This window comes from Hypanus sabinus, unplaced genomic scaffold (assembly GCF_030144855.1).
Source record: "Hypanus sabinus isolate sHypSab1 unplaced genomic scaffold, sHypSab1.hap1 scaffold_436, whole genome shotgun sequence".
Lineage (NCBI taxonomy): Eukaryota > Metazoa > Chordata > Chondrichthyes > Myliobatiformes > Dasyatidae > Hypanus > Hypanus sabinus.
In genome coordinates this window covers 325,126-397,214 of record NW_026781311.1, presented here as the reverse complement: position 1 = coordinate 397,214, position 72,089 = coordinate 325,126, and the positions used below count along the sequence as shown (strand labels likewise).

At 45.5% G+C, this 72,089-nt stretch overlaps 2 non-coding genes across 2 annotated transcripts; both read left to right on the top strand.

Annotated features, from left to right (window-relative positions):
• Positions 1 to 53,508: 53,508 nt before the first annotated feature.
• Positions 53,509 to 53,580, top strand: trnae-cuc (transfer RNA glutamic acid (anticodon CUC)). The gene has a single exon. It is a non-coding gene; the product is annotated as a tRNA-Glu (tRNA).
• Positions 53,581 to 59,067: 5,487 nt separating this feature from the next.
• trnav-cac (transfer RNA valine (anticodon CAC)) lies at positions 59,068 to 59,140 on the top strand. Its single transcript has one exon. It is a non-coding gene; the product is annotated as a tRNA-Val (tRNA).
• The last annotated feature ends 12,949 nt before the right edge of the window (positions 59,141 to 72,089 follow it).

Genomic DNA, 72,089 nt, shown 5'->3' with positions numbered 1-72,089 from the left:
GGTTAATTCCGTCCTTTCTGAGGCGGGCGACCAGAGATTCACTCGGTTCTCCAGCTGTGGTCTCACCAAACCGGAAAGGGACAGAACGGGAACAGGCCTTTCCGATCACTGCGTGTCTGAACCAGTTGAACTGGTAATTTCATGCCGAGCTGAACCAATCCCGCCTGCCCACATAAGGTCCACATCCATCTATTTCCCTCATATTGATGTGGATTCCAATACCCTCCATCGCCTCCCCCACTACCATCGCTCCTGCAATTCATTCCGGACACTCACCACTATGAGTGTGAAAAAAGAATTGCAACACACATCTCCTGAAAGCATTATGGGTCAGGTTTAACTTTACTGTGCTATGCAGGTTGTTTGTTCTTTTTTTCCGCATCAGTCTCGGGAAAAGATACAAAATAACACTAAAATAAACAAATAAATAAATAAAATGTGAGAAAACAAGAGCCTGCGTTTCACCCAACTCCCCGGGACAGGAATTGTCTCGAAAATACCTCCGTCGCTTTGTACATGCGCGGAAGGAGCTATTTCCCCGGCGTCGGTGTGTATGACCAAAACTTCACTATCCTGCAAGCAGACAAAACCATTAGGAGATACAAAACGTCTTTTAAGTTTGTATGAGTATGTGGTCGTTCAGGAGGAGGTCGTGTTGGGTCTCTGAAAGTGCATTGAGCGGGATATGTTTCCAGCGTCAGGCAGGATTTACTGAACATTATTGAGAGGGAGGAAATGGGTATACTGCGGATTTGACCAATACATTTGGGTTCTCCCCACCCACAAGCAAGATTCCGGAAAGCCAATGATAAATGCTAAATGCCGGATGGGTACTCTCCACCCTCTTGATATCAGGACTAGTTAAGTTACTGGACAGGATTCTGAGGTAGAGACTGCAGCGTTATCGAACAGCACGTTAAGTAAGTTACTTGGAAGCATACTGAGGGGGAGGATGTAGAATTATCGAACTGCACGCTCACAATCTGACGCCTTGGCCCTTCCAATCTGTGCCGACCTGCTTTCTCGCCTTGTCCTCTCGGCGTGCACCGGGACAATAGCCTTCCACACCCGTTACCATCCATGCACCTACCGAGATAGAAGACGAGGAGAGAATAGAAAAGACGTTCGGAGTGAAACATAATCCGCACGCCGTACAGAAAGGAACAGAATCCCGATCGCTAACCCTGCAAAACCCCTGCCCCGCGCAAATCAGAATAAAAATATCGACCCCTAACCCCACTTCCTTGGCAATTCAAAAGCTAAAGAAATGGGCAAAAAATATGGAACATGGGAACCATTAATGTGGAATCACCACTCATCATAAACGCCATTATGTCCAACACGTAATGCGGAAACACGGAAACATCTTCCTTCGTCAACAAAAAGTGAGACACCACAAAAGGGGAGAGAAAGAGGGAGGCTGGGAGAAATAGAGCAACAGAAAGGGAGCGAGGAAAGAGGGAGGAAGAGAGGCTGAGAGATTCGGAGGCGATCGGAACAGAGGAAAAAGAGGAAAAAATCCGCCGATCAGATCCCGGGACAGCAGAGAGGACTCTGCAGATTAACGAGACCAAACCGCTCAGCAGTAAACCACACCCTCCACACACACCCACCCCATGCAACCCCTCCCCGCAGGAAACACTGGCAACCCCAGTAAGGTAACCACCAGCATCTAACGAAAAATGAAATAGACACCATCGTATCAATGCAATTTTATTAGGCGAGGCTTTTGCAGTCAAATAGCCATTGCAAAGGTTTCTTCCATATTCCCCAACGGTGTCCTCCTCCACTCTGTCCTTCAGCCCCTCTTCCCTCTCGCTGTCTCGCCTCTCGCATAACACAATCTCTCCGTATCTTTTCCAGCCATTCTCCTACTCGTTCCCACGGTTCTTCTTCCCCTGACCCTCCCTCCCCGTGTTTCTTACACCTCACTATCTCCCCTGCCGGCCCCTCACTCTCACCCCGCTCTGTTCCTTTCCTCCTTTTCTTTCTCTGAATCACACTCTCACTCCTCACTTACTCACGCAATCCCCTCTCTCTTTCGCTTGATCTCCCTCTGCTCCTTCATCCCCTTTCCCTCACCTTTCACCTTCCTTATTCTCTTGCTCTCGCCGCTCTCTGCCTCCTTCCTTTTTCCCACTCTCTCCCTCCGCTTCCCTCTGCCTCCTGCTGCCATCTTACCACTCCTTTGTTACCCTGCTACGTCTATCATCCATCTCTTGCACCCCTCTCTGCTCCCTCGCTAACCACTCTCTCGCCCATCTGTGCCTCCCCGTCTTTCATCCTCCCGTCTTCTTCGCCTCCACCCTGTCTATTAATCCAGACACCAATACCGGACTGCGGCCGAAGTTCAGAACAGTGGGAATAGAAACTAGAATTCTGGAATTCCCTCTCTTGGTATCAAGGACCACCACGATTCTCCCACACATATTGACACATTGAAATCACTCAGAACCATTAACCATTTCTCTTTGGACATGGTTCCGTATCTCCCTTTGTAAATTACATCCCATATCTTTCCCACCACTTGGTGCATCCATGGATACGCATCTGGAGCCGGGGAGTGGTGAGTTCGTTGCCACGGGAGGCCGGTGTGTTTATAGTTCAGTCAGTGGAAAATGGATTCCTGCGTGTCCAGGGCGTCAACGGACAGAGGAGCCGGCAGGACTCTGGGGCTGAGAGGGAAAGTGGATCAGTCATGATGAAAAGGCAAAGCAGACTCGTTGAGCCAAATGGATTAATTCTGTCCCGCTGTTTTATTGTCCTATGGATGCTGAGCCCCCACTCTGATGTGTTTTCTTCAGTCAAAATTCAGTCAGGACCACTGTGGTACATGACAATCTCTGAGTGTGTGTGTGTGTGTGTGTGTGTGTGTGTGTGTGTGTGTGTGTGTGTGTGTGTGTGTGTGTGTGAGAGAGAGAGAGTGTGCGTGTGTGTGTGTGTGTGTGTGTGTGTGTGTGTGTGTTTGTTTGTGAGAGAGAGAGAGAGTAGGTCGGAGAGAGAGTGAGTAGGTCAGAGCAAGTGTGAGACAGGCAGAGAGAGAAATGGGTCAGTGTATGTCAGACGGCGATGGGATTGTGTGTGTGCGAATGAGAGTATGCGGACAAATTGTATGTAAGAGAGGTATGGGACTTGGACAGGATGAAGGCGGGCTAAACTCAGAGTGTGAGCCGCACAAATGGGAGGTATGCTTACAAATATTTTGACTTTCTCCCTTTCCCAGTGTAGAGAGTCTTCCTGCTTCAAAACATCCACCATTGTTCTTGTCCCTAAAAAAGACCAAGGTAAAATGTTTGAACTACGGCGTCCTGTCGCACTCAGCTCAATAATAAGCAAATTCTTTGAGATGTTGTTCATCGACTACATCAGCAGCATGATCCCACCCACACTGGACACCCTACAATCAACCTACAGGCACAACCGATCAAAATCTGATACAGCTCTACCCACCGTCATTACACATCTAGAGAAAATGAATGCTTATGTAAGAATGTTGTTCTTGGGCTACAGTTCGGCAATCAACACCATAATTCCCTCCAGGCTTGACGAGATGCTCAGTGACCTCCGCCTTCACCCTGCCTTGTGTCAGATGGCCGGCAGGTGGTAAGAGTGGGCTCTTTCACGTCTGCCCCTCTGACCCTCAGCATGAGCCCCTCAGGGCTGTGTACTAAGCCCCTTCCTTCATTCTCTGTACACCCATGACATGTCGCCACTAACAGCTCCCATCTGCTAATTAAATTTGCTGACGATAGTACAATGTTTGTCCTTGTCACAGACAATAATGAGGCAGCCTACAGAGAAGTCTTCACCCTGACACAGTGGTGTCAAGAAAACAACTACTCCCTCAATGTCGCAAAAACAAAGGAGATGGTTGTGGACTACTGGAGCAACCAATGCCTCTGGGTTTGAGATGGTAAACAACTATCAGCTTCTAGGCATCCACATCACAGAAGATCTCACATGATCAGTATAGACAGGCTGTGGAGTGAGAAAGGTACGACAGCGCCTCTTTCACCTCAGACGGTTGATAAACGTTGTCACGGCTCTCCAAATCCTTCGGGCGTTTTACAAGGTCACAATTGAAAGAATCCTGACTGGCTGCAGCACTACCTGGTATGGGATCTGTACCTCCCTCAATCACAGGACTCTGTAGACAGTGGTGCGGACAGCCCAGCACATCTGTAGATGTGAACTTCCCACTATTCAGGACATTTACAGAGATAAATGTGTAAAAATAGCCCGAAGGATCATTGGGGACCCGATTCACCCCAACCACACACTGTTCCATTTGCCACCGTCCGGGAAACGGTACCGCAGCCAGGACCAACAGGCCAGGGACAGCTTCTTCTACCAGGCCATCAGACTGATCAATTCCGAATCAGAATCAGGTTCATTATCACTGGCATGTGTTGTGAAATTTGATAACTTTGCAGCAGCAGTTCAATGCAATACATAATATAAAAGATGAAACAAATAATAAAATAATAATAATATTAATACATAAGTAATTCAATTACAGTATACGTTGATTGGATAGAATAAAAATCTTGCAAAAAGCAGATATAATATATATTTAGAAAGTGAGGTAGTGTTCAAGTCTTCAATATCCATTTAAGAATCCAATGGCAGAGGGGAAGAAGCTGTTTCTGAATCGCTGAGTGTGGGCCTTCAGGCTTCTGTACCGCCTACCTGATGGTGACAGTGTGAAAAGGGCATGTCCTGGGTGCTGGAGGCTTCTGAGACACCGCTCCTTGAAGAATTCCTGGGTACTTGGTAGGCTAGTATCCAAGATCGAGCCGACTAAATTTACAGCTTCTGCAGCTTCTGTCGGTCCTGTGCAGTAAAGGACGTTAACTCTGAACTGATTTTGTTCTGGGACAATCTAAATAGAGCAATTCAATGTGGACACAAGGAACCTCAGGTAATACACTGGTAAATCTGAGAGCATTCACAGACAAGTAGATATTTGTTATGCAAAGGACGTTAACTCTGAACTGATTTTGCTCTGGGACAATCTAAACAGAGCAATTCAATCTGGACACAAGGAACTTCAGGTAATGAACTGGTAAATCTGAGAGCATTCACAGACAAGTAGATATTTGTTATGTAGTGGACATTAACTCTGAACTTATTTTGCTCTGGGACAATATAAACAGAGCAATTAAACGTGGAGACAAGGAACCTCAGGTTAAGACCATTCGCGGATGAGTAGCTGCTTGTTGTGCAAAATGCCAAACCTACGAAAGAAGCAATTTACAATGTCACAAAGCTCCGACTACCCCGCGTCATCAATGGTTTGGATGAGTCCGAGTTGAAAGACTGAAATACACAAGGCCAGGTTGGGCAGAGACATGAAACAATGTTGGTTGTATCCCTGTACAAAGACTAGTAAGAAAGTGACACTTTAAGCCAATGGGATGGAAATCCATCAGTTTGATTGAAAAGGAACATGGCAAGAGTAGGGCTGATGAGTCTCCAGAAACCGGAGACCAACCATCGCGATAAGGAAGACCCCACGGACGGGTGGAGATCAGGACCACGAGGAACGCTTGGCCAGCGCAGGCTCCTTTCAGGTGCAATAGTTTCTCTCTTTATAGACTGATCAGGGCGGGTCAGGGATTCTGGGTGTGTGCACACAGGGAGATAGCTTGTGAAGCCCGTGATTTTTAGTAGAGGCAATAAAAGTTACGAGTCGGCAAATACAGATTCTCTGTGCCTCTCTGATCATTATTACAAGGGAAGATTCTTGTAACAACACCGATCACGTGGAGAGCTGGAAAGATAAATCTGAAAGTACAGTTTTGTGTGTGAGTGTGTGTGTGTGTGTGTGTGTGTGTGTGTGTGTGTGTGTGTGTGTGTGTGTGTGTGTGTGTGTGTGTATCTGTGTGTTTCTGTTCAAGGCTGTGTGTATATTTCTGTGAGCGAGTGTGTCCATGTGTATCTTTCTTAATTTTAATGGATGTTGGAGGGAGATACAGCAGTTGTTTTCCACGTCATAAACACAAGGATCCACACACCTCACTGTCCGCTTTGGTTGATTGTCTCTGCCTGCTCTTGTCCGACTCAACTCGTGTCCGTAGACTGTGAACACGAGAAAATCTGCAGATGCTGGAATTTCAAGCAAGACACACAAAATACTGGTGGAACGCAGCAGGCCAGGCTGCATCTATAGGGAGAAGTACAGTCGACGTTTCGGGCCGAGACCCTTCGTCAGGACTAACTGTACGAAAAAATAGTAAGAGTTTTGAAATAGGAGGTGGAGAGGCAAATCGGAAATGAAAGGAGAAGACAGGAGGGGAGGGGTGAGGCTAAGGGTTGGAAAGGTGATTGACAAAAAGACCAGAGTTGGAGAAGGGAAAGTGTCATGGGACGGGAGGCCTAGGGTGAAAGAAGGTGGGGGGGGGGGTGTAGCACCAGATGGAGATGGGAACATGCAAAGAGTGATTGTGAGAGAGGCAGAGAGAGATAAAAAAAGGAGGGATGAAGTAATAAATAAATAAACAAGGGATGGGGTAAGAAGGCGAGGTGGTGCATCAATGCAATACAGTGAAATCAATGTTCATGCCATCAGGTTGGAGGATACCCAGCCAGTATATAAGGTGTTGTTCCTCCAACCTGAGTGTGGCTTCATCTTGACAGTAGAGGAGGCCATGGATAGACTTATCAGAATGGGAATGGGAAATGGAATTAAAATATGAGACCACTGTGAGATCCTGCTTTCTCTGGCGGACAGAGAGAAGGTGTTAAGCGAAACGGTCTCGCAGTCTGCGTCGGGTCTCACCAATATATAAAAGGCCGCACCGGACGCAGTATACCACACAGGCCGACTCAGAGGTAAAGTGTCGCCCACCTGGTATGTGAACTGCGACTTCATTTTATCCCCCTCGGTGCAGTGCAATCCCGTTCACATCTATGACTCTTCACATGGTGTCGATTTATTAAACAGATTAAAATCCCAGGACACGATCGCCTCGCTGGGCATGACACCCCAGTACCGAAACATTTCAACCACCACCCCGACAACCACGAAGGTTTTAAAGCGCTCCGCTTCCTTCTCGACAACAGACACATCCGGTTCCCCACCAGCTCCCCTTATTCAGACTCACAGGATTCGACTATAAAGAAAGAGTCGCTTTTGTTCCTTTCCACCGTATCGAGCCCCAGGACTGCAACTGGACCACAGCACAACCAGACCCCTCTTATCCAAACTTCTCCTCAATACAGTCAAACCCGCATCCACCACTTCCGCCGGAAACTCGTCTCGCTGTCGCGCACGCTGTGAGTGAAGAATTTGCCCTCATGTTCCCCTAAAATTTTACGTCTTTTACCCAATACATGCGACCTCCTGTTCCTGTCTCTCCCAGCCTCAGTGGGGAAAAAATCCTGCCAGCACTTATATTATCAAAAGCACCCAGAATAGGTGATACAGCACAATTTCAATCGCATAACCCTTTTCGATAATTTTGAGTCAGACGAATGGTTCCTTTATTCGTCAGACATATTTACAGCGGCAGAACACTGTAAATGATGTGACCCCTTTGATAGTTCAGACGCTTATGTTGGTTCCAACAATTCACAGAGATGGTCAAAAAGCTTCTGAGAAGAGAGAACCCGGAGGCCCGAGGTTACCATTGTGAGAGTTGAGACGTGGACGGGCAGGGGGTGTAGGGAGACGGATCAGGGACCGGGAGACGAGATCCGTTTAGTGCGGCGACATGGTTTACGCAGACACTGTGGGCCGAAGGGTCTGTTCCTCTATTTACCGTTCTCACTTCTATGCAGGAGGAATGATAAAAGGCAGAAACTTTTTTATTTCAGAGAAATGGTTGTGAACGTGGACATGTTGTTGAACCAGGACAGAGTGCGGTACACGTCACACAAACAAGCTGACAATGGTCACGGTGGGAGATAAGGTCACAGTGAGATGAGCTGTGATTACAACTGGTGCAGAATCAGAGTGGAGAGGCGCTTTTACTCTCAGTTAATCTGCTCAGCAGATGGACAAGAATCGGGCGACACAAGCAGAGGTTGAATGCTGGGACTGATGGCATTGTTAACAGTATCCACTCTGCTGGAAGAACCCCGTTTGCTATTTACAGCCCTTCAAATCACTACAGGATGGTTACTGAAAATCAGGAATGAGATCTGAGCCTGGTTATTGATAATCTGGAGTGAGATCTCAGGACGGTCACTGGTAATAGCAAGTGATCTGAAGACGGGCATTTGTAATCCGGAGTGATCCAAGGAAGATTACTCGTAATCCGGAGTGAGATCTGAGACCAAATACTAGTGATCGGGAGTGAGATCTGAGACCAAATACTAGTGATCGGGAGTGAGATCTGAGGACGGTTACCGGTAATCGAGAATGAGATCCGAGACTGGTTACTGGTAATCGGCAGTGAAAACTGAGAATGATTACTGGTAATCGGGAGTGAGATCTAAGTAAGATTATTGGTAATCGGGAGTGAGATGTGAGGATGTTCGCTGTAAAGCTCAGTCCTTCTCCTGAACCGATTGCCAACAGTCGCACCGACACGACATGAGTTGGAGAGATGAGACAGATGGTCTTTGGAAAATTATCCCCTTTGCTGGAAGAGTGCCAGTAGCTAGTTGCCACAATGAATACCATCATAATTTCCATAGTTGGCAGTTTCACAATTAATTACCTAAATTAACCACAGTGGTGCACCGTGGGATTGCACTTGTGTGACGTAATATGGTTGAAGAATGTTTAGATATCTTTATTTTTAAATGTGTTGAACTCGTCCCTGTGGAGTCGCAAAATGGTATTAAAACCCGGGAATGCCCTGCCGCAGCACCTCATTCCGAGAGGTTGACTGTGATACACGGGGACAAATCACCGGCCAGACAGGATGCCTGTATTGTTGGACAGATTCTTGAGTGCCTATAAAGTATTGAACGTATTCATTGTCGTCATCGGAGTTCCCGGTGAGTGAGCGGAACAATTCGTGTTTTTTTTTTGTCTGTTAACCGGTGTGAACCAGTTTATGGGAATTTTCCGGGATTCTCACTTGGGGATCGTTGCAGATATGGAGATATGGAGTCTCGAAAATCAACTTTCTGAATTTGTTCTTATTTAATGACAAACGAGACTAAACCTCTCTTGTCCAAATCTCGGGACCGACTCCAATGTTGTTATCGCATTTGTTGGAATTTTTATCCAGAGTGGTGCCAGAGCAGGGGACAGAAATGTGGGACTGGGAGCGTTATACTTGGCGGTGCTGAGTGTTTCTGAGTGACGAATCCGAGTGAATCTTTGTTCCTTGACTGACACCCTGTCCAGAGTTGTCCCAGGGCTGGGAGCAGGCAAATCTCCGGGAAGGTTGACTGGGATGTTTTAATGGCACCTTGTCTATGTTGTCCCAGTGTTGCGGACAGGCAGGTCTCCGGGACGGTGTGACTGGGAGGGGTTTGCATTTTGAATTTCAGTCTCTGTGTCACTGATCAGATTGAACCCCTTTTCCTGTGTTTCACTTCTCCCTTTGGAACCTGTCACAGTCGCATTCTATAATTGGTCAATGATTAGGCCTCATCTCACAATTATCGACACATCGCCCTATCTCCACTTTAAAGAAAGCAGGTCAGAGACAGTATGACCCATGTTTGGTGTTCGATGAGCAGCCGTGCACCGCATTTATCTCTCCTCACCTCAGGCTGAAACACGAACCTGTGTCCTTTCCGGGAGAATGAGTTTAATAATGACCGGTGTCTGTTCTCTTCTCTCCCCCTGCAGTGAACTTAGCGGCGATTGTGATCCTGTCCCAGGGAAAGTGCGGACTCTCTACCTGCACCACTCGCTACCTGGTGGCCATGGCAGCGGGGGATCTGCTGACCGTAGTCATAGAGGTCCTTGTGCGTCAAGTCTTAAATTACTACTTTCCGTGGAATTTGATGAAAATTACCCCTGCCTGCAGGGTTATAGAAGTTTTGAGGAAAACAGCCACATACTGGTCTGTTTGGTTCACCGTCACCTTCACTTTTGATCGATTTGTCGCCATCTGCTGTCCGAAGCTGAAAACAAAATATTGCACCGGGAAAACTGCTGTTGTGGTTCTCACAACAACCGGCGTGCTGTCCTTTCTGAGAAGTGTTGCCCGCTACTTCCTCTGGGAACCCGGACAGATAATCAACAATGAGCCGTGGTTCTGTATACTAAAGGACAATACTTTCACTGACCTCGGGTGGGTAGTATACGATTGGCTCGACATCGTTTTAAATCCGTTTATCCCTTTCGTTGTGATTCTGCTGCTCAACGCTCTGACGGTCAGGCACATTGTTGTGGCCAGTCGTGTCCGTAAGGGGCTGAGGGGTCAGAGCAAGGGGGAGAAGAGCAGAGACCCGGAGATGGAGAGCCGGAGGAGGTCTGTGGTTTTACTTTTCACTCTCTCCGGGAGCTTCATCCTCCTGTGGATGACAATCGTTGTTAATTCCATGTATTCTGAGATCTCAGGAATAGGATACAATTTCAATGATTCTGAATGGATCTTTCACTTCGTCGGAGCCTTGCTGAAGAATTTCAGCTGCTGCACGAACACATTTATTTACGCGGTCACTCAGTCGAAATTCAGGGAGCAGGTGATCAGTGCGGTGAAATATCTGGTCACCTCGGTGCTTCAGTTCATTACGCACTGAGAGCGTCACGTGTTTAAAGTGGAAAGAGTTTCGACAAGATTAACGAGGTGTTGCCAGCAGGAGGGGAACTCTATATTGCGGAGATTGCCCAGGCTGGGGCTTCATTACCCAACTGGACTGGCCTGTTTTGTTTCACTGCGGGCTGGAGCTGGGACAGGGGAGACAATTGACATGCCTTTTCATAGCTTTGCAACCGCTCGATCGTGCACGGTGCGGCTGCAATGGCCGAGTCCGAATTCTGTGATGATTTCACAGTCAAAGTATGCTCGTAAGATTTTGTGAATAATGCGAGTCCGTGTTGTTTTAATTGTCGTATAACAGCAGACCGATCGCCAACCCCCAGCCCCACTGCCCACGGAAAACAGAACAAAAATATCGACTCAAACCCCACTCTCCATTGAAATCAAAAGGCAAGAAACGGCGAAAATCACGGATCATAGAAACATTCGTGCGAGATCGCCACAATCCGTAAACACCAAGAACATTCGCATAACCTACTCTCTCCGTCCGCTTTCCATCCATTCTCCCAGTTTTCCCCACGCTTCTTCTTTCCTTGACCCTTCCTCCCCTGCCGGTCTCTTACTCTAGCCCCCGCTGTTCCTTTCCTCCCCTTCTTTCTCTCTATCGCACTCTCACCCTCACTCCTCACTTACTCACGCAATCCCCTCTCTCGTTCCATTGATCTCCTTCCGCCCAAAACTCTCTCCCTACACCATTCTACATATGCTCCTTCATTCCCTTTCCCTCTCCTTTCCCCACCTCCTTCCCTCTCTCTTGCTCCCGCCGCTCTCTGCCTCCTTCCTTATATCCCACTCTCTCCCTCCGCTTCCCTGTGCCTCCCGCTGCCATCTCACCACTCTGTTAACCTGCTACCGCTATCACCCCTCTCGTACTCCTCTCTGCTCCCTCGCTAACCACTCTCCCTACATCTGTGCCTCCCTCCGTTTCCTACTCCCGTCTTCCTTCGCCTCCACTCTCTCTATTAGGCCAGACACCAATACCGGACTGTGGACGGAGTTTGGTACAGTGGGATAAGAAATCCGAATTCCCGATTTCCTTCTCTGGCTATCCAGGACCACTCTGATTCTCCCACAGTAATTTACACGCTGAAATCCCTCATAACTATTGACCATTTGCTTTTGGAGATGGTTGGGTATATGGGTAATTTAATCCCATATAGAACCATAGAACCATAGAACATTGCAGCACAGAAGCAGGCCTTTTGCCCCTCCTTGGTTGTGCCGAACCATTTTTCTGCCTAGTCTCACTGACCGCATCTGGGCCATATCCTCCAAACCCCTCTCATCCATCTGCCTGTCCAAGATTTTCTTAAATGACAAAAGTGAGCCCGCATTCAATACTTCATCTGGCAGCTCAATCCACACTCGCACCACTCTCTGCGTGAAGAAGCCCACGCAATGTTCCCATTAAACTTTTCCCCCTTCACCCTTAACCCATGACCTCTGTTTTTTTGGTTCTCCCCTGGCGTCTGTGGAAAAAGCCTGCTTGCATTCACTCTATCTTTACCCATCATAATTTTATACACCTCTATCAAATCACCCCTCATTCTCCTATGGTCCAGGGAATAAAGTCCTAACCTATTCAACCTTTCTCTGTAACTCAGTTTCTCAACTCCCGGCAACATCCTTGTAAACCGTCTCTGCTCTCTTTCAACCTTAATAATATCCTTTCTGTAATTAGGTGACCAAAACTGCACACAATACTCCAAATTCGGTCTCATATACAATCTCACCATTACATTCCAACTCTTATACTCAATACTTTGATTTATAAAGGCCAATATACCAGAAACTCTCTTTACAACCCTATCTACTTCTGACGCCACTTTTAGGGAATTATGCATCTGTACTCCCAGATCCCTGTGTTCTACCGCAATCCTCGGTGCCCTACCATTTACCTTGTATGTTCTACCTTGGTTTGACCTTCCGAAGAGCAACACCTCAAACTTGTCCGCATTAAACTCTATCCGCCATTTTTCAGCCCATTCTTTCAACTGGTCCAAATCCCTCTGCAAGCTTTGAAAACCTTCCTCACTGTCCACAACATCTCCAATCTTTGTATCATCAGCAAATGTACTGATCCAATTTGACACATTATCATCCAGATCATTGATACAGATGACAAATAACAATGGACCCAGCACTGATCCCTTTGGCACACCACTAGTCACAGGTCTCCATTCAGTGCAGCAATCCTCCACTACCACTCTTTGGTTTCTTCCATTGAACCAATGTCTAACCCAATTTACAACCTCTCCATGTATACCTAGGGACTGAACCTTCCTAACTAATGCGGGCCCTTGTCAAAGGCCTTACTGAAGTCCATGTAGACAATATGCACTGCCTTCCCTTCCTCCACTTTCCTGGTAACATCCTGGAAAAACTCTAATAGTTTGGTTAAACATGGCCTAACATGCACAAAGCCATGCCGACTTTTATTAGTAAGTCCCTGTCTATTGAAATACTTGTAGATCCTATCTGTTCGTATTCCTTCCAATAACTTACCTACTCCCGATGTCAAAATTTCGGGCCTATAATTTCCCTGCTTATTTTTGAGTCTTTTTTAATCAAGGGAACTACATGATTTAACGTCCAATCCTCCGGCACCTCACCCATGGATATCGACATTTTAAATATTTCTGCCAGGGCTCATGCAACTTCAACACCAGTCTCCTTCAAGGTCCGAGGAATACCCTTTCAGGTCCTGGGGATTTATCTACTCTGATTTGCCTGAAAACAGCAAGAACCACCTCATCTTCAATCAGCATAAATTTCATGACCTCCCCACTTGTTTGCCTTGTTTCCATAGACTCCAGTGCAGTTTCATTAGTAAATACAGATGCAAAAAAAAAACATATAATACCTCTCCCATTTATTTTGGTTCCATAAATATCGACCACACTGATCTTCTAAAGAACCAATTTTATCCCTTACTATAGAAACATAGAAAACAGGGGCAGGGGTAGGCCATTCGGCATATTCGAGACTGCACCGCCAATCAGTATGATCATGGCTGATCATCCAACTCAGAAGCCTGTACATGCTTTCTCTCCATGCCCCCTGATCCCTTTAGCCAGAAGGCCCATATGTAACTTCCCCTTAAATATAGCCAATGAACTGGCTTCAACTGTTTCCAGTGGCAGAGAATTCACCACTCTCTGTGTGAAGACGTTTTTCCTCATCTCGTTCCTAAAAGGTTCCGTTTTATCCTTAAGCTGTGACCCCTCATTCTGTACTTCCCCAAAATCGGAAACAATCTTCCTGCACCTAGCCTGTCCAAACCCTTTAGAATTTTATACGTTTCAATAAGACACCACCTCAATCTTCTAAATTCCAGAGCGTATAAGCCTAGTCGATCCAGTCTTTTTCATATGAAAGTCCTGCCATCCCAGGAATCAATCTGGTGAACCTTCTTTGTACTCCATTTATGGCAAGAATGTCTTTCCTCAGATTAAGGGACCAAAACTGCACACAATACTCTAGATGCGGTCTCACCAAGGTCTTGTACAACTGCAGTAGATCCTCCCTGCTCCTGTACTCAAATCCTTTTGCTATGGATGCCAACATACCATTTGCCATTTTCACCGCCTGCCGTATCTGCATGCCCACCTTCAATGACTGGTGTACAATGATACCCAGGTCTCGTTGCACCTCCCCTTTTCCTAATCGGCCACCATTCAGATAATAATCTGTTTTCCTGTTCTTGCAACCAAAGTGGATAACCTCATATTTATCCACATTAAATTGCATCTGCCATGAATTTGTTCACTCACCTAACCTATCCAAGTCACCATGCATCCTGTTAGCATCCTCCTCACAGCTAACACCGCCGCCCTGCTTCGTGTCTTTCGCAAATTTGGATATGCTGCATTCAATTCCCTCGTCTAAATCATTAGTATATATTTTAAACAACTGGGGTCCCAGCACTAAGCCTTGCGGTACCCCACTAGTCACTGCCTGCCATTCTGAAAAGGTCCCGTTTACTCCCACACTTTCCTTCCTATCTGCTAACCAATTCTCTATCCACTTCAATACCATACGCCCAATACCGTATGCTTTAGGTTTGCACACTAATCTGCTGTGTTGGACCTTGTCAAAAGCATGTTGAAAATCTAAATATACCACATCCACTGGCTCTCACCTATCCACTCTACTGGTTACATCTTCAAAAAATTCTATAAGATTCGTCAGACATGGTTTTCCTTTCACAAATCCATGTTAACTTTGCCCGATGATTTCACTCCAAATGTGCTGTTATCACATCTTTGATAACCGACTCTAGCATTTTCCCCACCACCGATGTCAGTCTAATCGGTCTATAATTCCCCGTTGTTTCACTCCCTACTTTTTTAAAAACCGGGGTTACATTAGCCACCCTCCAATCCTCAGGAACTAATCCAGAATCTAAAGAGTTTTGAAAAATTATCACTAATGCATCCACTATTTCTTGCGCTACTTCTTTAAGTACTCTGGGATGTAGACCATCTGGCCCTGTGGATTTATCTGCCTTTAATCACTTCAATTTACCTAACACCACTTCCCTACTAACATTTATTTCCCTCCGTTCCTCCATCTCACTAGACCCTCGGACCCTTACTATTTCCAGAAGATTATTTATGTCCTCCTTAGTTAAGACAGAACAAAAATAGTTATTCAATTGGTCTGCCATGTCTTTGTTCCCTATGATCAATTCACCTGTTTCTGACTGTAAAGGACCTAAATTTGTCTTGACCAAACTTTTTCTTTTCACATATCTATAAAAGCTTTTACAGTCAGTTTTTATGTTCCCAGCCAGCTTTCCCTCATAATCTTTCTTCCCTTTCCTAATTAAGTCCTTTTTCCTCCTCTGCTGGTCTCTGAATTTCTCTCAGCCCTCAGGTGCGCCGCTTTTTTTTTTCTGCTAATTTATATGTTTCTTCTTTGGACCTGATACTATCCCTAATTTCCCTTGTCAGCCACGGGTGCACTACCTTCTCTGGTTTATTCTTTTGCCAAACTGGAATGAACAAATGTTGTAGTTCATCCATGTGATCTTTAAATGCTTGCCATTGCATATCCACCGTCAATCCTTTAAGTATCATTTGCCAGTCTATCTTAGCTAATTCACGTCTCATACCTTCAAAGTTACCCTTCTTTAAGTTCAGAACTTTTGATTCTGAATTAACTATGTCACTCTCTATCTTAATGAAGAATTCTACCGTATTATGGGCACTCTTACACAAGGGGCCTCGCAGGACAAGATTACTAACTAGCCCTTCCTCATTGCTCAATACCCAATCTAGAATGGCCTGCTCTTTTGTTGGTTCCACAACATGTTGGCTCAGAAAACCATCCCGCATACATTCCAAGAAATCCTCTTCGTCAGTACCCTTACCAATTTGGTTCACCCAATCTATGTGTAGATTGAAGTCACCCATTATAACTACTGTCCCTCTATTGCACACTTTTCTAATTCCCTGTTTAATGCCATCCCCAACCTCACTACTATTGTTAGGTGGCCTGTACACAACTCCCACCAGCGTTTTCTGCCCCTTAGTGTTATGCAGCTCTAACCATATCGATTCCACATCGGCCAGGTTAATGTCCTTCTTTTCTATTACGTTAATCTCCTCTCTAACCAGCAATGCTACCTCACCTCCTTTTCTTTCCTGTCTATCCCTCCTGAATATTGAATATCCCTGGATGTTGAGCTCCCCTCCTTGGTCACTCTGGAGCCATGTTTCTGTGATCCCAACTATATCATAATCATTAATAAATATCTGCACATTCAATTCATCAAAATTGTCACACAAATTGACACACAAAGCCTTCAGGCATGATTTTACAACACTCATAGCCCTGGCACAATTATGTTGAAAAGTGGCCCTTTTTGCTTTTTGCCCTGGATTTGCCTGCCTGCCACTTTCACTTTTCACCTTACTACTTTTTGCTTCTACCCTCATTTTACACCCCTCTGTCTCTCTACACTTGTTCCCATCCCCCTGCCACATTAGTTTAAATCCTCCTGAACAGCAGTAGCAAACGCTCCCCCTTAGACGTTGGTTCCAGTCCAGCCCAGGTGCAGACCGTCCTGTTTATCCCGGTCCCACCACCCCCAGAACTGGTTCCAATGCCCCAGAAATTTGAATCCCTCCCCCTTGCACCATTTTTCAAGCCACGTATTCATCTGAAATGTCCTCCTACTTCTACTCTGACTACCACGTTTTTGATGTTAAAACCATTATCTTCATTAGTATCTAACAGTATAGTAACTTATGCAAGATATGTGTGCATATGTATGTGTAATTATAACTCCCAAACTATTGAGCTCGGTGGTGGGTTGGGGTGGGGGGGGGGAAAGGCTTAGAGTCTTGAGATGGTAAAGTATGAAAGTGTAGTTCATTCACTGAATAAGGGATGGGAGAGAGATATTTGTAATCCAGGGCAAATACAGAGAGAAGGCAATTACGTTGAATTCCATAGGTTCCACGGTGGTAAAATGAGATAACAGTCGCCGTAGATTTTATCCGTCGCCATTCCAAATCCACATATGAATTATCACCGAAAGTGACTTGTCACAGGGACCAACAACACACACAAAATGCTGGTTGAACCCAGCAGGCCAAGCAGCATCTATAGGGAGAAGTGCTGTCGACGTTTCGGGCCTAGACCCTTCGTCACGGCTAACCGAACGGAAAGATAGTAAGAGATTTGAAAGTAGTGGGGGGAGGGGGAAATGCGAAATGATAGAAGACCGGAGGGGTTGGGATGAAGGAAAGAGCTGGAAAGGTGATTGGCGAAAGTGATACAGAGCTACAGAAGGGAAAGGATCATGCGGCAGGAGGCCACGAGCGTAAGAAAGGAGGGAGAAGGGATCACCAGAGGGAGATGGAGAACAGGCAAACAACTAAATATGCCTGTGATAGTGTATGAAGGGGAGGAGGGGCATTAACGGAAGTTAGGGAAGGCAAAGTTCATGCGAACAGGTTGGAGGCTACCCAGCCGGTATGTAAGGTGTTGTTCCTCCAACCTGAGTTTGGATTCATCTTGACAATAGAGGAAGCCGTGGACAGACATATCAGAATGGGAATGGGACGTGTAATTAAAATGTCTCACGCGTTAATGCCCCTCCTCACCTTCTTACCCCATCCCTGACATATTTACTTGTTATCTGTTCTCCATCTACACCCCCTCCTTTCCTTCTCCCGAGGCCTCCCGTCCCATGATGCTTTCCCTTCTCCAGCTCTCTATCACTTTCGCCAATCACCTGTCCAGCTCTTAGCTTCATTCCACCCCCTCAGGTCTTCTCCAATCATTTCGAACTTCCCCTCCCCCCACTACTTTCAAATCTCTTACTATCTTTCCTTTCGGTTAGTCCTGACGAAGGGTCTCAGCCCGAAATGCCGACAGTGCTTCTCCCTATAGATGCTGCCTGGCCTGCTGTGTTCCACCAGCATTTTGTGTGCGTTGTTGTTTGAATTTCAAATTTCCTCGTGTCTGCTTTTAGGGATATCGTCTTCAAGTGAATTGCCACACCACATACCCAAGCAAGGTTTAACACGTAAGTGGTCTCCACAGGATTCTCCAAACAAAACCCACTCCTGTGGATTATTCGCGGTGACAGGTACACAGTCGATGTGCACTGGATCGATAATCAAACCACCCTTATGGGCACAGGAGAGTTCCAAACAGTGACCCTTGGCCATTAGTTTCCTTGTCTAAATCCTTTTGTTCTCTTTCTTTGCGTCCTTCTGACTGTGAGTGTCTGTGTCCTCGCTTAGAACGAAACAAACTGTAAGTCAGACAGTTCCGCCTCCTTGATCACTCTCTCTGCAAAAATCAAAAGTGAGCTGAGAAAGTCAGCGGCTGACATCATTGTTAGTCCCCACCTCACTCAGGCACTCTCTTCAAGTGACAGTCCACAGCAACCGAGACTTCGGGATTCATAACACTTCCCCTTCCAAAAAAAAATCTTTTTGCTCTAAAAGAGAACAATTTTTAACTGCAAGCTACAGTATGTAAAATAATGCATGTATGGTTACCATGTAACACATTACAAAATCGTATACAAATATCAGATTCTGCTTCACTATTAAAACTGTAAGCTCAGCATCTGGAAAGACAATCGGCAATGATATTGTCCGTGCTTTTCATATGCATTATCACAATACAATATTCTTGCAAAATCAGACTCTAGTTTAACAATAACCTCGTTTTGTCCTTTACCTTAATCAAAAACACCAACAGATTGCTATCAGTATAAACTATAAGAGGTTTCTTCTCAGGACAAACATCGGCATCAAAATGCCGCAAAGACAAGATGAGTGACAGCAACTCTTTCTCTAAGAACCACAGAACATTACAGCATATAAACAGGAGTTTTGGCCCTTGTTGGCTGAGCCGAACCATTTTTCTGCCTAGTCCCACTGACCTGCACCTGGGCCATACCCTCCAAGCCCCTCTCATCCATATATCTGTCCAGGTTTTTCTGAAATGTCAAACGTGAGCTCGCTAAGGTGGAATAATTTATTTGCTGCTCATTGAATTTTCTCGAAAAGTAAGCTACAGGATGATCAACATCATCATCATCTTTCTGTAATAACACTGCCCCGGCAGCTTCATCACTGGCATCCGCAGCTACAGAAAATGGCTTTGTAAAGTCAGGTGCCCTGAGCACAGGCTAATGACACAAAAATAGCTTTCAATCGATCAAATGCCTCCTGACAAGGCTCGTTCCAAACAAACTTTTTACCCTTCTTCAGGAGATTAGTCAGAGCAAGAGCGATATCAGTAAAGTTCTTGCTGAACTTTATCCAAGCATTCCCAGAAACCTTCTAAGAGGCTTCTTAGCAGTCAGAATAGGAACTTGAGAAATTGCCTGGACTTTTGCCTGAACAGGAGCCCACTTGCTTTGACCTACAACATAGCCAAGATAAGTCACAGTGGCATGGCAAAACTCACTCTTAGCTAAATGTAAGGCTGGCCTGGGAAAGCCTGTCAAACAGCTTCTCTGCTGCAGAGATATGCTCTTCCCAAGAGTCACTCCCTGTGACTAAGTCAACAATATAGGCATCTGTGTGTCCTAACCCTCGAATTACAGAATCATTCATTCTCTGGAATGTTCCTGGACCATTTTTCATTCCAAGCAGCAAAACATTGTATTCATACAACACAGATGGTGTCACAAACGCAGAGGTGTCCCTCTGTCCGTCAATGGAACACACCAACACCCTGTCAACAGATCAATCTTTGTAAGGAATTAGCTCTACCAACTTCATCCCGCACTCTCCCACTGTAGCAGAGACTGACAGATACAGAATGAAACCCACACTCTCACACTGTAACAGAGACTGACAGATACAGAATGAAACCCACACTCTCCCACTGTAGCAGAGACTGACAGATACCGAATGAAACCCACACTCTCACACTGCAGCAGAGACTGACAGATACAGAATGAAACCCACACTCTCACACTGTAATAGAGACTGACAGATACAGAATGAAACCCACACTCTCACACTGCAGCAGAGACTGACAGATACAGAATGAAACCCACACTCTCACAATGTATCATAGACTAACTGATACAGAATGAACCCACAACCTCACACTGTGGCAGAGACTGACAGATACAGAATGAGCCCCATACTTTCGCACTACAGGGGAAACTTGTATATACAGTATGAAATGCACAGACGCACACTCCATGGGAGAGAGCGGGAGCCTGTGTGTGAGTATATCTGTGTTTGGCTGTGAGAGAGTGTATTTGCGTGCGCGCGTGTGTACGTGCGTGTGTATGTCAGAGACAGTATATATGTGTGTATGGAAGTCTGTTTGCGTGTGTGTGTGCGTGTGTGTGTGTGCGTGTGTGTGTGTGTGTGTGTGTGTGTGTGCGTGTGTGTGTGTGTGTGTGTGTGTGTGTGTGTGTGTGTGTGTTGATGATACTTTTCAATGTACCTTTATATGATGACGTGGCTTGATGTGACGGTCCTGCGAAGGACACTGTAAAAGAAATGCCAAAGACATGGGAATCTTTATGTTAAACCAAGAGATCAAATCGGAACGGAATCTATACAGGTCAGAAAGTATTATGTTAAATCATGCCGGTATTTACATCACGGAGAAACGTGTTGTGGTTGTGCTCGTAACCCACAGTGCAGTGAATGGCAGCCTTATCATCTCAGTATATTCCGACAGCTAAATGAACACCACAGTGTTTCAGCATCTAACTGTTCGTCAGGTGGATTCAACAGCGGCTTTGTCCGTCAGCTTCAAAATCCACGGCACAAATAACAAATCTTATGCATGTACATTTTGTGATATATATATATATATATATATATATATATATACACACACACACACACACACACACACACACACACACACACACACACAGATACTAAAGATTTGGAGAAGATAGTTTAAGAGATGGAGAGAACATTATACCGGGAAGGTGATCAAAATAACGTAAATATCGATGTCGTCCAGGACTGAAGGAGAACTGGACCGAGTGTCTGTGTACGCAATGAGTATGTTTTATATCTGGTGTCACAGTCGGACGGGATGGGATTGGTATGGTGTCTGAGCGGCCAAACTGGACAGCTGAATTAAAAAGTGAAAGATATTAAACTGAAGTCCGCAGGAGGAGACTGGGAGGGTTTTCATGTGTCCCTGGATCCAGAGAACACTGAGGGGAAACCGGATCTATTTGTAGATGAAACAGCAGGTGTGACAGTGAAAGGTGCCGAAAATGATGGAAACATCGATTCCGGAATGCTTGTGGAAAGAGAACCACAGTTAAAGTTTCAGGTTGGAAAATGGGAACAGTCGTGACCGCTGTCAATACAAATGTGGAATGTTGTAAATGAAGCCGCTGATTGCTCACTTACTGGTCTCATTGCACATTTTGGTCGAATTACACAGAGGGATCTGAATGTGGTAATGCCAATGGTATTGACGTGTTTGTGTCACATCCCCACAGAATTTACATCTGAGACACTGCCGGTGATGTAATTTGTTTGTTCAGTAACAATGGTGAGAGGTGGGACCTTGTCACTGGAGATCGATCCCCTGTATAAATCAGAGCCTGTTGCTGTACGTCAGCCCAGAGTGTCTTGCCGAGCTGTGGAATTCAGAGCAATCTCGTTCACTGCGTCACTCAAATGGGATATCCAGTAAACTGGCGGATTGAAAACATTTACTACCCTGTTATTTCAGCCGTTGGAATTCTCGGTAAGCCGCTGTCACTCCTGCAAACGGCAGAAACTGAGAGTTAATTCCGATGTTCTGAAGTGTTTCTGTTGCTACTTGTTTCCACAGCCACCTGTCCAGTCCCCGCATTTCAGTCATGGGCGGAAGGTGCTGACAATGTTAATCCCTTTGCTTTCTTAGCAGACAGCGCTCCATATTGGAGCCGAGATGCTGCCTTTGACTGAAATCCTCTCCGCTGCCTCGATATCATGGAATAATTGTGAATCGAAATGTCTGCACAGGAGGACACCGGGCGACACTGCATCTGTGGAGAGCCAGCCGACCTTCTGTTCTGTCCGTAGGAATCGACTGTGAATTGCCTGAGTGGGTGATGGAACAACGAGAAAGTCTCATTTATGTTAGAAATATGAGCAGAGGGAACCGCCGATGTTGATTTCATTTCATTCCTGTGCGGCTCAGGCCAGTGACGTTGGTATATCATACCCATTCCTCACTGCGGCCAGGAAGCGTTTGACCAGCTGTCATCTGGTCGGTTTGGGAATTCACCCAGATTGAACCCATTTACAAAACTCGCGGAGAGTTCTCTGTCACGCTGTCACTGCATTGCACACTGTCAGCGGGTTCATATGTTCTGGGTCCAGTTTCCACCATTTGGAAGCAAAAAAAAAAACACAAGATGAAGTCTAATAATAATAATTTTGTTCTATTGCCTTGACAGGTCAGTAATTTCTCTACTTCTTTCCCTCTCTCTTGCAGTGAACCTGGTGGCGATTGTTATCCTGTCCCGAGGAAAGTGCGGTCTCTCCAAATGCATCACTCGCTACTTGCTGGGAATGGCAGCGGCCGATCTCCTGGTCGTTATCTCTGACCCTCTGTTCAACTGGACTGTACTGATATACTTTAAGTCTTCCTTCCTCTATTGGACTCCCGTTTGTAGGGTTGTTCTCTGCCAGCTGTTAGCAAGCACCGGGGTCTCTGTCTGGCTGACAGTAGCGTTCACCTGTGACAGATTTGTGGCCATTTGTTGTGAAAAGCTGAAAACAAAATATTGCACCGAAAGAACGGCGGCTGTGGTTATCGGGACAGTGAGTGTTCTGGGCTGTTCAGAAAGTGTCCCTTTCTACTTTACATTGGAGCCTTTGATGATAATTGATGGAGTTTTCTTTGGCTGTGACAGCAAAGAGAGTTCCTATACGTCCCCCTCGTGGGCCGCACTTCGTATGATTCATCGCATTTTCATGCCTTGTCTCCCGTTTGTTCTGATTTTATTGTTCAATGCTCTGACAGTCAGACGGATTTTTTCCGCCAATAAAGTCCGGATGGGCCTCCGGGGCCGCAGCAACGGGAAGAATGACAAGGACCCGGAGATGGAGAACCGAAGGAAATAGGTCGTTTTACTATTCAGTATAACCGGTAGTTTTATATTTCTGTGGTTAACTCTGCTGGTTTTTGATCTCTACGTACTGATTGCAAACATCCCTCGTTACTCGGACGCGGATCCGATATATATCGCAGAATCCACGGCGACGATGCTGCAGGTCCTCAGCTCCTGCACCAACACATGTATTTACGCCGTGACTCAGAGCAAGTTCAGAGAGGAGCTGAAGAACCCGGTGAAATACCCGCTGAAACTCTTAACCAAATTCCTTAAATCATAGAGCAGCGGTTTCTGCCGGAGATTTCAGTCAAACACCATGTTTCCTCCATAATCTATCCACTTGCCGATATGTAGAACCACGGGCAACAACTGAGCGCTCTGAAATACGCAGGCGTTTTGTGATGATATATTCCACTCGCTGTTTACCCCGTACAGGTGAAATGTGTCCTTCATCAAATATGTAATATGTAGCGGTCACCTCAGCTGTAATTCACCCCGATGAAGGGTCCATAGTCAGATCCCGTCCATTTTACTTTAATAATCTCCATCACATCTGACAGCGTTTTACTCTGGGCTGGTGCAGTTAGGAAGAATCCTCTCCCTTTTCTCCATTCTCTCCGTTGTTTCTGATTCATCCTTCTCAGTAATGCTCACGGCGTTTTACTCCCGATATCTCTCACGTTGTCCTCGCTCACTCCTTCCCCCACGCCGGTTAGGGCAACGTGATCAGACTGAAGCACAGCGGAGGTGTGTGTGTGTGTGTGTGTGTGTGTGTGTGTGTGTGTGTGTGTGTGTGTGTGTGTGTGTGTGTGTGTGTGTGTGTGTGTGTGTGTGTGTGTGTGTGTGTATGTGTGTGTGTGTGTGTGTGTGTGTTTTCTTTACTATTCCAACTCCTATTCCATCTCCGGACTGCTCCGCTTTGTCTTTTCATATCTGCCCCTTTATCTCCGTTCATATCCTGAGGTCCCGTAAATCTCTGTACCCTGTTTCTCTCTGTCCGCACGTCCGGTCCCGTTCTGAAAAGAATTTAATCTCCTTGCAGACTAGTGTGTTTCACCGTGAGGAAGACATGATCGGGCTGGAACATGGCGTGTGGTGCGTTCTTTTCCTTCTTTTTCAACAGCATCTCCATATCCGTCCTGCTCCTTTGTTGTCCCGGCATCTCTCCGGCTTTATCTTTGTTCACATCCCGAGGCCCCGTCACAGTCTGTTTCTTTCCCTCTGTTTCCCTCTGTTCACTGTTTCTCTCTGACCACACCTTCCGTCCGGTCGCGTACTGAGCAAAGGAAATCTAATTGCAGTAACATATATTTATATTGATCATCAATATACGCTGAAATTGAATCAACTTCCAGAGCCACGGGAAAAAAAGTTATTTGTTTATTTTTTTCTCTCTCCAACTAACTGAGCTCTACCTGGAAGTTTTATCGATATATGAAAAATAAAAGAATGATACTGAAAATCTGAATTAAAATTACTTTAAAAGACGTTGTACCACTCTGAGGCGGAGCATTACTCACTCTGTTGCATTTCCAGTTCCGTCTCACTGATCTCTGTCCTGCCGCCGATCAGCGTTACACAACAAAGGTGATTCTCCTCGCCCGGGGATGACAGAAGTAAGAGTCGACACCGCAGATGTCTTTTCGAGAGCGGCATAGATTTATGCACCAGGTATTAACAACTCAACGCTTTATCATAAATAGTGTTTCCGGTGATACGTAAGGATTATGTCCAATCTCCGGCCACCGTGAACACAAAAGCAGCGTGAATCCCAAGCGACGTCATTCTAGTCTTGGCCAATTTAACTCCCAATCAGACAGAGTGGTTTAAAGACTACGACATAATTGCCTGGCAAGATTAAATGACAAGAGCGTCGCATTCCGGAGTTGGTGATGACCCAGGGTTAATTTTGTTTCGTGTCTGCAGTGCAGTTTCTTATGTTGTTTACTGTTGTCCAAGTCTAATCGCAAACTGGAGAACATCTGCAGAATCTGGAAATCAAAGTAATACCCACACATTCCTAAGGAGCTCAACAGGCCGGGCAGAATCTGTGTAAAAGTGTAAGCAGTAAATGTTCCGGGCCGACACACTTCATCAGGGAGATCCAATTTAATAGGATCGGACGTTTCTACCATAATTATATGTACAAGATGATGAGCGGTATTGATCGTGTCGATAACACGTGTCTTTTTCCCCGGGACAAAATGGCTAAAACGCGGGGTATACTTTTAAGGTGCTTGGAAACAGGGAGTTCAGAGTTCAGTTTTCACACGGAGAGTGTTGGGTGTGTGGAATAAACTGCCGGCAGCGGTGATGGAAGCGAATACAATAGGGTGTTTAAGAGCCTCTCAGACAGGTACATGGGACTTTGAGAAGTAGAGGTCTATGCACCAGGGAAATCCAAGGCAGTTTCTAGAGTGGGTTTCATGGTGGGCACAACATTGTGGGCCGAAGAGTTTCTATGTTCTATGTTTTTTAATTGCAGTGTCGGCGACAGGTGTTAGACACCCAGGCATGCCTCTTACAACTGCTGGTCATTGTGCAGAGCACTATGCACTGGGTTGACTGCGGCCTCGTGTCGTTTGGTTAGATTGCCATCAGTAAACCCTTGACATGCTATCTTGCTAATCGCCCTTAAGTATTGCAAAAAATTTACTCATTATCACGACCTGGTTTCGGAACTGGTAAAATAAGGGACCGCAGGTTGGTATAAGCCCTTGCTAATCGAAACGTGTTCTTATGACAGGATTCATGCTTTACATTGCCTCCAGTGACAAATCATATTGTCGTATAGAGGGTAGAATAGCAAAGGTCTTCGTGTGGTGGGGCAGAACGTACGTCACTCGTGATTTTTGTTTATCGCCCACCGAGAGGGAGGTGTCTAAGAAAGCAGCAAGACTACGACATACTCAGGCAAAGCAGGGGGAGCAAACAGGTCAATCTTTGCTTTAACGATGAAGAAGGAAATATTACACAACCAGCCTGAGCGGAATGAAGTTGTCGAGTAGTATTAGTATTAGGCAGAGTTATACACCGTGTGCGGTTTAACTCCTCTAAAGTCTGAAGCGCGGGTCCGAGTATTTCAGGAGTTGCAGGGGGTTTGATGGCTGTGGTGACATGAGGGGTTAGGTTCTGGCAGTTTAAATCGGTCATTCTGATATTCTCTCGAAAACCCTTCTTCCACTTTGTCCTTTGGACCATAATAGATGTGTTCTGTTTCAGAAAGAGTCTCTGCTCTGTTAGTCACGGAAAGGAGCTTCTGGTGATCGCTCGGCTGAGATGTTTCAGTGTATCGGACGGTGCGATGGAAATGCATCAGAGGTCGGCCTGTCAGGATAAGCTGTCGTTGGTTAACATCTCAGTCCAAGTGTATTTCCAATTCTGTGTATGGCAGCGCAGAGTTGTTCTGCAAGTCTATCATGTGTTAGGGAAACGGGAAATAAAGTCAATTATATTATAGAAAATAGACAATAGACAATAGGTGCAGAAGTAGACCATTCGGCCCCTCGACTCTGCACCGCCATTCTGAGATCATGGCTGATCATTCACTAGCAATACCCAGTCTCTGCCTTGTCCCCATATCCCTTGATTCCCCTATCCATCAGATATCTATCTAGCTCCTTCTGGAAAGCTTTTGTCTCCTGTTTTTTGCCTGCACCTTGTTCCCTCTCCAAAATTACTATGCTGACGGATTGCCCCACACGGGCAGCCGAGCACGGTCCCCTTTAACCTCGTCCCCATGGTAACGGAATATCCATCATCATCTTTTTCCCCTCTATTCCTCTGGGGAATTCCTCTATTCCTCTGTACTTGTACTGCAGGCCAAGTGGGTTCCACACACCACTTTTCAGAACATCTGAACATTTCCAGGCAAGGAGTTATAAATTTCACAAATTTGTCCCATATCCGAACTTCAGGAGGGGTCTATAGCACAGTTACCGCTGTGGTGCCAACCATAATTTTTTTTTGGATATTATGTAACAAGATCCAGTTCTGAATTCGCTTCTTTTCATTTCTCCTGTTCTGTTTCCTGTTCTAATACGCAAATTATAGTCGTGTCCTCCTTTTTCAGTCCCTGCGACGGTTCAGAAGGGACCCTAAAAGTGTGTTCATCTTTCCTTCGATAGATCTTTGTCTTGCCGTTTGTCCCGCTCCTGCCGCTTTGCTTCGGATGCCTGAACGTTATCAGACGGGGACGGGGTGATTGATCCAGCCGTACAGCTTCTGCTTACATGAAAACTTGAACCAGAACTGATTCCTGCCTGAGCACAGGCTGTCCAGGTGAGGATAGAGACTTTGAGATTCCTCACCTTTCTTTTGTTTGGACATGGTTTGGAGTGTCAGTCTATAGTTTTTTCGGAGGTTGGTGTGGTTTGGTTAACTCCAGACGAGTTTACTGTCTATTAATTGCACAAACTAGACAAGGTTTCTCCGAGCCGGGTTGTGAAGAACAGCAGCACAAACAGCACTCAGAACGCACAACACACAACGCTGGAAGAACTCAGTAGGTCAGGCAGCATCCGTGAGAAAAGAGTAGCGAACGTTTCGGACCGAGACCCTTCATCAGGAATGGGGTGGGGGAAGAGCGGACGGAAGCCCAGTAATAGAGATAGGGGAGGGGGTAGGATCTAAAAGCCACAAGTGGAAAACCAGTCAGAGGAAAGATAAAGGGGAGAGGGAGGGGATAAGCATGAACGAACTATAGAAATAAAGAAGCAGAGCACACAACTACTTATGAAAGAAAGGACGGAATCCTCCGATAAGCCAGGCACAAATAAACAAAGTTGCCTGAATCAAAACACGTTATTATATAATCATAATCCCACGTAGGGTCTCGTTTTCAAGCACAAGCGTGAAGGAAATTTCGTTCCGTTCGCCTCTTCAAGTCCTATTTATATCGCAGATGCTGGAAATTCAAGCAACACACACAAAATGCTGGTGGAACGCAACAAACCAGGCAGCATCTGGAGGAAGAAGCACCGTCGACGTTTCGGGCCGAGACCCTTCATTAGGACGAACTGAAAGGAAAGATAGTAAGAGATTTGAAAGTAGTGGGGTGAGGGGGGCGGAAATGCGAAATGATAGGAGAAGACCGGAGGGGGAGGGGTGAAGCTGAGAGCCGGAAGATGTTTGGCAAAAGGGATACTGGAGGCCTCCTGTCCAATGATCCTTTCCCTTCTTCAAAGCGAAACACGCACCAGATGGCGAACTCGAACTTGCCTTTGCTGCCCCTAGTTTCTCCATCGTCCGTTATGTCGGAATCATGCTTGACGACGACAATTTGCCAAAAATAGTTTGAAGATGAAATTATTTACCGGACTTCAATTGGCGATTATTTTAGGTCATGGAGAGTCAGCGTGTGTGGAACTTTAAGGTACAATTGAAAAGCTTGTCTTTATATCTAGTAGCAAAACGTTTGCCAGACCTTCCCAGAACAGTGGAATTAGTTCATAATGTAGTTCTCGCGATTTGTGGCTCATCGGCTTACACTCATCTCACTTGTGTAGCTCTAAGGAGTAGCAGTGCCAAGCATGATATTCATCTGGAAAACGCAGAATTCCACAATATCACTAAACTACAGCAACATACAGCCCTGTGAAATTTATAATCGGAAGTTTCATGCACGTGCAGGGAGGTTGGAGGTCAGACAGTGAGGGAGAATGATGGTGGCGAAGAAGGCTTGGAGGGAGGGAGATTGTGGATGCGGGTTGGAAGGAGAGGGGTCGAGGGAAAGAGTCACCGAGACGGGAAGGATTCTATGTTATTGCAGCACCTCACAGTGGGGAAACAGCAATCCCAAAATGCATTGCGTAATGGAAAGCCCTCCAGCTCCTCACAGTACATATTTTTCAGGATTTTGACGCGCCTCCCCACATACCCTCTTCCCAGACACCCCGGCCACTGTCTTTCTCTCCGCCGATCCTCTGCCCAACCCCGGTCTCTTTCTTCGACCAGTGCACCACGTCTCTCTCTTCCCAACGCTGTGTTTCCGATCCCACCGCACACTGAGTGCACTATCTTCACAGTGTCTGTTTCCCAACTCGTTCACTCACCGTCTCGATACCGTTCTGTCTATCTCCTCCTTCCACTGGCCTCTCCTCAATCCTATCTCCGGCTCCTCCGTCAATCAAATCTCTCTACCCATCCGAAATTTCTCTCATAACCCTGGCATCGCACTTCACCAAATATCCCTCATTTCTCCCCATTGTTCTCCCGTCTGTCTTCTCCACTCGGCCCTACAGTTTCTCTCTCTCAGGTTCTTCCTCTCCCCAGTTTTCCTAACCCCAAGCCCTCTCTCGTTCTACCCTGTCTCCGTCTCTCCCCACTTCCATCGCTTTCCCCGTCCCTACTTCACAACCATCACCTTCCCTCTCTCTCTGACCTCCAACTTCCTTCCTTATTTTGAAATAATTCTTTCCCACTGAAAACTATATCAGCAAGTTTGCTGACGATACTAAACTGGGTGGCAGTGTGACATGCGAAGAGGACGTTAGGAGAATGCAGGGAGACTTGGATAGGCTGTGTGAGTGGGCAGATACTTGGCAGATGTCATTCAATGTGAATAAATGTGAAGTTATCCACTTTGGAAGCAGGAACAAGAGGGCAGAGTATTGTCTGAACGTTGTAGAGTTAGGTAAGGGAGAAATGCAAAGAGACCTAGGAGTCCTAGTTCACCAGTCAATGAAGGTGAATGAGCAGGTGCAACAGGCAGTGAAGAGGGCAAATGGAATGTTGGCTTTTGTTACAAGGGGAATTGAATACAAGAGCAAGGATGTCCTTTTGCATTTATACAGGGCCCTGGTGAGATCACACCTGGATTATTGTGTACAGTTTTGGTCTCCAGGTTTAAGGAAGGACATTCTGGCAATTGAGGAAGTGCAGCGTAGATTCACTAGGTTGATTCCTGGGATGGCAGGGCTGTCTTACGCAGAGAGATTGGAGAGATTGGGCTTGTGCACGCTGGAATTGAGGAGATTGAGAGGGGATCTGATTGAAACGTTTAAGATAATAAAAGGATTTGTTAGGATTGAGGCAGGAAATATGTTCCAGATGTTGGGAGAGTCCAGTACCAGAGGGCATGGATTGAGAATAAGAGGTCAGTTATTTAAAACAAAGTTGAGGAAGAGCTTCTTCTCCCAGAGAGTTGTGCAGGTGTGGAATGCACTACCTCGGTAGACGGTGGAGGCCAATTCTCTGGATGCTTTCAAGAAGGGACTAGATAGATATCTGATAGATAGGGGAATCAAGGGATATGGGGACAAGGCAGGGACTGGGTATTGATAGTGAATGATCAGCCATGATCTCAGAATGGCGGTGCAGACTCGAGGGGCCAAATGGTCTACTTCTGCACCTATTGTCTATTGTCTATTATGCACGAAATTTCCGAATATTTATCTCACAGGGCTGAATGTCTCTGCAGCTTAGTGATATTGCGGACTTCCGTGTTTTCTACAGAAGATGTCTAAAGATATTTTAAATGGGGGTCTGAAATCTTTTTCTTTTGGAGCAATAACCTCCCCCTCCGCTTAGCACTACGTATTGATCTGTTGTCTGCCCATGCACTGTTGTCCACGCATGCACATTGTTCTCTCTCTCTCTTTTGAGCGTTCACTCCCTCGCCACAACGTGAAAACACCAAACAAAGCCAACTCCTGCGTGCGTGTATTCAGTTAATCGAAATATAGTTGTGCACAGACACAACAATTCCACCTGATCTCCCGTCAGCCGCCGCCGACCGTGACAAAACAGCCCAAGTTTCTGCAGTCTCTCCTGTTGGCCTAAGCCCTCTAAACCAGCCAGGATCCCGATAAATATCTTGTACTTCTTCTCAAAATTCTCGAAGGCTTTCCGGCAGTGGGGCGACCCGAACAGCGTGCAATAGTCCAGAATTGGCCAAAGCAGATTCCAAATGTGAAAACTGAGCTCAGTCACAATTTTATCCATGAAAAAATGCTTTGCAAGTTACAGAACAGTCTGAAAGCATGATTGGAAAATCGAAATCAATATTACGTTATTTATGAGTGGCATATCACTTTCCAATAAACTCATACTCCGGTGCACATTGGGAAGATCCTGACAGAATCGTCAAACACAAGGGTGCAAAGATGCACGGTGAAGGAAAGAATTTAGAATTTCTCAGAGAAATGTATTCATATAAATGATACCGGAATATGAAATCCACTGCCCCAATGGGTTTATTTCAATCAACATTAATTTACATGCGATTATTGATTTAAATTAAAACATTTATTTAATTTACTTATTTTCATTCAACATTTAAGAAGTTGTGTTGCCGAGCCACGGAAAGTTATCGATCAGGTGATGTTCGATTGGCTCTAGGCGGCAGAGTAATGGATAGCGTGCAGATTGATGCCGGGCCGAAGGGACTCTTTGCCATATGACTCTATTACAGTGAATGGACTGTTGAATACCATCGTCATCGTTCATCAGTAAACTCTGTATCTCACAATTTTAACATGAACCAGAACTCGGAGAATATTATTCTAAAAGTAGCTCAGGGAAGACAGAATCTATTTTAAGAGCATTTAATGAATTTGAGGAACAGCGAGAAAGAAGAAGTAAACATGCGCCCAGTCACACTAACTCAGAGAGTCATATGTACAGAATTGAGACGACACACTGAAAGCTGGAACAGGGACTGACAGATACAGCATGAAATCCACACTCTCACACTGCAACAGAGATTGACAGATACAGATTGAAACCCACACTCTCAAACTGTAGCAGGGACTGACAGAAACAGAACAAAATCACCACTCTCACACTGTAACAGAGAGTGACAGATACAGAATGAAACCCACACTCTCATACTGGAGCAGAGACTGTCAGATACAGAATGCAACCCACACTCTCACAATGTAACAGAGACTGACAGATACAGAAAGAAGCCCACACTCTCATACTGGAGCAGAGACTGTCAGATACAGAATGAAACCCACACTCTCACACTGTAACAAAGACTGACAGATACAGAATGAAACCCACACTCTCACACTGTAACAGAAACTGACTGATACAGAATCAAACCCACGCTGTCACGGCTGGTATGTACAGAATGAAATGCATACACTCTAACTGAATCAGAGAGTGACAGCTTCAGGAACCCACTGTCACAGGCTGTACCAGGGACTGGTTTCTACAAAATGAACCCCACACTCACACATTGCACCGGAGGCTGGTGGGTACAGAATGAACAACCTCTCTTCACATTAGACCGGCGAAATGAATGAAACACCCACTCTCAAATTATCCGACTGAATATCTCCCGTTTGCTGATTGCCTCTGCACTGCTGTCGTTCTCTCTCACTAGCTTCCCTTTCATTCTGGTCTGAATATTTCTTGTTTCTGCAACATGGCTCTACGACTGTTTCAAGGTCCCTTCCTTTTCTTCCATCCCTTAATCGATATGCTGACTCAAACCTAAAATCCCGCGTTTGACACGCTCAGTGAGGGAAAAGAAAGGGATGGACCTGGAGATCGGCAGCTACCCTAGTACACGATCTGAGGATTATTTGGCTGCGTCTTTCTTTCTTTGTGTGTGTGTGTGTGTGTCTGTGCGCGTGTGTGTTTACGTTGTTTGTGTGTGAGTTTTATGATGTGTGTGTCTGTGTGTGTGTGTGAGTGTGTGTGCGTGTGTGTGCGTGTGTATGTGGGTGTATGTGTGTCTGTTCTGATAATCGTCTCTAATATTCACACCAGAGAGAAACGTGTTGATGGTAGTGCTCGTAACCCACAGGGCAGTAAATGGCAGCCTTATCAGCCCATTATATTCCTACAGCTAACTGAACACCACAGTATTTCAGTATCTATCTATTCCTCAGGTGGGTTCAAGAGTGGCTTTGTCCTCAGCGCAAGTAGTAAATATTTTTGCATGTAAATGACAAAATATATAAGAGTTACTTTTACGCATCAATATATGCATATACACACACAGAAACACATGCATACACACGTAAGTATTATATTTACGAGCAGCCACACACACACACACACACACACTCGTAGAGATTCCACAGATCTGGAGCAGATAGTTTATCAGATGGAGGGAACACCGTGGTCAGCCCAGTTTTATCGTCTTCCAATTAGCATGGAGCATTGGGATTGTGCTCAGAATCTCTGAAAGTTGCAGGAAATATGAATTCGTTCAGAATAAATCAATAGAATAAAATCCCCCCCCTCCCACTTTGTCTGGGAAGGTGGTTCCATAGCGACATGTGGTTGTATATGTCATTTGGTTTAGGTGTGTAAACCCACAGTCCGGCTTGTTCTAGATCACTTTCACTGCCATCTGATAAGACAAGCAATTGATTCGGTTCATTTACAATTGATATTTATGATTTCTTGACTGTATCAGCGATCCTGCATCACGAGATAGGAGAAATGTATGAAGGGATTAAATAATGGCATTGGAGAGTGAGGAACCGGAAATGTAACTGCAGGAGAGCGAACAACTCCGGAAAATCTGGGTTTAATATGTTTCGTCTGTCTTCAATGCCGGATAGGAAGTCAGATCTCCATTGTTACTAATTATTCTTGTACATTCTTCAGGTTTTCTGTTCTATCAGTTTTCATCTCGGAAAACACTCCAATGAAATGAGTTTTCATTTATTGCCATCACACTGATACTCGCTAATTTGAAATACTACCCCTACGGATAAACTCAGAGAGCTGCTGCGGGTCTGCATCACGACTGAACGATCCTTTGCTTAAATTGTATAATATCAAATGAGTTTTCATCGCGTAATGACATTTAACCCAACTGGCTGCTAACGCCTGACCATAGCCGATTGTGCCCGGCTGATTTTACCGGCTGATCACGCATGTGGAATTAGAAAAGGCGCAGGAAGAGACCTAGAAACTTCCAGAAGCTTCAGCATTTCAATGTTAGTTCCTAAGCAATACAAAATGAACCACGGCTTTGTCGGGCATAGTTTTCACATTAGGAGCTAAATACACAAAATAATCTGCCTGAGTTTTAAATTATCAAACCCACCCTTTCTGCAACCTTCCCTCGGAAAGGGTAACGGGAATCAAAGCGGCACAACGTGTGTAGGAATGTCCGGAAGATTCTGGTGTTTCTGGAAACAACTTCTTAATAACTTAATTTTTTAAAAGTCATTTACCAATTCCGGGTTGCACAATATGTTCCCATAAATCCCGAATTAACGAAGTGGCATTTTCAAAGGTGGCGACTCGATCAATACATAAAGTTGTTCCACTGATTGGAGCGTTTTCCGTAAAGTGTTTGAGCCAGATGATGCGTGGGGCATGACACACACTGACTGGAGAGAATATGATTGGTTCAGAGGAAGAAGCATAACTAATTTCACGTCACAGAGATTCACCCAGGAATATCTAAATAAAGTGCTAATGAAAAACCGGTGAAAAATATTGGAGAATGATTATATATTCAGTCCAGCAGAAACTTCAGATAGAAGGTCACCTGATGATTTTCATTTTGGATTTACTGTTTAAGCTCTTAGAACAAGTGTAGAAGACTTGAGAAATTGATGCAACGTGTCGCTGAATCAGAATAAATTCCATAAGACCAAAGGCCGTAGGAGCAGAATTAGGCCATTCTGTCAATCGGGCCCGCTCCGCCATTCCATTATGACTCATTTATTATCCCTTTAAAGACAGTTTTCCTGCCTTCTCCTCATCGTCTTTAATCTAGCAAACTCCTACTTAAGTATAACTAATATCTTGAACTGTACAGCCAAAGAATTCCACAGATTCACTGCCCTCTGGCTGAAGATTTTTTTCCCATCTGTGTTCTAAATGAATCTCTTTTAATTCTGAGGCGTTGATCTCTGGTCCTAGACTCCCCACTGTAGGAAATGTCCTTTCAAAATCCTCTGTCCCAAGAGCTTTCAATTTTCGATAGTTTGCCACGAAATCTCCCTTCTTACTGCTAAACTCCAGTGCATACAGATACAAAGTTATCAATCCGCAGTGATTGTTTTCAATCCTCTGTATCGGGAGCTTTCAATGTCCGATAGTTTGCCACGAGATCTCCCTTCATACTGATAAACTCCAGTGCCTATAGACGCAAAGTTATCAATTCGCAATAAATGTTTTCAACCCAGCTGCTTGCAACACAAGACACGTCAAACAGGGTCACAGTTCAATACAATTACAGCGCGAGAAAAGAGAATGAAACCTCGGAAAGCATAAACCGGGTGGATAGTTGAGAAACCGGTAGAACAGCTGATGTCAGTCGAGGAAGGAAGTTAATTGACTATTTCCTACGTCCTTCACACACATGAAGAGGAAAATACTTACGTCACGTCTCCGTCTAAATGTGCAATGTGAAATCATAGTACTTTATAATAAATAGAACAATCAATGTAACATAGAAATACACTCAAATCACCGTGAGTTAATCAGTCTGATGGTCTGGTGGAAGAAGATGTCCCGGGGTCTGTTGGTCCGTGCTTTTATGTTGCGGTACCGTTACTTGGATGGTAGCAGCTGGAACAGTTTGTGGTTGGGGTGCCTCTGGTCCCCAGTGATACTTTGGACGCTTTTTTACACTTGTCTTTGTAGATGTCCTGAACCATGGAAAGTTCACAACTACAGACGTGCCGGGCTGTCCGCACCACTCTCTGCAGAATCCTGCGAGTAAGGGAGGTACAGTTCCGATACTAGGTAGTGACGCAGCCAGTCGTGATGCTCTCAATTGTGACCCTTTAGAAAGCTCTGAGGATTTTTGTGCTCATACCAAATTTCCTCAACCGTCTGAGCTAAAGGAGGCGCCGTTGTTCCTTTTTCACAACGCACCTGGTGTTCACAGATCACGTGATGTTTATGCCGAGGAACTTAAAGCTGTTCAACCTCTCAACCCCAAATCCAATTATATCCCGTCTCCATTCCACCTGTAGTCCACAATCAACTCCTTCATTTTAGCCACATTGAGGGAGAGGTTGTTTTCTTGACACCACACTGTCAGAGAGATGACTTCTTCCCTGTAGGCTATCTCGTTATTGTTTAGGGCCAATCAATTTAGTGTCCTCGGAAAATTAATTAGCAAATTATAGGTGTGGGTAGCGAAACAGTCATGTGTATACCAGGAGTAAAGGAGCAGATTTGGTACACAGCCCTAAGGGGCTCATGTGTTGAGAGTCAGAGTGGAGCTCTCTCTTGTGAATTGTGAAGTTATACATTTTAGCATTATGGAAAGTATTAAACGATTTTTTAAACGCATCTAATGTTCCTCATGCTCGACATCATTACTATAAAGGCCCTGTGCTGCAAACCTGCTACAGCAAGATTAACGTGAATTTGCTGTATGAGATTACTATCAGGCCAATAGGAAATTTGTCACCATATGTTGTCGAATTAGAGAGAAGTTGGGACGATGAAGAATTACATCTCATCCGGACTGTAGGATTCGATGCTTGCTGAAACTGGAAAGCTTCAGCCGGACAGAGAAAAGGCAATTATTCTCCCAGCATCATACTGGTATAGCAGACAAACCGGAAGTTTAAATAATGGGAAAAATCCGAACAAGAGGGAAAGAGAATGGATCGGCAGACACGGCCAAGTCACTAGGAAGGTTAGAAAATGGACACTTCAACAATGGATCTGTGTGTTTTAAATCCCGGATATCAGGGTGATATAACATGCAAGGCAAAATACATTTTTCAGAACGGAAAGACAAGCAATCTAATCTATAATAGAAAATTAAATGATTTTTCTTCTGAAATGACGGAAAGGCATAACTGCTGGGAACTAACTTTTGCAGGTAGTTCAATTCATTAATGTGCTTAAAGAGTACGTATGCTTTTTCTTAGATATTGGAGAATTATTTGACCCTTTCATTTGAGCGGTACAGACTTCTGAAACATTTCAAAAATAAGTAACTGGGGAGAGAAGAAGAGCTTTGAACTGCTCTCTGAATCTGGTCTGGGTCACTCCGTAGATAAATTTATTCGTGCAGATGCTGAAATTCTGAATCACAGAACCCCAAAACTGTGCCTGATAAAACCGAATGGACGTTTCCACGTCTGTTTAGAGGCATCGCATGAGAATGAAGACCAGAGTGGCTGTCGCCCAACAGGGAAAGGAAACTCGCCGACAGGCTGAAGAGCAGAATGATGGATTGTCTCCGACTCTCCATCTCCGGATCTCGCTGTTTCCCGCAATTTCCCTGTCCCTTCAGCCCCCTGCGGACCCTGCCCGCCGCCAGTGTCTGTCTGACGGTCAGAGCATTGAGGGTCAAAATGAGGAAGAAAGGAAGTAGCGGATTCAACAGACGGTCCACCCAATAAAACCCCTCAAACGATCCCGAGAAAAGAAGTACGGACCAACCGAAACAGATCCAGTCACCCCTCACCAGCAAGGCTACTCTTTCCATGTATATGAAAAAAAAATGGGATGATCTTTAAACAGAAACCGATCGATATTGCGCCGATCACCAAACCCGCAATTTTTGGGATGCAGTATTTTGTTTTAAATATAGCGGAGCAAATGCCACAAAGCGATCGGAAGTGAAAGCGACAGTAAACCACACGGAACAGTCAACGGCCACGTGACACATGACGTAGTGGACAAGGCAGAACGGAGCGTTGTCCAGGACTCCGGAATGAAATCCGTACGCTCGACCCATCTGGTAGAACAGGACTTCGATAATCACCACCATTAGATCGGCCGCAGCCATCGCCACCAGGTACCGCGTGACGCATTTGGAGAGACCGCAGTTTCCTCGGCTGAGAATGATGATCGCCACAAGGTTAACTACAGTGAAGCAAAAATGACCAAAAATAAGGAAAAAAAAGTAAATCAAATGCAATGTTTGCAGAAGTACAGCAATCAGTTGTTCGTTCATCACTGCTGGACATTATCAGAGGAAATAATAAATACCCATCTATATGTGAGTTTGAACAACTGAGCACATTATAAAGCGTTTTACAGTAGCGCATACTCACATTAATCTCTTCACCTTCACAGATGCAGCAGCGATGAGCAGAGTCCAAGAATGATGGAGCACAGAAACGGGTCCTTCGGCCCAATATCTCCATGCCGACCGACCTGGCCACCTGAGCTGGTCTCGTTTGTTCCCGTTTTGATCTCATCTCTCTAAGTTTTTCACATTTCTCAAACTGTCCAGGTGTATTTTAAATTTTGTTAATGAACCTCTATCGCCCTTTTCCTTTGTCAGAGCTACTTCTGTGTGAGAAAACATTGCTCGGAATCAAACTACATTTCTGCCCTCTGAAGTTAAAACTACCCCCTTTTGTTCACGATTAACTTATCTCACGGAGATGAAAGGCAGTATCTATACATTATCATGACTTTATGCACCTCTATTCAGCTATCCGTCAATCACCTGCCTCAAGGAATAAAATCCAATTCGGCTGAAACTCTCCCTGTAACTCAGGCCCTGGAGTCCACGCAGCGTCTTAGTAAATATTATGTGCATTCTTCTCAGCGTAATTCTGCCTTTACTATAACAGGGCGTCCAAAAGTGTTCATGAACTCCAATCGCGTATCACCAAGGAAAGAGGTAGTGTAATTAAAGTGCGCATCTACGCTTCTTTACAACGGTTTTAGTTATTGTTCGATGGCAAAGTCAGATTCAGAAACCAAAATCTTGCACCCCAGCCATCTTCCGTCTTTTTTTCTTTTGCTGCTTCGTGGACAAACCATTGCGCTGAGCAGAACATTTTTACACGGTTTGGAAATTGCACAGCACTTTATTTTTTTTTAATCTGTAATATGCTTGTCAAACAATGACAAAACATAACTCACAACACAGGTAAACCCTGTCAGGAAGTCACCTCTGACAGGGAGTATACCAAAGTGAAATGTTCTGACTGAACGGCGTTGGTGGTTTCTGTCTTTATTGTTCCCATCTTTGACAGTGTTGCAACCTGAAACAATGAAGCAAACTTTAAACAAAAAATACCTTGAAGCTCTAAAATGTTCCAATGCAAATGTGGAAAGTTAATCCGGGACTGTTAGTATTTACAGTTCTGTTCGGAATGTTCCCTATTTCTAAACGGCATAAAAGTTGTAAATAGCTAGTAAATGAACTCAAGCAGTTATAACAAAGCCCAGAGAGCAAATTTCTTTCGAACCGACTGGTTAAAACTCTTCACGGATCACACGTTGTTGACAGTCCACCGCGTCTGGATGTTTCCGTCCTCAATGTAGCTGCAGCACAGGATGACATTCTTCTGTCGATAATCGGTTACCAATGTTGAAAGTAACTGGTTCATTGATTGTTGCTAATTACTGCTAATTAACAATTATTTCTCTGCTCTAACGAACCGTAATGCCAGTGGGGAAGCAACACGCCTTATTTCATTGAACTGAACGCAACACCATTCTTAAAGCCTCAAGAGGCGGCTGACGCTGGGACTGCAAAACTGAGTTGTTGTCAAACTACTCCGTGTAATGACAGGACATTAACTGCGCATCGCTAGTGACGACAGTAGTGTGTAATCCTGTGGGTGAGTCCACCTCATCAGCGCTCTCACATTGCGAGTGGATTCTCTGTCTTGTTATTTTGCTGTGATGACGCAGCTTTAATATGATTCATTCTCCGGTGATTTTTTTTTTGGATATGATACATTAGCATTAATGTTGTTTTTTTTTCTGTCGCAAACCCTCACTGTTTGCACTTTTACCGGAGTCAGTCGCAAACACAGATGTTGGCGAGTATGCGGCGGGAAATGCAAACCAATGACCCCAGCATTACAGACATTGTCCGCTGCTGTACCAGACAGAGAAAAACAGAAAATATTGTGTCAACACCGGTTTTAATGCAATTAAGTACCAGTGACGATATTACAGAGGCACCAGGTGATTTTCGAAGTTGGATTTCAGAAAGAAGTTGATTCAGGAAAAAAGTGCGCATTAAGCTGCTAAAGGTAAGTATGTCAGTGTGCACCTTTTAAATATCTTATCACGAGTATGTATAAAATGTCCTACTCGTGCTGTGGAGTTTGAAACTGTAAAGTGACGGACAAAGCCGGTGTGGAATCCACCTGAGGAACAGTTAGATACTGAAATACTGTTTCACTTAGCTGTAGGAATACAATGGGCTGATAAGGCTGTCACTCACTGTCCTGGGGGTTACGAGCACAACCATCAACAGGTTTCTCCCTGGTGTGAATACCGTTATAAAAGAAAATATTTTCTGCCGTCTGTAGATTTCATTCCGATTCTTCTCATGGTTGAACATAAAAATGCCCGTGTCCTTGGCATTATCTTCGCAGTGCCCTGCAGAAATAAGTGCAGGACCGACAAGTAGGGCCACCCCGTCACATAAAGCCATATTAAAATCCAATATTGGCACACACTCGCTCAGACGAATACACACACACACACAGTCGTGAACACAAACACATGGACTCAACATCCACACACATACACAAACACACATGAACGTCAGTACATATATTAAATTCTTTGTCGATCTCCCAGTTCATGCCTTTCTCTTCCCAATCGGAACGCGCTGAACACGATGTTTCACGGTGGAGTCGGCATTTCGATTAAGGGGTTGAAGAAGCAAAAGCGGAATTGAAACAGCTGCAAGGCCATGTTGCAGAAGCAAGGATTATTTACAGCAGAATAAAAGAACAACAATAAATTGGGAGAACAGAGTAATAGGCCAGTCGACCAGAGAGAGGATAGGATTGAGCATGCAGTTGATCACAAGGTGAAAATGAAGAGAGGGTTAATATGCAGTTGACATAAAATGCGGAATTAGTGAGTGAGAACGATAGCAGTGCAGAGACAATCGACAAACGGGAGACACTCAGTCGGATAATTTAAGAGTGTGGGTTCCATTCTTCACCTGCCCGTCACGGGTAGATTGTGGAGGGGTGGTCCATCCTGTACCCACCAGTCTGCGGTAGAGTGTGGAGGGGTGGTTCGTCCAGTACGCACCAGTCTCCGGTGCAATGTGACAGTGTGGGGATCATTTTATAGATATCAGTCCCTGGTACAGACTGGGAGTGTCCGGTTCTTTAGTTCTCACTCTCTGGTTCATTGTGAGAGTGTGCATTTCATATTGTACATACCAGTCTCTGTAGAGTGTGCGACTGTGTGTGTCATTCTGTATCTGTCACTCTCTGTTACAGTGTGCGAGTGTGTGTGTCATTCTGTATCTGTCAGTCTCTGTCACAGTGCGAGAGTGTGGGTTTCATTCGGTGTCTGTCAGTCTCTGTTACAGTGTGCGAGTGTGTGTGTCATTCTGTATCTGTCAGTCTCTGTCACAGTGCGAGAGTGTGGGTTTCATTCGGTGTCTGTCGCTCTCTGTTACAGTGTAAGAGTGTGGGTTTCATTCCGTATCTGTCATTCTCTGTTACTATGTGAGAGTGTGGGTTTCATTTTCCATTTATCTGCCTCGGATCCACCGTTAAGTGTGTCTTCTCAGTCCTGTACCTGTGAGACTCTGATGCATTCTGAGCCCGTGTATTTTTTCTCCTTTTTTTTCCAGCTGTCCGTCAAACCTGGTAAATAATCTTAAAATAGATTCTGTATTCCATGAGCTATTTTTAGAGCACGAGTCTCCTGCAGTCGGTTTTTGTTATGATTGTGAGATGGACAGTGCACCGATGAATGATGACGGCTGTATCCAGCAGGACATTCAGCGTCGTAGAATCATATGGCAAACAGACCATTCGGCCCGACATCATTCTGCACGCTATTTTTTTACTCAACCACATAGAACCAATTGAGCAGCACGTGATTTGCAACTTTCTGTGGTTTCGCAAAACAACCTCGTAAATGTTGAATGAAAATGATCAAATTAAATAAATTCATTAATTTATATAAATAAGTGAGTAATTAAATTAATAACTTGCTCCACATAAGACCAACTGAGGCAGAGCGTTGCATGTTCCAGCAGTATTTATGTGAATACATTTCCTCTCAGCAATTCTAAATTGCTACCTTCACCGTGATCTGCTCTGTTATGTTTGCCGATTCTGTCACATATTTCTCAATGTGCACCAGACCATTAGTCTATTTGAGTTATGTCCCACTCATAAATAATATAATATTCATTTCGATTTTCTTAGATAACCTCAGAATTGTCTGCAAATGCCATGCCTTTCCCATTGATAAAAGTGTGTCTACGTTGTTCTGTGCAGCACCGAATGAGTTTGTGAATAGGAATGCGAGGGAAGGTAAATTTTCAAAGTTGGAATTTCCCAAAATTCCAAATTGCAGCATCCGGTTAATTGATGAAATCCGGAGAATTTGGCGTCACTGGTTACGTCACAGCTTAGCCGGGAATGTTCCGCTCGTCAGGGACAAGGTGGACGGAAGAATTTGTTCCTGTGTAGCAAGACACCGTGATCTATATTACACTCACCAGTGCAGAAGAACGAGATGAATGGAGGAGAATAGGCAGCTGATGATAAATAGATTAATATTACAAGGTGAACACGTCACATGGACATGTTGGGATCCTGGGAACAGTACAGCACGGGAACAAGCCCATTGACTCACAACTTCTGCTCTGAACAAGATACCGAATGAGACTAAACTCTGATGACTGTACACGACCCATCTCCCTTCAGTCACTGCCTACACGTGTGCTTTGATTTAATATTTACCGTTCTGGAAGCTGGAGGGTATATCTCAAAAGATGGCAAACCTGTACTATCAGCTCCCTTGTTGATGTACATATTTTAGAAGGGAAGAGGAAACACCTAATTTAACAAAAAGTTGAATGCTCAGTTAGACTTTCCGGGAAGGGAGCAGGAAGGCTGGTGAGTGAGAGAAACCATCAATCGGTACACATATAGACTTAGTCATGACACAGCATGTCATGGCCCGGTCTGTGAAAACCGCATTCCGGTTCATGGTCCAGTCCCAATTCCTTATTCCAGGTTTTCCGGGTTTCTCCAGTTTCTGTTCAGGCAACTGATTCTCGTTTGGGCTGCTTCATAAGTAGCTTCACGATTCAGCCTCTGGCTGCCGGATTGTTTCTGTCCAAACCCCTTGTCTACATCCATTCCCTTCACCTTCCTCCTGAAGCCTAGCATAGCATAGCTTTGCCTCTCCTCGCTTTGTCTCTGCCTGGAGCCTTGCCTCACCTCGCCTTGCCTCTGTCTGCAGCCTTTCCTCGCCCTGCCTTGCCGCTGCCTGGAGCCTTGCCTCGCCCTGCCTTGCCTCTGTCTGCAGCCTTTCCTCGCCTTGCCTGTGTCTGGAGCCTCGCCCTCATTGGAACTGTCTGTCTGTGTCCACGCCTTCGCTAGGTAGGTCCGGCCGTTTTGCCGCTGCCTAGCATTGGGAACTGTGTCGTCGTGTTCAGCGTTCTGTGTGATGAGTCCCGGCCCTATGTCCTGTACCCAAGGACGGGTCCCGGCTCGGTGTTCCATGTTCCTGACTCTCCCTCGACTCAGGCTCAGTGTCCTTCGCTCCCGTTCTTCCTCGATCAAGTCTCTGCGTTCCTGCCTCTCCCTCGACCAAGTCAAGGCTTCGGGATCTCGTCCCGTCCCAATCACGTCCAAGATCATTGTCCTGTCCAAGCCACGGCTTTGTGTTCTCGTCTTGTCCATGTCCATCGCCCAGCCCAGGAGTTCCTTACCCATCCCGGTGCTGGGGTTCCCTCGTCCTGTGCTGGGGTTCCCTTGTCCGGTTCATGAGTCTCACCTACTTTCCTGTAAACTCGTCTTGTCCTCGCCTGGTTCTGGGGTCCGAGCCCGAGTCAAGACCCAGGTTCTGGGTCCTTGTCCAGTCTCTCGCTCGGAGTCCAAGGCCAGGCTCCTAGTCCTCGGTTCGATGTCCAGGTTCCCTATCCTAGTCAGGACCTAGCCCAGGCCCGGAATCCTTGTCTCGTCTGGGGACTTGGTCGTGTCCAGCGACCTTTCTTCCTTCCTTCCCCTGCTTCCTCTTCGCGCCTAGTCCTGTTCCTGATAGTTCAGTGTCTGTGTTTTGCTTTTGGGGCCACTCCCAGCCCCTCCCCCCCCCCACACACATATGACACAGCAAGAGGATCAGGAGTTAAAAAAGGTACAACGTGCCGAGGAATCTGAGGAGTTTGGGAAATATCGAGTGATGTTGGCCCGGAATCGGATTGTAATTAATAATGGTAAATCTGTGGTGCCTAAATGGGAAAGGAATCAAGTGATGTATTGGCACCATGGCAACTGTGGGCATCAAGGTTCAGATAGATCTATGGAATAGTTGAAGAATCTGTGTTGGTGGCCGAAATTGAGAGGAGATGTACAACATTATAATAAGAACTGTTTGGTTTGTGCCCGCTGAGAACCCCGATAAATCGGCTAGAAAAGTAAAATGACTAAACGGCCTATGGGTCCCGGTCTTACCCTATGTTCTGACAATAGCCCTCAGCACAGAAGTATCCTCTCCTGCAATTATACGTTTTATGTTGACGATCGGGAGAAAAATGAAAGGGTTAGATTTATCGAAGACCGAGTATGATACATCGGAATGAACAATAGCAAACAGCAAATAACTGACTCTTTTATGGAGGCTCATTATTATGCCGCCCATAACGTGACGGAAGAAACGGCAGAGCGAAGCTTGTTTCGAGGTTCGAGCAAAACCGCCGGTGTTTAAAATATGAGAGAAGGTTACGATGTCACTATATCAGCCGAGCCCCATTACCCCTTCCAGATTAGTCGGGACAGAGCCAGTCCATCAGTATATCGAATTCAGACCGCTCCACATAAGTTACGTTGGTATCATATGAACCAACGCAAACACCTTGGAGACAGTCAATGTCCTCGAGTAACTGAGTTCCAGAAAACATATTGTCAATGGGATGCTCTGCTCCGAGATGAAATTATCCTCTTGGATTTACGTTTCAGGCAATCGACGGTGATGTGAATGATGGAGCAGTTGCCCCCTCAGTGAGTTGGGCGACTACTTCCATTTTGTACCCGGAGGATCGAGACAGTTCACATCTCTGCATTCGCCCGAGCCAAAGCGGAGACACTGGAAAAGAGAAACAAATGGGAACGTGTTTTTGTTACGTGGACCTTTGGACATAAAGTGATTGATAATTTATCTGATATGAATGGATTTTAACAAGGTGTTAAATTTATCCATCGTAGGACCATTCATAATGTCAGAAGATTTGGCATCCAGGGAAAGTTGGCTGATGGATTCTGACCTGACGCCCACAGAAGACAGAGGATAGTTGTCGATGGATTTCTCCCTGGATTTCGGTGACAGGTGTCCTGCAGAGGTCTGTACTGAGACCGCCGGTTTTCGTGTTTTTATGAACGATTTAGATGAGGAAGTGGTAGGGTGGTTTATTCTGTTTTCAATGATGTGGATGTTGGTGGAATTATGGATGGTAGAGAAGGTTGTCACAGATTACACCAGGACAGTGACAGGAAGCAGAGCAGCGCTGAGCGGTTACAGATGGAGTTAAACCCGGAAAGGTACGAAGCGATTCACTTTGGAAAGATGGATTTGAAGGCAGTAGTGATATTTACTAGTGTCAACCGAGGGCCGCACACAAGTACGAGTACCACAATGGAAACAGAGTGGTGAGACTCTCTCTAATAAGCCGAGGGACGCTCATCGGTCCGAGTACCACAATCGGGACGGAGCGGTGCACTGCAGGTGCAGAAGGAAGTGTGATTAACAGGTGATCCAGTGTTCTGTACATCTATATAATGATGCTCGAAAGGTAACATACCTGACAGTAAATCAGGAGGGGAAAAAAAACGACAACTTAATCACAAATAATAGCACAGCCTGGAAACCTGCAGATTGTTCACAGATTTCACTTGCTACTTTTGTTCAAAGAGAGAATGGATGGAGAAATAGTGGTAGTGTTGTGGCAGGTTGGAGAATATCTTTAAATTTAAACAGACTACATCGTACGTAACGGATATGAAGTGGTCACGTCATTCACTGGCAGAGGTTAGATTCCTACCGAACGGCCCGTGTCTGCGCTGGAAAACATTGTTCTTCAAATTGTCCACAGCCCTCGCTAATCTCCCGAGGTCACGCTCCCTTTTTGATCACAGGTCTCTGGAATATCGCTGTAGATCTTTTACAGTGTTTAGAGGAATGTGGACAGTGTATTTTATTTTAACACATGTCAGCTGTCACTGTGATTTCCATCACTCAAACCCCCGGAATGACTGGAACGAACGAACGAAAAGATGAATGAATGTTCCCCTTTAATAAAGAAGTTGTCTCCATTTCATCCGCCAGCTCCTTCCCACAACTTCAGAAGCGAATGTGCACGGTCAAAGATTACAAAATAAATTGACTTCAAGATGAATGCCTGTTTAAAGCAACAAAGATACAAAGAGTATCATATTTGAATAGCTGAAGCCAGGTATCATGGAAAATAACATGAAAAATCCACATCATGTGTTCTTCTAATGTAAATGGATTGTAATAACCCTTGAGGAATCAAACTCGGGACACGGCGGCAGTGAGTAAAAATAGGTTAACACAAGTTATTTGGGCATTTGGTTGTTACTAATGTCCCTGACGTGGTAGCCACGCTAATTGCCTCAGTGGAATTGCTCTCACCTCAATAAAAGTCTGCTAAACCGATCACTGGACCAACTGAGCAGCTGAAACGCTCCGTACAACTGAACGCTGCTTCTGACGGAATATGGGATATCCGGCGATTTACTACATCGCGGCCATTTTCTATCCCACACTTGTAGCGGTTGGTGTCCCCGGTAAGATGCCGGAGCTGGTCACTTTATGTATGGTGCCGTCGTTACTCTGCTGCGGTATCCGCACTGTTACTGAGCATAGATGCTACCGTCGGCTGAAACATGTTTCCGGAATGGAGGATCCAGGCATCCAGTGCTTTTATTTTCATTTTCCATATTCCGTTCCTTTCTTTTGTCAATTAAGTTGGTGCCAATATTGACATTGCTTCAGAATGTCACCTCGCTAGGCTTTCTGAAGTGATGCTGATCTCTGCTTTTCTAGGTCCGAGTCTATATCAGTGCAGACACTTCGATCTTATAACAACCTGGCAGCTTATTTAAATGACGGTCCCGTCTATTTTCGACACGTGGGTCTGTTCTTCTGCAAGTCATTAAATGAGAACGCGTACTTTGCATCTTCTTGATGCCACTTTGTCACCGCTACAAACAATCCCGTCAGCTATTTCACTTCTAATAATGGAAATGGTGTTGTTTACAGGAGCGATCGACTGCTCACCGGTACGTGAGTCGTGGAACTCGGATGCCTCGCTCTAAACTGTGGGAATGTCGCCAATCCACTGACACTCACATCCGTCATTGTCCTCCAGCCGGAGTGCAGCGACCGAGACAGCACACACTGGATTCCTGCTTTCCACTTCCAAACAGACCATACCCGACATAGCATCGCAAGAATGGGAGCATTCAGGGAGCTGACCATATTTCTATTTTGTTTCCAAATTTTTTGCAGTTAATTTAACGGCGATTGTGATCCTTTCTCGGGGAAAATGCGGACTCTCCAAATGCATCACCCGTTACCTGGTTGGAATGGCAACAGCGGATCTGATGGTGGTTATCTTTGCTGCTTTATTGGAACAGACCAACAATATCTACATTTATTCTAGAACCCTGCTCCTCACTCCTATATGCGCTCTGACACTTGTATTTGTCCAAGTAACGACGGACTGTTCTGTTTGGTTCACGGTCAGTTTTACCTTCGATCGTTTCATCGCAATATGTTGCCGAAAGCTGCGGGAGCGATACTGCACCGAGAGAACAGCAACAGTGGTTATGGTGACCGTGGTTATAGTGAGCTGCGGGAAATGTGTCCCGTTATACTTTGCCATTGAACCTTACGTCATCATTGACAACACGCCGTGGCGGTGCACCGGCACATATGAATACGTTACTTCACCCGTGTGGAAAGGATACGCAATACTGATCAGTATTTTAACACCATTGCTGCCAATCAACTTAGTCCTGGTGTTTAATGGGTTAACCGTAAGACATATCGTTGTGGCAAATAGAGTTCGCAGAAAGCTTCGGGACAGCAGCGCCAATCAGAAAGATGCCGAGGTGGAGAAACAGAGAAAATCGATGATTTTGCTGTTTTCTATATCAGCTAATTTCATATTATTTTGGATGCCCCATGTAGCCCGTTCTCTGAAATGGCAAGTGCAAAACTATCTTTACCAGGACAGATATTTGAGTTCCCCGGTATACATCCTCCAACAACTTGGTTTCATGTTACAATTTCTCAGCATGTGCACCAATACTTGTATCTACACACTGACACAGAGGAAATTCAGAGAAGATCTGATCAATGGAATGAAGTATGTGTTTACTTTAAATGGCCATCTGTGTAGATAACCCCCGTGTCTAATGGCAATTCAGCTTTTTTTTCATTAAATTCGTTTTACAATGTACAGGTTCAGCAAATATGTCATAAATTCAAACAATTTATTCAAACAATGACACGCCTGGTCATACGGAATTTGCAGAGTTTTTGCTTCACACAGTTCAGGTAGTTAGCTATATAAACATTCAATGCTGCTGCCGTGATTGTCACTTTGGTTGAAGTATGTTCCAAACTATCACAGACACTCGACTGTTACAAGGGCAGGGATGGCTTCAGGACTTTCCAGGTTTCAGATGTTACAAAATGGACAGGGTCGGGTATCAGAATTTAAAGGGATTACGATGGAGAACTAGGGATAGTATCGCAACTGCAGAAAGGGAGAACAACGTGGTGAGTTCGTTTGTTAATAGACCGGGAGACGAACACTGATTATGCTCTGGCGCTTGAAATGGGCGCGATCTCACAATTTGGAGTATTCTGTACAGCCACCCACCAGATTAACAAAATGAAACGCAACGGGAACAGTGATGAACCGACTGGGAAGCAGAACCTGGATATGAGCCATGTTATTCGCAAGGGCACCTGCAACTTCCCTAATGGTCTTTGGCACCTACCCAAGTTAAAATGTTTAGGAATGGCATAAATTCTCGGTTGTGTTCAGGAAGTCTTCATGTCACTATATGAATAAAAGCTGACTAGCTAACATTCCATACCAGATCTAAGATTAGGAAAGGAAACGGGTCTTGTGACAGATCTATCCGAGGGTCCGCATTTCAGATCAACAGGGCGAACTCCCCACCATTTACCTTGCCCAGGGATAACACCAGTGAGTATGGAATGTGTTTAATTAGGGGTCAGCGATTTATGGTGCTGCCTGGCAGGAACTCAGGATGGTACATTGGGAAATGATGCACTCGGGGTGTTGCGCAACAGATATGTGGGGATTGTTTAGGGAGCACTTACACGGGGTTCAGTATAGGCTTGGCTCACTGACACAGGGAAAGGATGACAGTGTAAAGTAACCCTGGGAGACAAAAAAGTTGGAACAACACGTCAAGGGGAAGAAAGAACGATACGAACAGAACAGGAAGAAAGGATCAGGTAAGGCTATAGCGAGTCACAATGGAGATAGGAAGGAAATAAACAATGGACTTAAAAGAGTGATAGGGGGATTTGAGATATCCTTGACTAGTTGGACTGTGAAGAACAGGAGGAGACTAGGGAGAGTGTGGGCAGAGCAGAGGCAAAAGAGGAAAACGTGTCTGGAGTCCAAGGAGGCGGTGGGGCTCCTCACTGAATACATTGATCAATGTGAACACAGCGAAAAAAGGCAGTTATGCTCGAACATGCCGACGCTGAGAAAGAGGATGCGTTGGAAACTTGGAAAACATTATGATAGATGATTCCCCGGTGCCGAAATGGATATAGTCCAGGTAATTTTGGAAGGCGATCTCCAATATTGTTGTGCTTTTGGACAGGATATTAGTGTCTTCGCTGACCACGGAAGTAGACCTAGGTGACTGGAGGGTGGAAAAAGTTATTCATTTGTTGACGAAAAATAACAGTGATACTTCTTGGAATTATAGACCAGGGAGCCTCACATCAGTAGTGGGTAATCTACTGGAGGGGATTATTGAAGAGGGAATTTATGCGTATTTGGAGAAACGTAGTCTGGCTACGGAGAGAAAGCATGGTATGTTGTCGTTAATGAGCCAGATTGAATTATTTGAAAAAGTGAAAATAAAACTAACAGTTGGATCAGAACAGTTGTTGTGGGTCCTTTAATTTTGGTCAGGTTTCTGATAAGTTCCCGATAGTGGACTCATTCTGAAAGTCAGAAGGCATGGGATCGAGGAAACCTGGCTGCGTTGATTCAGAATTGGCTTCCTAACAGAAGGCAGATGATGATATAGTAGACAGAGTAAATTCTGGCTGGGAGACAAAGGACATCCGTGTTCCGCATGAAGAATTGAAATTCTGGCACACTTTGCAACACTACTGCGAGTCTGATGGAGCCCGACAACTTGAAACCAGCATTTCAAAGTGATCAGCAGCAGCTTCCGGTGCTTATTAAAAGATCCAGCCTTCCAAATTCCCAGTTCCAGTACACACTAATTTATCCTAATGCTAATTTACCTCTGAAACGTGGTTTTATTGCATCGAGTGTAGATACGCTCATATTTGGATCTATATAACCCTGAATCCACATGGCCGGTGTGGAATCCGTGTCTCCCTCTGAAATTAATAATAAATGAAACATACAAAACTACACAAACTAAAAACGCAGCGAAAGCTAAGCAAATATCTGAACTCACTCTTGTCTTCCTTCAAAACCATCGCAGACAGTCGGAGACTACAGAATAAACAATTTCCAAAGCGTCCATCTCCTCAGGCTGTAACCATCCATTAACTCAGTCTCCATGCTTCAGTGTGTGCAAAGACAGAGGGATCGAACAGTATTACCGACTTTCTAGATTGGTCCGTGCTGTGAGACAGTAAGGTTCTAACCTAGATATACAGACAGACAGCCACAGGGAACTACTGCACAGAATCAGGGTCTTCAGTAAGTTCGGGCCTAGAGGAAATATTTAAACTGTCTACTCCCATCGACCACACCTGGACCGTAGCCATCCATATCCCTCTCATCCGTGTACTTCTCCAATCATTTCCTTAAACGTTGACATCGGAATCTCAATTACCACTTGCGTTGGCAGCACTGTCGACACTTTGTCGACCCTCTGAGTGAAGACTTTTCCCCTCATGATCCCCTTAAACATTTCACATTTCACCCTTCACCCATGATCTCCAGCTGTCTTCTCGCCCGACATCAGTGGAGAAAGCCTGCTTGCATTTACACTGTCTATACGCCTCATAATTTTGTATACCTCTATCAAATCTCCCCTCAGTCTTCTACCCGCTCGGGAATAAAGTGCTGACATATGTAAGCTTTCGTTTTTAATTCAAAACATTCAGTTCCGGCAATAGTCGTGTAATTTTTCTCTTCATTTTTTCAATTTTATTTGCATCTTTCCTGCAGGTAGTTGAGCTCAACAGCTCACAATATTCCAATTCGGGCCCCAACAAAGCCGTAAACCGTAACAACGTAACATCCCAACTCCTGTACTCCATTCTTTGGTCCGGGAAGGCCAATGTGCGAAAAGCTTTACCCTGTCTAACTGCACTGCAACTTTCATTGAATTATGGACCTGTATTCCCAGATTCGTTTGTTCTATCGTACTCCTCAGTGCCCTATTTCTCATTGTGTCGGACCAGCCAGGGTCCAGGACTGTGTGTGTTAAATCCGATCTGACAATTTTCAACCCGTTTTTCCAGCTGGTCCAGATCCCGCTTTATGCTCCGGTACTCTTCCCCCGCTGTCCACTACACCTGTAATGCTGTTAACATCGGCAAATTTGCTGATCCATTTAACGACATTATTATCCAGATAGGGATATGGATGACAAGGAACAAGGGGCACAGCAACGATCCCTGGGATACTCCACTCATTACAGGTCCTCAGTTAGAAAGACAATCATCCATTACCACACTCTAGCTTCCCCAACGTATCCAATGGCGAATCCAATTTACTTCCTCATTATGAAAGCCAAGCGACTGATCCTTCCCGAGCATCCTCCACACGGAGCCTTGCAAATTCCTTGCAGAAGTTCCTGTAGACGGCATCCACAGCTTTGCCTTCAACACCATTCCAGATTACTACCTGTAAAGCTCTGTGAGATTGGTTAGACATGATCTACTACGCACTGGTCCATATTGTCTATCGCTAATATTCCTGTTCCTGATCGGAGGCTGGTGAAAGAATTTCGATGGGGAGAGAGATCGGAGTCAGGTGTTTGGTGTCGGGAGAATGCAGGAGGAGGATAGAATGGAGAGAGATGAAGTGCCGAGTGATGCATTTTGTAGGCTCCAGTAAGAGCGGGATGTCTGCATTATTGATGAGGCTTTAGGAATGTTGAGATTTGTTTATAAATCCAAAGATTCACGATGGCACGCTGGGAAAGGGGTCGGTTGGGAAGACTTCAAGCCAGACTAAATCGACGGGCGATGAAGCATCCCCTGCCCGGCATCTTCTTAGCCAAATTACTTGAAAACAAGTTGCATTACGTCAGCGCAACATTGCAGTTTCGGAGGGAGGTGAGGAGCTGCTGTCCTCTCTGTTTCATGTAGTGTGGAACGGCGGTGTTGTTTCATGACTAACTCTTCATGCTGTCCGTACATAGCGGTCTTGCCGCACCCTTGTTCCCCCAATCACAACATCCAATGATTGAGTTCTGTCGGTGCTGCTTACCGAGAGATTATCCTCATTGATCCGGACGGCACTTCACATACCGCCAGAGCAGATGTTAAGCAAGCAAACCATGTACTGAGTGCCGCGACCAGCAAAGAAGGAACTGCCTACCCTGAGGACTTTCAAATCATTGCCGGGGTTTCTATCAGGCTTGTTTAAAGAAATCTAAGCTAATTTGTCACCAGCACATCATCCTCAGTACCAGGGGCTCCCGCACACTCGACCACTGTTAGAGCACGATCAAAAAGCCCAGCATTCCATCCCCAGACCATATTTCGTGCATTCTGAACGTCTGGGTTTCTTTCTTCTACCTCCACCCAGGCGGAGGGTAAGGAACAAGACACCAGATGTATCTGCAACAATGCCACGGGAAGCGGAGTGCAGAGTACTGAATTGCTTCGAGGCGATGGACAGAAACAAAAACGAACCAGGGCTCATAAGAGAATCTGAATGTTACCATCTTTATAAAGACACTGGAGAACGAGTGTTTCCCACTGACTCATTCAGAGTCCAGAGTGTTCCTTAAATTGAAGCATTGGGTGAGCACGCGGTCTGCAAAGTGCTGAGCAGTAGATTCGTGACAATATTTATCACATTTATTCATTATTATTCATCTTTAGGTTTTGTTTCATATTTTGCTGGTTTTGTAGTAGTCTACTGTTGTAGTCAGAACTTTATCAGCCTCCCTGGTGGTCTAGTGGTTAGGATTCTGTGCTCTCACCGCCGCGGCCCGGGTTCGATTCCCGGTCAGGGAATTAAGATATTGCCTGTTTATTTTAAATTATTTTGTGTATTCATTGCTTCCACAAGAACCCGATTCCTGTCTATGCTTACCTGCATCCGCCTGATTCAGCTCCATAAAACCACAAAATATAGGAGCAGAACATGGCATTGAGAAAAATATCGCAGGTGCAGTCTCAATAAAGCTGGAAATAACTGTGCGAGGTCTTACAGACAATAACTTGCAATCGATACAATGTAGATTTGATCTTCTTCACTCCTCACTGCAACTCAATCCACTCAGAGATGCTGTCTCTCTGTAGAAGAGGGTGACCATACATTTCCCATATTGGACTCTGGTCCTACTCACTCAGTTTGCCGACATCACCTTGACTCATCTGCCCGGGGTCATCACTGCTCAAATCTCAGTGAGTATTGTCAGGTCCAGTCGGGTTTATTGCCGTGTGCACAGGGACGGTGAGGGACAGGTACAATGAAACACGTGCAGCGTCATTGCAGGCTCGAAGAAACAGACAGTATGCAGAACATAAATTGTACAATTCTACGTCATTAACAAAAGATGGATATCAATCTTGTGCCAGTTTCAGGCTTGGAAATGATTCCTCAGGCAAACTGATGACATAGATTGCGAACTATTATATCCACGGGAGAGCATCCAGGCCCAAGAAAGGCTGTTTATTCCTTTTCTTTAAACAGACAGACAACAGAATGAAGGGAAGTGTCTAGTCCTTTTCAGCCAGCCTTGGCATTCAATAAGATCAGGCTGGCCCAGACTTTTTCCTCAATCCTCCCTCCCCCCCATACAGCAGTTGCCGGTCAAAAGTCGGCCGGTCACCTCCACCAAATCTTCGACCGTCTCCCCAGGTGAGAGGAGATAAACTTCTGTCGCCGGCCTTTATTTCGACGCCCTGACAGCGCCCCCAGCTTCGATCAGAAGCCTATTGATATTAATGTTATATAATGGGACATTGTACTGAGCTTTGCTCGGTATTGACGGGATTTTGTGGAGGCAGAAGCAGTCAGAGTCTGTGGGAAGGAACAACTCTTGGTGAAACCCTTTCCGCAACTGGATAACACGTTGGATTGACATCTGCATACACGAATGGGAGTTAGGTAGGTTGCACGTCATTTGACGAGATTTGTTGATGTCGGACAATTATACCGCTCAGTGACAATTGGCGAGGGTGATTCTGACGGAAGGTCAGCGAACCGATTTGTCTATGGCAATAGGCGGGGTCGCTCGCTGGACAAAAGAGCAATGGGGACTCTGTACAATGAGGGATATGAAGCCGGCGAAAGCTTTTCACGTTCAGAGACCGTGCTGACCACTTCAGTGAAAGAATGAAGTCCACCTCTTTACACTGACGCTGAAATATCCGTTCTCTGCATTTGATTCTTTTAGTTTTACAAGTCGGTAAAGCTGCAAACTACAAAGCGTTTAAGCAGCCCAGAGGGGGATTGATCAGAGTCGTAATAGAAATTAAATTTGCACAATGAGTGTAAAAATCTATAAATCTGCCTGCTGGTACGTAGTCAGGGTGTTAAACTTTAATTGGCATTGAGGTTTTTATTCACTTGCGCTGATGTTTGAGCGCTGCAAACAGGATTCGAACCTGCGCGGTGAATCCCCTTTGGATTTCAAGTCCAACGCCTTAACCACACGGCCATCGCAGCTCCATCAATGTTCATTGATGAACACTGTAGCACTACAACTGAAGTGATGGTTGTACTTGATTTATTTTCGGTAACGCAAAAGGTGATTCATCATTCTAATACAAATAGTATAATTCGACAGCTTTGGAATTTGTTTCAACACAGTTACGTCAGAACGTGAGTGTGGAAGGATAACACTGCTGTTAGCATCGTAAATGAAGCAGATTTCCATTGTTGGGGATAAAGGTCAGGATCAGAATCAGGTTTATAACGAAGAACATATGTCAACATTACATTGTTGTTATATATTCTACCCCTCCTGAACCGAATGTTAAAATTGCATTTGCTTTCCGTTACCGCTGACTAAGCCTGGAAGTAAACATTCAGGGAATATTGCACAAGTTCACTTTGCACCTCTGATTTCAGAAAACCTTCTCCATTTAGAGAATTTTTTATCCTTTCTTCCAAGGTGCATCACCGTACCGCACGATGATTTATTTGACAAATCTCCGCCCTTTCTCCTCAACTGTCTTTGATATTCAATGTGCTTCGAATCTTTTGAGTTATTTAACACATTGAAGTCAGGCTGCCTTTCTTTTATTCTCCTAACTTCCTTCTTTCAGAGTGGAGTGACAGTCATATTCTCGAATATCAAGTCGTCACTTTTATTGTCATTTCGACCATAACTGCTGGTACAGTATATTGCAAAAATGAGACTACTTTTTGAGGACCATGGTGTTAAATAACACAGTACAAAAAACTAGAGTGAACTCCATAAAAAGCAACACAGAATAAAACTACACTAGACTACAGACCTACCCAGGACTGCATGAAGTACACAAAACAGTACAGGCATTACAATAAATAATAAACAAGACAGTAAGGTCTCTGTCCAGGCTCTGTGTATTGGGGACTCTGATAGCTTGGGGGGAAGAAACTGTTACATCGTCTGGTCGTGAGAGCCCGAATGCTCCGGTATCTTTTTCCCAGACGGCAGGAGGGAGAAATGTTTGTAGGAGCGGTGCTTGTGGTCCTTCATAATGCTGTTTCCTTTGCGGATGCAGCGTGTCGTGTAAATGTCCGTAATGGCGGGAAGAGAGACCCCGATAATCTTCTCAGCTGACCTCACTATCCGCTGCAGGGTCATGCGATCATGAATGGTGCAGGTTCCGAACCAGGCAGTGATGCAGCTGCTCAGGATACTCTCAATACAACCCCTGTAGAATGCGATTAGATGGGGGTGTGGGAGATGGACTTTCCTCAGCCTTCGCAGAAAGTAGAGACGTTGCTGGGCTTTCTTTGCTATGGAGCTGTTGTGTATATATAATGATACGTGAAGGAGGGCCTAGAATCTCGTCAGTTACCACTTCCAGAACCCTTGTGTGTAGTCCAACTGGTCCCGATGACATCTAACTTCAGTCCTTTCAGCTCCATAGGCACCTTCTCCAGGTGATAACATCCACTCTCACTGATGCCCTCTGACACATGTTCCTCGGTGCCATTATGCTGGTGTCTTCCACAGAGCAGCCTGGCGCAAAATATTCATTCAGTTTGTCCCTTTACTTTTTCCCCCATTACTGCTTCTTCCGCGTCATTTTCCAGCTTTCTGTTACCCACACTCGCATCCCTTTTATTCTTCATGGTGTTTTCTCTATTATTAGCCATTTAATTTTTTCCTCTCATCAAATTTTATTTGCGTTCTTCTGTATTTTGAAAGCATCCCAAACCTCTGGCTTCCCACTAATGCTTGCTATATTATAAACCCTCATTTTTGCCTTTATTCTGTCATTACTTTCCAGTATTAGCCATTGTTGCCTCATCCTCCCCATCGAATATTTATTCTTATTTGTGATGCATCTATTCTGTGCATTTCCAATTGCCCCTAGAACACCAGCCCTGCTGGATCTGCCGTTAGCCCTGCTGGTTCCCCTTTCTCATCGACTTGACCAGCCCCAGACGGGACGCGAAACCTAGCGGGACGACCCCGACCCTGGGAATGCACCCGGCGATGGCCTGTCCTTGCCGGTCTCCATCGGGTCTCAGGTTCTCCAATGGGGTCACACATCCCGGTTCACCTGCCACCCCGGGAGTGATCGGACCCTGGCTCTCCTGAGGAAACACTTTTGGTGGCCGTCCATAGAGGGGGCACCCGTTCTTTTTCCATCTGTGCCCGAGGAAAGGACTCTCATCGACCACCCGCGGGTCTTCTTGGTCCTCTACCTGTACCTGGTCGTCCCCTGTCACACATCGCCCTAGACCGTCACCGGTCTACCACTTCCCGCGGAAACACAGCTGTCTTCATTGTGGTAGACCGATTCTCCAAGGAGGTGCACTTTGTGGCCCTCCCTAAACTGCCTTCCTCTCAAGAACCGCAGATCTTCTCGTCTTCCGCCTCCACGGAATCCCCGCGGACATCGTATCAGATCGAGGTCCCCGGTTCGTCTCGCAGGTATGGAGAGCCTTTTGTCAGGCCTTAGGTACATCGGCCAGCCTGTCATCCGGCTTCCACACTCAGTCGAGCAGGCAGACGGAACGGGTCAACTAAGAACTGGAGGCGACGTTACGTTGTGTAACGGCAAACAACCCGTCGACCTGGAGCGACCACCTCCCGTGGGTTGAGTACGCCCACAACACTCTGGTGAGCTCTGCCATTGGGAGGTCTCCGTTCGAGTGCTCCCTTGGGTACCAACCCCCGCTGTTCCCCGCGCAAGAAGGGGAGACTGCGGTACCGTCGGTTCTGGACCATATTGATCTGTGCCGTAAGATTTCAGAGGAAACACGCACAACTCTACTCAGATCAACAAATCGAAATACGAAGTGAGCCGACCGAGACCGGACTCCGGCACCGGAGGTACCAACCTGGGCAGATGGTGTGGCTTTCTTCCAAGGACATCCCGCTCAAAAACGAACATAGGTAACCCGCCCCTCGCTTCCTGGGACCATTCAAGTTTGAAAGAATTATCAATCCCACAGCGGTCCGCCTAATGCTGCCAAGGTCCATAAGCATTCACCCAACTTGTCATGTTTCTCAGTTCAAGCCAGTTTCCGTCAGCGCCTTGTGTCCCCCTGCTGAGACTCCCACACCTGCCCGTCTCATCGACAATCATCAGGCATACACCGTTCGAAGACTACTGGACGTGTGCCGTCGGGGCCGGGGTCTCCAATACCTGGTGGACTGGGAGGGGTACGGTCCTGAAGCGTGTTGCTGGGTCCCTTGCTCTTTCATCCTAGATCCTTCCCTCATCCAGGACTTTCATCGGAACCATCCAGACAGGCCTGGAGGATCGCCGGAAGGCTCCTGTTGGTGGGGGTGGGGTGGGGGTGTTGTATTGTCATGGTCCCTTCGGGCACCTGGCGATCTTCCTCCGGAATTGGGCCTCAATCACCTCGTTTAGTTCTCAATCATTTCCATTTTCCACTAAATACAAACACCTGTTTTCCATCAGCAAATGCATTATAAAAACCGTATGATCACAGCTAGAAGGTGCCAGTTCGTTGGTCGACTCGTGTTTGAGTAACCTCACCCCAAGGATCTTAGGACGATCAGTTCTAAGTCTAGCATCGTTCCTGAATTCTCTCCTAAAACCAAGACACCAGGTAAACACTAACTTGGCACCCATTCCACGCCCGTGTTCAGCACTTGGGTTCGTTCCACTGCCACGTCCTTGTAACATTCTACCTATACCCATATTCCAGGGAATAAAGTCCGAACTATTTAGTACTTGGTACTGAAAACGGAAAGGGATGGTGGGCAATATTTTTTGCTTAATGCTGTATTTCAGAGCAGGGCGGGGAGCGGGTGCCTCGGGTCATTGCTCAAGAGCGCAAAGCATTGAGCGCTTTGCATGGTTTCTGTGGTGTAGTGGTTATCACATTCGCTTCACACGCGAAAGGTCCCCAGTTCAATTCTGGGCAGAAACATTGTTTGGGCTTCAGTGCTTCAAATGAACTTGAGACTCAACTTTTCAGTTTGTGTTCAAGTTTACTGTCATGGGCATGGAGGTGTAAATATAATGAACTGTCGCTTTTCTAGCAGTAGCGCATTGTATTTCAAACCTGGCAAAGGTAAATTAAAGAAAGAAAAATTAATAGAAATTATATATAATTTACGGGAGAACATAAACGGATTTAGACCTAAGGAGGTTCGTAGATAACGTACACTGCAACGTACACGGGAGAATTAGCCTTCGAACCTATTGCCATGTATTGTCGCATGAGGATGCATTGTGGTTTCAACGGAGCTCGCATCTCAAATGTTCCCATTCAGACAAACATCAGGAAGAATAAACGTGTGCTGCAAAATTCCAAACCTACTTTAAAATGTTAAAGCGCTTTCTTTTTCCTCCTCCTGTATTCCATTCCTTCCTAGTCCCACCATACATACTCTCTGTTCAAATTCCCCGGCACGTTCTACAAGGTTCCACCTTTCCCCTCTCTCTCTCTCTCGCATTCAATCTCTCTGCTTTTCTTTGTTTTCTCTGTCGCGAGCAGCACCACATTCTGATGAAACATTCATTTTAAAATGAAAGTATAAAAAGGACATTTAAATATCCTTTATTAGATTGCCTTAACTTTATTAGATACATCCTTCACATACACATGGAGCAAAAATCCTTACGTTATGTCTCAGTCTAAATGTACAATGCGCAAATTTATAGTAATTTATAATAAATATATGTACAACTCTATAGTCAATATAACATTGACATACAGTTGTGCCAGCATGAATTCAGCAGTCACATGTCCTCGTGGAAGAAGCTGTCCTGGAGCCCGTTGGTCCTAGCTTTTATGCTGCGCTACTTTTTCCCGGATGGTAAAATCTGGAAGAGTTTGTGATTGTGGTGACTCGGGTCTCGAATGGTCTTTCGGACGCTTTATACACACTTGTCTCTATAAATGTCCTGAACAGTGAGAATTACACATCTTTTGATGTGTTTGGGCTGTCCGCAGTGCTCCCTGCAGTGTCCTGCGATTGAGGGAAGTACAGTTCCCAAAAGAGCCAGTGATGCAGCCAGTCAGGATGCTCTCAGATGTGGCTCTGTTACAAGTTCTTAGGATATGGGTACCCACGCCAAATCTCTTCAACCGTCTGAGGTGAAAGAAGCGCAGTGCCTTTATGTACAGACTACCCGACATCCTCGGTGATGTTTATGCCAAGCAACTTAAAGCTATTCACCCCCTCAATCCAGGTACCTTGATGTCAATAGGGGAGAGCCTGTCATTTGCTTAGGACAGCTGAACATATATTTATTGGCATGTTTCATTTTAATTAAGTTGTGGTACGTTCGTAAATTAATTCAACCGGAACACTTAAAACTCGACTGATTTCCAGAAAAAAACAACAAACAAAAAAACATGTCTTTGCACCTAATACAGCGTGATTGAAGCCTGCTGTGTTTCTGTTCCATTGACGGGAAGCGATCGCGATGGAAAATAAAGTGGAAATAATAAAGTCTTTGGAAACAGCGGAAACGCCATCGGCCATTGGAAAAACTTTAGGCTGGAGTCGGTCCACGATCGTAACAATTTTAAAGGATAACAGATAAAGTGAGAATGATGTAGCATGTGAAAGGCCCTGCCCCAATGAAAGCTACCATTATTACTAAGCAACGCAATGATTTTATTATTGGTATACATACCTTTCTTAAGTATTTTATATGCATAGAAAGGTAAAATATATACTATATACTAAGACAAACGTTTGACTAACTGACGCTAAATAATACCGGATGTAATTGTTCCGACTTGCGTACAAATCCGACTTAAAGACGGGCTTGGAACGGAAAACGTACGTAACCCGGGGAGTATCTGTTATAATGATGATGATGATGATGATAATGATGATGATAACAATAATAATAATAATCATCATCATAATACTTTAGTGATCCCGAATGGGAAATCCTTTCGTTAGAGTAGTAAATTTTAAAGGCACACTGTGGAAGAATTTAAGACTCTTTGGATATGTTGGGGTTGTGAATGCTCCTGAGATTCAGCTAAAATCAGCAAGAAAGAAGTGGTAGCGCCGGGTAGAAAGCAATCAAAATGTTGTAATCTAGTTCTAAGTTGAAAGTCAAGCAATGTTCTTCTTAAGTGCTTTTAGTTACACACGCTGTATCTATATAATGAAACGTGTCTACAAGCTAAGCAGAGCCCCTAAACACCGCACTCAGGTGCAGTGGCTCTCTGTAATATCGTATAATGAAGTTCTTTAGTCTGAAACAATTCTCTGAGTCGGCCTGATTTGTTCTGTCTGCCGCGCCAGAGATTTTTCCGCAACAGATTAGCAACGGGGATGGGATCCTCTATCGAGTCTCCTCGGTGAAAGGAGGAGGCTAGAAGAGCAGGATCCAGAAAAGGAACCCTAAGCGGAAAAGGAGAAGCAAGACAGAAAGGATCGTGCCAAGTTGGGAAGGAAATTCTGTCTCCTAGCTGAAAGTGGGAGGCTGGTGCCCTGCGTTCTAGCCGAAAGAGGGACGGCAAGGGGTGTTCGTATGGGTACCAAGGTAGCTACGGATCAATTCCATAACTGAACTCAAAGACCCGTGGAAAGGCAGAGGAAACACACCGGTGAGCGCTCTCGGTAAGATTCCATGTGAAATAATACGAGCGCTCGGTATCGTTACTCAATGTTGCAGAACGGCTGGGAAAGCAAGGAAAGACCTTGAAAGCAAGAAAGAAGGTGGAAAAACGAATGAAGACTGTTAAAAAGAACCGCCGGTAGGTAAGAAAAACTCTGGTGCCACCATGGTCGCCAGTGAACACCATAGTAAGAGGAACTTGGGATAACGCGTAGGCTACAACCTTTATCAGTGTTCTCTATGGGTGGTCTCAAGGACACTGGCTCTATGGGGGCAGATTTAAGATCCCCCAATTCAGACTTGGTGGAATGTAGTGACTAACGGGAATGGGGACACTAATTGGGATCTTGAGTACATGATGGGATGTTTTGAAAAATGGATGAAGGTGGCCAAGAACCCACCCAAACTGAAAGAGAAGGAGAAGCAGGGGCAGGAGCTGTAGGGGGACGGGAGTTAAACGTTAAGACAGGGGTTGGAAGGGATGGGGCGATAAGTACGTGCTCGAGAGCGCGTCGTGGCAGGGAACCTCAGCCAGTGCCGGACTCGCAGATACAGCAGGCGCCAAAAATCATGATTGGAGACGTACCCATACTCAAACCCTGGATTCCCTCTGAGGCCCGGGATATTGTGGTTGAAGCCCCTAACCCGTTAAAAAGGCCGGCTGCATTCCTCAGATGGGTAGAACAAATGTGCGAGATTTACATCCATGGAACCATAGAACCATAGAACAGTGCCGCACAGAATTAGGCCTTTTGGCCCTTCTTGGCTGTGCCGAAACATTTTTCTGCCTGCTCCCACTGCCCTGCAGCTAGACCATATCCTTCCATACACCTCTCATCCATGTAACTGTACGTTTTTCCTAAATGTTAAAAGTGAGCCTGCATTTACCATTTAATCTGGAAGCTCAATCCACACTCCCACCACTCCCTGTGTGAAGAAGCCCTCCAATGTTCCCTTTAACCTTTTCCCCTTTAACCCTTAACCCATTTTCTCTGTTTTTTTCTCTCTCTCCCCTGGCCTTAGTGGAGAAAGCCTGCTTGCATGCACTCCATCTATACCCATTATAATTTTATACACCTTTATCAATTCGCCCTCATTCTTCCACGCTCCAGGAAGAAGTCCTAACTTATTCATCTTTTCTCTGTAACTCAGTTTCTCAAGTCCCGACAACAGCCTTGTATTCCTTCTCTGCACTCTTTCAATCTAATTAATAGCCTTCCTGTAATTAGGTTACCAAACCTGCACACAATTCTCCAAATTCGGCCCCACCAGTGTCTTATACAATCTCAACATTATATTACAACTCTAATTCTCAGTACTTTGAGTTATAAAGGTCAATGTGCCAGAGGATGTCTGCAGAACCCTATCTACCTGTGATGCCAGTTGTACGGAATTATGTAACTGTATTCCCAGATTACCCTGCTCTACTGCACCCCATCAGTGTCCTACCATTTAGCTTGCATGTTCACCTTGGTTTGTCCTTCCTCACACTTGCCATACCTCACACAAGTGCAATACAACACACTTGCCTGCATTAAACTCCATCTGCCATTTGTCAGCCCATATTTCCAGCTGGTCCAATTCCCTCTGCAAGCTTTGAAAACCTTCGTCACTGTTCACTACATCTTCAATCTTTGTATCATTAGCAAATTTGCTGATCTAATTTACCACATTGTCATCCAGATCATTGATATAATTGACAAATAACAATGGACCCAGCACTGATCCCTGCGGCACCCTTTGTCAGGAGACTTACGAATTCTGTTGAGATGAGCTTATGGTAGCTGTTGGGTGGCCCTAAAAGAAACCTGACAGTTCCCACTTGGAGAGAATGAGGATTGGCGGACCGATGATGTGCAGGTACCCCCGGGAAATGAATCACAAGTGCATTGAACGCATTGAAGCCTTGTGGTACTTGCTGCAGGTAGTGCAGTATTGCTCCCGATCGCACTCTACTGCCTGGTATACTGGAGAAGATTTCCCGGAGTACAGGAAAAGGGCATTTACTTCTGAGGGTCAGAAAAGCGAAATATACCCGCAACCTTATCTTCGCTTCGGAAAAGAAGGGTTGGGTATTCCGGTAAACCTAACTGAAGGACAGCGGCCCCTGTCTCTTCAGGAGACAGATTCAGTTCCTCATTTAACCATTGCTATACGCTCGCCGTACCACGCTAAACAGACAGGTCCAATGATAAAACGATTGCAATCAGCAACATTTCCGGTATTTCCTACTTGTCGGGAGCCCACCTTCCTTTTCAGCAAAGTTCCAAAGACAGCAGCCGCCCGAAACACCAAGTCCGGCCGCTCCTCTGGCATTAAAAGCAATAGACGCAAAACTATAGGCTCGACACGGGACGCATGTGGGCAGGGTACTCAATGCAAGGGATCACTCTGTCACACTGAAGAAGAATGCAGTCTTACCATGTATCAGGCAATACCGACTGGCCCCTGAGGCAGAAAAGCACATAGTCCCTGTGATTGATTCACTGCTCCAACAAGGGGTTCTTAACCTACCGTGAGCCACTGTAACATTCCCATACTGCCCATACCTAAAGTCAGTCGAACCAATGAGTGGCTCTTTGTGCAAGGCTTAAGAGCCGTCAATAATATCGTGATTCCAATAGTTCCAGTGGTACCTGATATCAATATGATTCTCCCGTCCTTTCCCGCCGGTGCAGAAGCTTATACGGTGGTGAACCTGTGTTCCGCCTTTTTCTCCATGCCCCTCCATCCAAACGGCCAATATCTGTATATCTTTACTTATAAAGGACAGCAATATACTTGGACAATTACCACCCGGGGTAAAACGAAAGTGCAGCCCTGTATGCAGCAAATGTTACGTACAATTCGGACGAGTGTCTAGGAGGGGAATCTACTTTGCTACAATATGCTTATGATCTCTTAGTAGCGTCTTCTAGTCTATCATTCTGCTTAAAAGACCCGATAGCTTTGCACCTGTTTCTAGTCGCTGGCAGACATCGCATGTTACGATCGGAGCAACAATACTGCCAGTCAGTGGCGCAATACCTTCTTTTCCGCTTGAAGGCCAGAGTTCGAGAGATAGGGCCGGACTGAATAACGGCAATCTTGCGAATACCGCCGCCTAAGATGAAGAAGGAAGACCTTTCCTTCCTGGGAATGGTCGGCTACTGCCGTCAGTGTATCCACGATTGCCGTCTACATGATGTCGCCCTCCGCGCCGCAGCTGCCAAGAATGCAACCGGGCGAGTCATCTCATCGGCCAAAAGACGACGTAGTGTCAGTAGGTTACACCATAGTCGATATATACCAGACACAGGAAGCCTATGCACTGACCCCAGGAACCATAGTTGATCTATACCAGACAGAGGAAGCCTATGTACTGCCCCCGGGAACCATAGTTGATCTATTCCAGACAGAGGGAGCCTATGCACTGCCCCCAGGAACTTCTGCGCAGGCAGCCGAACATGTTGCACTCACCATAGCTTGTATATTGGCCAGGAATTGGGACTCCCGATACGCCTTTGTGATGGTGCATGATTTTGGGCAAATATGGAAAAATAGGGGTTTCATAATCTCAGTGGGGAAGTGCATAAAACATTCACGACTAGTATTGAATCTTCTCGAAGCTATTCAACTGTCTTAGCAGCTAGAAATGATCAAATCTGGAGTCACACACCAATGCTGCAGATGAATTTTCCCAGGGAAATGACCGACCAGACCAAGCCGCAACGAAGTTTGTTTTAACTCAACATCCTATTTCACAAGGCCTTCGCGAATCGTACCCCACGCCTCTCTCTGCCCGAGAGCCCTCTGAGCTTCTGGTAACACAGCAGAATTTTGGGCCACAGGAAATGGAGGCATGGCAAAAGGCGCACTGACACTATAAAGATGGTTGTGGGTTCCACCCCGACGGGAGGGTGGTGTGTCCTCGAAGCTTGTTTTTGCCCCCGTGCCGCCTGGCGCATGCCCAGGCCAATATGGGTAAAGGAGGGATGCAGCATGTAATCGATCATCAGTGGTACGCACCCGGATAACACCTACAATACAGGAAATTACCCGTGCGTGAATCATTTGCCAGGGCAATGATCAGGGCATATCGCCGGAGAAATTCTAACATCTCCCGATGCGTAAAATGCCGTTTGAAATTTTGCAAATTGATTTCCTTCATGTGGCACCGCCGTCGGGGTATAAATACATGTGATAGATGACATGTTCACTCAATGGGTGGAGGCCTATCCCACACGAAAGGATGATGTTCGAACGGTGGTAAAAATATTATGGAGAGAATTAATACCCCGGTACGGAATACACATGCGAATAAACAGTGATAGGGGAACACACTTCACGGGTCAAATGGTGAATGATTTGGTGCGGGCCTTGGGGTTCCAATGGAAATTCCATATCCCATATCAGCCTCCATCCTCAGGGATAGTCGAAAGGACGAATGGGGAACTGAAAGTAGCCCTGTTTAAAGTGCACCAGGACAATCAGCTATCCGGGCCAGAGGCACTCTCTATAGTGTTATGCGGAACAGGAAAAATAGGGCCACTGGAATTCTTATGGGGCGCCCCATGAACTACTGTCATTCGACCCCCGGTTACCACTGAGAGACTGGCCCTGATCTGGAACAATTAACAAACCCCAGCGCATGCCCAAGCATTGGGCAAAACGGCCACGAAGCTGCATGAGACAGTGAGACAGGCGCAGAACGCTGTGGGAAGCGAGAACATGCATCATTTCCAACCCGGTAATAGGGTGTATGTAAAGGAGCTGAAAAAGCGTTCTCTTTCTTCTAGGTGTAAGAGCCCTTACACAGTGCTGATAATAACCGGAACCGCGGGGAAAGTTGAAGGAAACGGAGAATGGATTCACGCTACTAGGTGAACTGCACCAGGAGTTGGAAGACAAGAAAGCATGAAGCTGAACAAGCCATTTGCTGTTATGGGGACTGATACTGCGGGGAGTCAGTGTGGCCTTGTCCAGAAATACCTTTTTGTCACTTATTCCAGTCATTAAGGTGAAGAGTTGGACTCTTGTTGGGTGAGTGTAAAGATTCCTCAGCATGTCGCCCAGGGAATGTCCGTGGAAGGGGTCCCCATGAGCGGAAGTGAAATGCTTTCTGTGTAACTTACGAAGCTATTTAACACATCCTATTCCAGCTTTAGAACGAGATTGGCAGAAGGACTGTGATGTCTGTGAAGTGGATTGTGGATGTCCCTGCTTCAAAGGATGGCACCTCTTTATCCCAACGGAGGGAAAAAAGGATGCGCTCCTTCGAGTTAGTAAATACACAGAAAACTGTAAATGGAAATTATTATAACACGACAAGGGGAATAGGGGCATTTTGGTGCAGTAGTTCTTGTACTGAATGGAAGGTGGGTCCTCCACCGCCTAGTCTAATGGGACTTACTGGGTATATGTGGACAGAGTTTTTCCATGGCTTCCAAGGCCGCCAGGCGAAAGTGAGAATGTATCCCCAGGAAATTGGACGGGCTGCTGTTATCTGGTCTATATAGTGCCCTCCATGCATCCTATGAATGATATGTCGCAACACCTTTATTTAAGGCTATGTAAGAGAGGGTAACGAAAAGTGAAAGGTTTTGGACGACAGCATTTCCCTCATATGGTATTGCCCGAAATTCGCGATAAATTATTATTATGGCAACCACTCTACAGGTATTGAACGATGGCACTGCCGATGCCCTAACTGACGTGCAGACGTCAGTGAAAGACATAACAACAGAGGTAGTTGCACTTAGAATGGTAGCCTCGCAAAATAGAATGGCCCTGGACATGTTATGAGCCGTAAAAGGGGGGACATGCGCCGTGGTAGGGCAGGAATTTTGTTCTTACATTCCCGATGCTTCAGGAAACATAACTGACCTTAGTGAACACATAAGGGGAAAGATTAAGGAGATTACGAAGATAGAGAAACAGATTAAGAATTTTGGTTCAGGAACGAAATGGTGAGAAATAATAGAGGAATGGTTTTCTGACTGGGGGAGCTGGATTACCCATGGGATAATTGTAGTGGTAATAATATGTGTTTTAGGATGCTGTGTATGTGGAGTATTACTATTGTACTGTGACCAGTCAATAAAAAGAGCCTTATTCGGAACTGAAAATGACCCTATGTTACCCCCAGATGGTGAGAGAAATTCGCAGTAAGCGAAACTGGTGGGCAGAGGAGGTACATCCTGGCAAGGAAATACACTTTCCGGAGGGAACTGAACCCCCTCTGACGAAGAGGAGGAAATGCACCATCAGGAGTGTTGATCAGAAAGGATCATCAACGAGTGAATTGTGGAAGAATTTAAGACCCTTTGGATACGTAGGGGTTAACCTAATCGCCTGTGAATTCTCTTAAAATTTTTCTAAAATCCTTGCAGGTCTTGGAATTCAGCTAAAGTCCTTACACGAGAGATGTCGTGGCCTCGCATTTACGTAAAGCTCTTGTTTGTTGCAATCTCGAGATCAGAGTCACGTTGTTTGTTGAATTCTAGTCCTAAGTTCAGAGTCAAGCAATGCTCTTGTTAAGAGCTTTAAGTCACGTAATCTGTGTCTATACAATGAAGGGGGTCTGCAAGACAAACAGAGACCCAAGCACCGCCTTTAGGTGCAGAGGTTCCCCGTGATATCACGTATAAATAAAGTCCTTTAGTCTGAAATAATTCTGAGTCGGCCTGATTTGTTCTGTCTGCTGCTCCTGAGATTGATCTGTCAGAAACTACATGTCGTATATGCACTTTATGTCAACTTGTATTTCGACAGCATATTCTACCTGTTAATATTATTATTGTATTGCTTTGATATTATTTTATGTGCTGTATGTGATATATGTTCTGTGCTTTGCACCTTGGTCCCTGTTTCATTTCGCTGCATACATGTGTACAGAGCAATAAAAATATATCTAAACTTCAGCTTTAAATTGAACTTGAGTGTTGGACAATTTCGATAATTCACCCTGAAGCGATCTTTAGACCATAAGACCATCCGCATAATTGGGACCTTCAGCCCATCGTGTCTGTATTTCCATTTCATCATGGCTGAACCCGGATCCCACACAACTCAATAAATCTTCCTTCTCACCACATCCTTCGATGCTTTGGGCTCTCAGGAAACGATCAGCTTCTGTGTTAAATACAACAACGGACTTGGCCTCCACCTCAGTCTGTGGCCGAACCCTCCACAGACACGCTACTCTCTATCTAAAACAAATCCCCTTTGCCTCTTGTCCAAAAGTTGGTCCATCAATTTTGAGGATATTTTGAGAATTTTGAGGCCCTCGTCTGGGTGCCCCCACTGTAGGAGACATCCTCTCCATATTCACCCTATCTAGTCCTTTCAAAATTCGTTAGGTTTCAGTGAGATCCCCGTGTATGCTTCTAAATTCCAGTGAATACAGACCCGAAACTGCCGAACGCTCTCCATAAGCCAACCCAGTCCTTCCCGGAATCATTCTTGTGAATGTCCTCTTGACTCTTTCCAATAACAACAGAAAAGACAATTCGAGAGGAAGATGTGGCAGTCTGAAGGTCAAGTGTTGGACACTCATGATTTATATAGCCTGAAAGAGTTGGTTGTAGTTGAAGATTTTAAGGAGTGTGTTCCCGATGATGTAAGGGCAGTCCGAGATGAAAAGAATGCTGCTACCTTGAGGGAGTCTGCTGGGTTAGCAGGCGAGGTTGTTTTAACCCGCAAGGTTGGGTTTTCTCCCGATGTGAGTTGCCCAGAGAGTAACTGGGAGGATCAGGGGAACTTGGAATTTGAAGCTGGGACTGGTATTGATAGCCTAGAAGAGGCAGGTGTCCCGTTTGCCTGTGTTCAGGTTATGGTGGTACCTGTGGGTTCACCGGGTACTGAAACTTGTGTTGAAACTCAGGAAAGGTCTGAGGTGTCTGATTTGGTCAAAAGGGAATGCAGTCCTTTTGGGTCAGATGGACTTGGTTCAGTGAGAAATCGGTTAACCCTGGCACCAGAAGAAATTGAGGATTCTTAGTCACTTTTGTCAGAAGGTGTTCTAAAAGTTAGTGATCAGATGAAAGCTGGCGATGTGAATTTTATGGACAATATTGAGAAAGGGGCTGTTGTTCAAGATTACAATGTAGAGAAAAAGGATTGTTTTGGTTTTGGGTTTGAGAGGCCACCTGTCTGGGTTACTGTGGGGACCAATCGAAGTAAAGGTCGAAAAAGCGGATTTGATGGACGGTTTGGGAACTTTCTGAATGTAAACATGGTCTTTCTAAGCTTAATGACAGTGCTGAGTGTGGTAAACATTAAATTGGCACCTGGTCAGGGTGAAGTCAATTTAACGGTTCAGCTGACGAGTAAGCTTGTGGCTGCTGAGGACCCGCCTACAGATTCTGAAGTTTATCCCGCCTGCGCAGTCACCCGAAGCACGGTGAAAAGGGCGGCTGGAAAAGGCGCTGGGGTGTCTGCAGCAGACGTGGATTTCGCTGAGACGTTTTTACCGACCCTGTATCGGAAGGGGTTAGAGGATGAGATGAAAGAGGATAGTGGAGCTGAGTAAGGAGAGGTGGTGGATTTACCATTGGCGAGGAAGGAAGGAGCAGAGACGTGATGAGGAGCTTGTGGCGTTGAAGGAGAAAGCTCTCTCTGAAGCGGGATTTAAGAAGGAACCAGTGGGCTACTATATGAAGGAGGGGGTATTAATGAGAAAGTGGAGGCCGACCACCGTGCCGGCAGATGAGGAATGGGCGGTGGTACACCAGGTGGTGGTTCCAAAGGTTCCTCGGGACGACATATTGACCCTGGCCCACAAGATACCCCTAGGTGGACACTTTGGAGGAAGGGAAACGGTACATAGGGTTAAGCGGAACACGATTGATGAGTCTGTGGGTTTAGCCCATTTGAGATTGTTTTCGGTCACAGGCCTAAGGGACCTCTGGCCTTACTTAAAGTTAAGTAGTCTAACCCGACAGTGCATGTCAATATGATTGACTATGTTTTGAAATTCCGAGAGAGGCTCAGCAGAATATGTGACCTTGCCAAGGAGAGTCTCCCAAATTAAAATGAAGCAGTGGTATGATAGACGAGCACGTGAACAGGTATTTCAAGTGGGCGATAAGATCTTGGTTCTGTTCTCATTAGTGACCAACCCCCTGCAGGCGAACTTCCAAGGTCCGTACAAGGTAATTAAGAAAATACACTCGCTGAACTATGTTATCGAAAGCCAGGACAGGAGGAACCCGAGCCAGTTGGTACACGTTGATGTGCTGAAAGGTTACCGTGATTCAAAAGCTGTGCCAGTCGGTGCGGTCACGAAAACAAACGAGGCTGTAAGGATTAATAATGAGGGGCCCGAGCATCTGAATAGATAAACATAGTGCCCACCAGACTAGAGAACTCTGTTATTTTGGCCAACTTTGCTGATAAGGTCACGCATTTGAAGCCTGGAGAGGGGGAACAGCTGACAAAACTAATTAACCGGCATGCAGATTTATGCCCAGACGTTCCGAGGAGATGTGAGGGAACAACATATGATGTTATTGTTACTTCAGCCCAGCCTATTAAGCAGCCCCCTATCGGATGAATTTAGAAAAGAGCAAGCTGGTGGAAAAAGAAATTGAACATATGCTGGCAGCTGGGATTATCCAGGGGCGTGGGCATCTACATGCGTGGTTGTCCTGAAACCTGATGGTAGTGTAAGGTTCTGTATAGATTACAGGAAGGTGAATGCTATCACAAAGACTGATGCTTACCCTATCCCCTGGGTGTATGATTGCATTGATAAAGTGGGTAAGGCGAGATACATCACCAAGAATGACATGCTAGAAGGATACTGGTGTGTTCCTTTAGCTGACAGGCTCGAGAAATTTCAGCGTTTGTCACTCCATCAGGGTTATATGAGTATAATGTCTTGCCTTCTGGAATGTAAAACGCTCCAGGGACATTTCAGAGAATGATTGACTCAGTGATTAAAGGATTAAAGATCACAGGGGCTCACATTGACGATTTCGTGGTGTGGAGTGATACGTGGGACAAGCACATTCAGGCTGTGGGAGGAACTGTTTAAACGAATATCTGCAGACAATCTCACAGTGAACCTCGCCAAAAGTGAGTTCGGCAATGCCAGGTTCACATACCTGGGGTATGCGGTAGGACAGGGGCAGCTGGCTCCTGTGCAGGCGAAAGTACAGGTCATTTCTGAAGTTCCCGTACCGACTGATAAGAGGGCACTAAGAAGGTTTCTGGGAATGGGGGTGTACTACCGATGTTTTGTATGAACGTTTCGGATATTGCCCTCCCTCTTACAAAGCCCTTACAAAAGGATGAAACGTTTGTGT